Genomic DNA, 72089 nt, shown 5'->3' on the forward strand with positions numbered 1-72089 from the left:
GTTCCGTTCCTAGCTCTCTCGGTGACAAAAGACAAAAAGGAAAGGAAGATCCAAGATATTCCTAGTGTTCTTGATTTCCTTGATGTCTTTCCCGATGATGTTACCGGTCTTCCTCCCGTTCGTCCGATTGAATTCCAAATCGATCTTGTGCCCGGCGCGATGACCGTGGCCAAGGCTCCTTATCGTCTAGCCCCGTCGGAAATGCAAGAACTATCAAACCAACTCAAAGAACTTTCCGATAAAGGCTTCATTCATCCAAGCTCTTCTCCTTAGGGCGCTCCCGTTCTCTTCGTGAAAAAGAAGGACGGTTCGTTTCGTATGTGCATTGATTATCGTGAACTCAACAAGCTTACTATTAAAAATCGTTATCCATTTCCACGTATCGACGACTTATTCGACCAACTTCAAGGCGCAACTTGTTTCTCCAAAATTGATCTTCGATCGGGTTATCATCAATTGCGTGTTCGAGAAGAAGACATTCCTAAAACCGCTTTCCGTACTCGATATGGACATTTCGAATTTTTGGTTATGCCCTTCGGGTTAACAAATGCACCCGCGGTCTTTATGGACCTCATGAACCGCGTTTGCAAACCATTCCTTGATAAATTCGTTATTGTCTTTATTGATGACATCCTTATCTTTTCTAAATCCAAAGCCGAACATGAACATCATTTGCGTTCCATTATCAAACTCCTTAGAAACGAACAACTCTATGCCAAATTCTCCAAATGTGAATTTTGGCTCAAGGAAGTTCAAATTTTGGGACATATCGTAAACGACAAAGGTATTCATGTTGATCCCGATAAAATTGAGGCCGTTAAGGATTGGAAAACTCCAACGACTCCCACGGAAATTCGATCCTTCCTCGGTTTGGCCAGATATTATCGGCGTTTCATTCGGAATTTTTCCAAGATCTCTTTGCCTCTTACCTCTCTCACCCATAAGGGACAACCCTTTGATTGGGGTTCGAAGCAAGAGGAAGCCTTTTGTACTCTCAAGGACATGCTTTGCAATGCTCCTATTCTAACCCTTCCCGATGGAAACGACGATTTTGTTGTATTTTGTGATGCATCCCATCAAGGCCTTGGTTGTGTTCTCATGCAACGAGGTCAAGTCATCGCATACGCATCAAGGCAACTTAAGGTCAACGAGAAGAACTATACGACTCACGATCTCGAACTTGGTGCCGTCGTTTTCGCTCTCAAAATCTGGAGACATTACCTTTATGTTACAAAATGTGTGGTTTTTACCGATCATTAAATCCTTCAACACATTTTCGACCAAAAAGATCTCAACATGAGACAACGACGATGGGCCAAATTACTTAGTGATTACGATTGCGAGATTCGCTACCACCCCGGTAAGCGAATGTTGTCGCCGACGCCCTAAGTCGAAAGGTTAATGTTAAATCCGTTCTACTTCTAAGCCTCATTGTTCAAACTGATCTTCAAATTCGTATCTTTCAAGCTCAACGCACCTCCATCGAAGAAGGTAATATGTACGACGAAATGCCATGTGGAGCCGAACTTCAACTCAAAACCAAACCCGATGGTCTTTTGTATTTTCTCAATCGTTTGTGGGTTCCCGATCGTGATGACCTTCGTACGTGTATTCTCGACGAATCTCATAATTCGCATTATTCCGTTCATCCCGGTGCGGATAAGATGTATTTCGATCTTCGTGCTACCTTTTGGTGGCCGGGTATGAAAAAGGACGTAGCGTTGTATGTATCTAAATGTCTTACTTGCTCGAAAGTCAAAGCCGAATATCAAAGTCCTTTTGGTCTACTCGAGCAACCACCGATTCCCGTTTGGAAATGGGAAGACATTGCTATGGACTTTATCACCAAATGACCCAAAACCCAGAAAAGCAACGATAGCATTTGGGTGATCATCGATCGATTAACCAAATCTGCTCATTTCATTCCGATTCGCTAGAAGTACTCTGTCGAGCAGATTACTCAAATCTATGTTCGGGAAATCGTGTGTCGACACGGTTTGCCATTGTCTATCATCTCCGATCGCGATGCCCGTTTTACCTCTCATTTTTGGCGATCTCTTCAAGAAGCTTTGGGAACACATCTCGATCTTAGCACCGCTTATCATCCTCAAACGGACGGTCAATCCGAACGTACAATCCAAACACTCGAGGATATTCTATGAGCATGTGTCCTTGATTTCGGTGGGAATTTGTATTCTCATCTTCCGTTCATCGAGTTCTCCTACAACAATAGCTAACACTCTAGCATTGATGTGGCTCCTTTTCAAGTTCTTTACGATCGTAAATGTCGTTCCCCGATTTGTTGGAACGAAATCGGTGAAGCTCAAATCACGGGACCCGAGATGGTCCAAGAAGCCACCGATGTCATTAATCAAATCCGTAAGAATCTCCTAGCCGCTAGAAATCGTCTAAAGAGTTACTCCGATATACGGCGAAAACCTATCGAATTTAATGTTGACGATATTGTCCTATTAAAAGTATCTCCTTGGAAGGGGGTAGTCCATTTTGGAAAGAAGGGTAAACTAGCTCCTCGTTTCGTTGGTCCTTTTAAAATCCTTGAACGTGTTGGGAAGGTGGATTGTTGACTCGAACTACCGGATGAACTTGTCGGTGTTCATCCGACTTTTCATGTATCAAATCTTACGAAATGCTTAGCCGAGGGTAATCTCAATATACCTCTCGACGAAGTACATGTCGATGAGTCAATGATCATGGTTGAACGACCCGTTCAGATCATGGATCGCAGCGAGAAGAAAAACAAGCGTAGTCGTATTCGGTAAGTCAAAGTTCGATGGGAATCACGGCGTGGCGCGGATTTCACTTGGGAACGAGAAGACACAATGAAGGAGAAGTATCCACACTTGTTTGCATCATCATCGTCATCTTAATTTCGGGACGAAATTTCCTAAAGTAGGGGATACTGTGACATTCGTCAATTTCGGGTCTCGTTTGTATTCGTTTTTGTATTCGTTTATCATGTAAACCGACCCATTTTGTAAACCAAAGCTTATGATATAATCAAAATGATAGATTTTATGTTAAAATATTTTATTACAATTGTTGGGTCTTGAAAACATTCTTTTTGGTCCTTAAAACTCCTTTAAATGACTTAAACCAAACTTTGGGGACTATTATTGCCATTCACCAAAAACTTGTTTGACCATTTCAACCATCACATGCATCTTTACCCTATTTGTATGAACCATACTCTTACCACTATAAAAGCAAGGCTCCATACACCATTTTGGTTGTTCATCCTCTCCAAAATCTCTCTCAAATCCAAGTATTCATCTTCAACATTTTGTTATTTTGATTTCTTAAGGTCAACTAACTATAGTCTTTCATTTTAACTTGTTCATCTAATATTACTAACACTTGAATATGGTGGTACAACATATATATAATACACACCCCTTGTTTCCTTTATTTGTTACTTCACCGACTCTGGTTGGTTAAGTTTCGAATGTCATAAGACAAGGCTTCATGGAGGACTTCGTGTTCTTAATATATATATACACACACATAACTTATTATACATATCACTTATGACTAACTTCTAACCCTTTTAGTTTGTTCATCTTATTTACAAGTTCCATGGTGTGGGTTTGTATAAGACTAACCTCGGTTTAACCGAAACTAGTCCAAACCGAAAACCGAACTTTTGTTTACTAGTGTTGTTAAAATAGTTGTTTAAACATGTTTATTGCTAGATTTGAGTTTCAAAAATCATTTTTACAAGTTCTTTGATATTAAGCATACGGAATCCATCTATGAACTCGTTGGGAGATGGAAACCGAACTAAACCGAAATTTTTGCTTAAAAGACTTGTAGTTAACTTTTTAGTTGTAAAATTTAAGTTTTCTTCATTTATAAACCAATATACAAGTTCTATGATATTTGGGCATGTAGAAAGCATCTATGAACTATTTGTGAGATGGAGACCGAACCAAACCGAACTATACCAACTTTTACTCGCTTAAGACACACAAGTGTGTTTTTAGCTATCAAGACTTGTATATTTCTTTATAAATAGTTTACAAACTGATTTTAATTATTTTCTTAAGTACTTGGATATGTTGGATCCAACTTGATCTCATCACATAGTTTGGACCGACAAAATCGAACACTCGCTTAACGTGTGTTGTAAGTTCTAAACAATAGATCTACATACTTGGTTAAGTGTTAGTATATTTTAATGAGTTATCTCATAACAATTAATATGTTGGAAAGTTGACTTTGGGTTTGACCATTTGTCAAGACCCGAATCGACAACCTCAACACTCGTTAAAAACCCGTTTTAGTATCTTTGTCCCAAAGGAACTTGCATTTTAGCATTTTTCCCACCTTATTACTTAACATTGGTTAAGTAAATATTAAGGTTAGATACTTTAACCCGGTTTTCGAGCAAACTTACATTTTTAAAGGATTGTTATTATAAATTCTTAAATAGTTACATTTTAAACCTTGAACTTTAATTGTTTACTTTTTGCAACAATTATTTTTTTTAAAAATCTTCAAGACAACCATTCTAAATCCAAGATTTTATTGTCATTTAGGCCTTGCTCGTTAAACTTCATCCATCCGGTTATTCATCTTTTACCGATCTAGTTTTATACTTGAGCGTGAGTAACTTCATACCTCGTTTTCTATATTTTGTTTTGGAGTGACATTTCATACTTATTCAAATCAAATGCTTTATACTTGAGTCTTAAACCACAAACGTTGTTGTATATACTTGAATAATTGCTCGATTTGGTGTTCTATGCTTATATGCCTATGTGTTTATCGCTTTCGGTTGGTGGAATCTATAAATACTAGACTACTTGGCATCCCCTTGTAGCAAGGTGTCGTTAACGTAATGCAATTAACGATATTTTATTAAATCCTAGACTACTTGGCAATCCCTTGTAGCTAGGTGGCGCTAATGTAATTCTATTAGTGATTGTCAATTTATCCAAGTTTATAGCTATTATTTATGGTTTTGTATACTAGTTTTGTGACTTTTCATACTATATATATATATTGTTCAAACTTATGAATTGCTCACCAACCTTTGTGTTGACAACTTTATTTTATGAAATGTTACAGGTTTGCATCTAGGTTGATTATAGAGTTCGGTGAAGAAAATGACACAAATACCGTTAGGATATTAGCAAAAATGAACAATATTTGATTTGCTATATTTTGCTATATTTTGTTGTATTTGACTTATGAATATTTGGTTATGTGACATTTTCGATGTTGTGAAATGAAATGAGTTTGTTAAATATTGTCGCTTTAAGTAGTGTCATGCGCTCATGGGCAATCGTTACACCTCGGCATGTTCCGTCTCCTTTGGTCGGGGTGTGACATTTGTGCTTATATTTTGACTAGAAAGCCCTTTTCATTTTTCTTGAGTTTAAAAGTTTCTGATTTTATTCTCTCCATATCTCTAATCAGGTTATCATTGTGAAGCTTATACAATTCTATTTTTTCAACACAATTTAAAGAGCATGGTTTGAAACTTACCTTAGATGAATTTGGGGAAGTGAACGCCATATATGCAAACTGAAGCTCCTTGATCTTCTCCTCAGTAGCGTCTTCTTCTCCAATGTCTTCAACATTGGCAAAGTTTGCAGTCTGATTTCCAATGTTCAGTGCAGCCATCTGACCTTCCCAAGAGAACTGTTGAGCAACCATACCTCTTTCACCATTACCTGAATTACCTTCGACCTCACCTCTGGCATTCCCAACTGGAACCAAAGCCCTTTCCGTGTTTCCATCCTTCGTTGGATTAGTGCATTCTCAAGCAAAGTGACCCCACTCGTGACAATTGTAGCACCTAAGAGTATCCTATTTAAACCCACCTTTTGATTATTCGGCATGTTCCAATTATTTCTACCAGTCCTCTTAGTGAACTTCTTCGCATGAAATACTGCCATGGCGATTTGCCACGAGATGTCCATTTCTTCAACATCATCAGGATGGATTTGATCTAATTCAGAAGCAACCACTGGTTGAACCAAGTCTTCAGCCAAAATGCATTATAGCAATTCATAAATCCCGCCATTAGAACAATATTCTCTTGAGTCTCTTTTGATATGGTGGGAATCTGATTGAAGTTTTGACCGGAAGTGTGAACAGTTTTTCCAGTATCATTAGTTGACTGTCCAGACTTGGTGAAGAAGACTGGAGCTGGTTGGGGTGGGGTGGATGATAATGATGATTGACCTCGAGTGGATGAAAACATCTGAAAGTTACTCTGAGGTGGCTGTTGGGTGGCTTTGAACAATGAAAAACTGTCTTGAGAAATAAGAGCACTATTGGAGGCAACATTGTATCCAGCCGCACTATAAGAACTTGCATGATTTATTGCATGTTGCTTATCATCCATGTAACATGATTTTATAGTGGTTATCATCTCACTCATACCCATTCTGTTGAGGTCCTTAGTCTTTTTGATAACCACAACATTCATGTCCCAACTTTTTGGCAATGATTTCACCAGCTTGTTGTTTATTTCTGAAATTTGTAGATAGATTCCTGATAATCTCATTTCAGTCACAAGAGATATGAATCTTTGAAGTTGGGATTCCAACGTTTCTCCCAAAATATGATTAAACATATTGAACTTTTGTCGCAGCAGATCTTGGTGACTTCTCTTCATATCTTCATTCCCTTCATAAACTTCTATCAGTGCCTCCCACAATTCTTTAGCAGATTGAAGTTCTCTAAACTGAAGAGAAATCTCATGTGAGAGTGCCATGGTTAGAGTGGAGAGTGCCTTTTCATCTTCCTCAACTTTAGCAAAATCATCATCGTCATGCTGTGCAACTGGTTTCACAAGAACTTCATCTGAGCCATCCTTTTGATTGGTGATCCTTTGAGGTCCCCTCACAATACTTTTCCAAATTTTAGAATCTTTCATCTTGGCATAGTGTTCAAAACGAAATTTTCATTCATTGAACCCCTCATGAGATAAGAGACGGGGTATACGAGTAGCAGTCCCCATGATGGAATCAAGTTCTTGATGAAGTGATGAATTGGTTGAGTTGCTACCATTTGTTAATTGGGCCATTGTAAATAGATTAAGGATTTATTTTAGGTCCAAATGTTACTTAAGTCCAAATTAAAGTTCAAATCCAGATCAACAAGCCCAAACAACTAACTGGGCTATGAACAGATTAAACAAGCCCAAACAAGCTAGTTGACCAAGAACCACCAAATATACCAAACTGTGACCGAGAACTCAAGGTTTGACTAAGCGTTGACCGAGAACTCAAGGTTTGACCAATCTTTGACCGAGAACCCAAGAGTTGACTAGTCTTTGATCGAGAACACAAAGTTTGACCAATTATTGACCGAGAACTACTGATGGCCGAGAACTGACTTGGCCGATAACCACTAGTAGCCGAGAACAAGGTATGACCGAATCCCACTTTCTTAACCGATAACTCTATTTTTGGCATAGAACCCTTGATTAATAGGCCGAAAACACTGAAAATCTGCCGAGAACACTAAAAAGTTCGTTTGACCAGTTGATTTGGTAACAATTGAATCCCTATTTTAGTGGGATTCAAACTGTTTCCAAAGGCAATCTTTGGTCAAAATATCCTCTGATCTTCTTCTCCGATCACACACTCGCCGTAAAAATGCAAACACCACCAAAAATACTATTCCTGAATCCTTGATATCATAATAACGAGCCTGAATAAGGTCTAAGGCTCTGATACCAATTGTAAGTCCCGAATCTAGATCACTACAATTATGATATCAATATGACAAGTATTGGTGCGGGGACCAACACTCGGTGATTCAAGAACACTAGTAAACACAAGAAAGTAACACAAGATTGCTTCAAAACACACGTATTATTAAGATACGCCGGGTTCTTAAGCACTTACAGTACTTGCTCGTCTAATAACTAGTAGACGGCCAAAACACAACACACAACTCAGTGAATGAACAACCCTTACCCTATACATTACATAAACTATATATAGGGAAACCAAACACTTAGGCCCATATTAATAAAAAGCCCACCGAGAACTCTAAAGACTTCTCGGTTTACATAACAAACTCGTAGCCCAGCCCAATACATATAGATCAAGCATAAACAAATAAGGACCTAACAATCTCCCCCTTGGTTTGTAGCTTCGTTCTTGTTTATTTCACTTCAAACTAGCCTAACCGAAATCCATAGGCATTTCGGTATTACACCAATGTATTTCTTCAACTCTTCTTCCTTTATGTCGCTTTAGTCTTAATCATGTCATGGCCTTTTGATATGCGTCAGTCTAACCAAATTATGGCCCAACAATCTACCCCCTAGAATTATGCTTTCAAAACCTTCAGAATCTTTACTTGAACATAATTAGCAACTTCAGCATCTGCATCCAATACTCTACCATTGGTATCAGAACTTAAACTTATAAAAAAATGGGAGAAAAATATATAATAAAAGATAAAAAAAAAGGATTATTGTGAAGCAGAAAAATAAAATAAACAACATTTTAAATTTCAAAAGCTTAAAGGGTCAAACTAGAACTACAAAGATGGGAGCACAAAAGTAAGTCCTGTCATGTCTCGAATGAAAGGCCTGTAAGTCTGGATGGCTTGTAAGTCCAACGTTCAACCTCAAAGCTTAAAATTTTGCTTAAGTATCTATAAAAATCTTTTGTTCAAGAACTAGGGGGTGGAGTCAAATTGGGGTGATCTAGGGAAAGCCAAATACGCTTTGAGAAGAGATAGGAGGCATCACAGGTCCATGAGTGATGTCCATCTAAGCTTTATGCCGAACTGAACCTAATTCATATCACTGATGCAATGAAAATCATGCTAAGTTCGTTATACCTGCTATCAACCTGTTTCTTTATGATATAATAACGCTGAACATGAATCCTTGTGACGGTATCTTAAATAATATGATTCCATGTTCGGATCTTTTCATAAAATGCGGCGTTTTTATCAAAAACTGAAATTTAATCCCAAATTTTTGCGAAGCTACAAGAAGACCGGGTGATTAAATTTGTTTTATTTGTTGTTTTTGGTTTTTTTATTACTCTTGTCGAAACAAATGTGTTAAGAAATTGTTTGGAAGTTTTCAGCTCATGAAATTTGATATCGGTTATTGTGTTATAGTTGGTTTAGCTTGTATGATCTCATTTCAAGTCTTTTCAAGAAAATTAGAAAAAAAAATAGAAAAAGTCAAAAAGACAAAAATAGTGTGTGTGCGTTGTTTGAAAAAGTCAAAAAGAAAAAAATAGTGTGTGTGCGTTGTTTTTATTATTTCAGAAAAATCAAAATGTCAAAAATAGTGTGTGTGCGTTGTCTTTATTATTAAAAATTAAAAAAAATTGCTTTTCAAGATTCATTCTAGCTTAAAATTATGTCGGTTGCTCAAGTTTGAAGGACATATACTTGTATATGGTTGGTCCGGTGTTCTACTTGTAGTTTCACAGGATAGCCATTTACCTAACGACTGAAAGCACCCGGGGCGATTATGATGTGTTTTGTGTTTTGTATTCTTTCACTTAAAATTATGTCGGTAACTCTGAGCTGGAAGGACATGTGTTTTCATGCATGTTTGGTCTAGTTAATCACTTGTGGTCATAATGGATAGCCATTTACCTGAAAGCTTAAAGTGACCGGGGTGACTGGATTCTTAACACATGTGTTTTATTCCCAGGGAAGTGATATTATTATTCAGTTGACAGTTTTTTAGAAGCTTCAAAATATTTTCAAATAAAAATTGATCCAACCTTTGTAAAGTGATAGATAAATTGTTTTTGTGTGCCTAACGGGTGAATTTATTAAGCTTAAAAGGCTCTAGAACAGTCATTGATCTGTTTGGTAGCTTTCCATGATGCGTAAAAGTTGAGGTGATATAAACTAAATTTGCTAAACTTAATGTGGAGAGTCATTTTGAAGAAATGTGCATGTCTCCAGATACATCTCTCCGAATAATAGGTAGAAAAGCAACTACCCAGTCATACACGAGCACGTTAGTGTGTTGATCACCAAAAATATTGTATTATATTATTCGATAAAAAAAATTATGTGAAGAGTTTCGTTTTATCCTATATATTTATTCTATCAAAAATCTATTTTTTCAAAAGCTTAAAGGGTCAAACTAGAACTACAGAGATGGGGGCACAAAAATAAGTCCTGTCATGTCTCGAATGAAAGGCCTGTAAGTCCGAATGGCTTGTAAGTCCAACGTTCAACCTTAAAGCTTAAAACTGTTTACTATCTATAAATTTTTGATCAAGCACTAGGGGGTGGAGTCAAATTGGGGTGATCTGAGGAAAGCCAAATACGCTTTGAGAAGAGATAGGTGGCATTACAAATCCATGAGTGATGTCCATCTAAGCTTTATGCCGAACTGAACCTTAATCATATCACCGATAGAATGAAAATAATGCTAAGTATGTTATACCTACTTTCAACTTGTCTCTTTATGTCATAATAACGCTGAACATAAATCCTGGTGACAGCCTCTTAAACGACATGATTTCATGTTCGGATCTTTTCATAAAAGGGCGGCGTTTTTACTGAAACTGAAATTTGATCCCGACTTTATAAAATTCAAGGGAGCTCTTGTGTATGTTAATGTGGATTTTATTTGTTTTTTTTTTTTCATTTTGTTTTATCTATTGTGTTTGCTTTATCTCGAAACTACTCTCCTTGAAACATTTGAGTAAACTGTACTTATTTTCAAATTGGGCTTCGAAAGTTTTTGGGTCACATGTTTGTTTGGACATGTTTCTTTTGGGCTGCCTGCTGTTTTGAGCCCATTTAGGGTTCTCGGCCCGGTTTGGTTACAGTATAAGTATCATTAAGTTTTTTTCCTTTCATTATTATCTTCAACAATTAAAATAACTTAATTCTCTCTCAAGCATTCTAACCGAATACTAACCTATCTTCACTAATTATCTATTGGTGCTCGTTTGATTGATTCACAAGTAAATGGGAAAAAAGGCTTTGATCTAACCTCTATGAAACTTGTGTTACTCTAGGCTTTGACACTTGAATTGCTATAAGCTATGGACTAATGGATGATTCGGATTCATGGTTTATTAGGACCTTTGAATAGTTTGTTGGTTGATCTATTAGGGTTTATGGAGGTTTTCGGTTACCGGCTTAATGAATTTCTTGCAGGTTTAATGGGTGTTTTAATGGAGATCTCGGTGGGATGAAGATGACTGCACATATTCCAAGGAGGAACCCAAAGGGGTTCTCTGTCCCCAGCTGTCAAGGGCTTCTCGGTTGACTTTCGTTGACCGAGAACACCTTGTCTTGACAGTGAACTCATGTTCTCGGTTAAATGACCGAGAACTTCTGTTCTTGGTTAAATGTTGACCGAGAACTCAGTTCTCAGTTGATTTCTTTGACTTTCGTTGATCGAAAACTCAGACTTTGACCAAGAACTCACCCCGTTGACCGAGATCTCTCCAGCTGGGCTTAATACTCACTGTTGGGCTTGATCTTATAATGTTTTACTCTTTGGGCCAATTAATGTGTCTCTTGGGCTTTCAATTTAGTTTTCTTTGGGCCTGCTTTTAACATTATGGCCCAAATCTCTTATAAATTATGGCCCAAATCATTTAAATCATAGACTATTTCTGAATATTATCAAATGAATCTATATGTCCACTAACTTGATACGTTTGGTGCAGAAATGGCTTATTAAACTCCATTAAAGTTTGTTGATACGCATAATATTGTTGGTCACTTATTTGATCTACCCATGGCCCACAAGGAATTCAAGTCGATAATAGTCGGACTTAACACTTGCAAGATCTTTCATACACTACGAGAGAACCCTGTCATATGCAAGAAGATGGTCACCGAGTTTTAAAACAATGCGTCAATCAATCCACGAGGACCAGATGGAGTTGTGTCTATAGACTCCAAAGTACAAAAGAAGCCAGTTGTTATCACAGAGGCCATTGTGAGAGAAGTACTTATGTTTGGGGATAAATCTTACCTGACAGAATACCCTGCTGCTGAAGTTACTGAGGTTCTCACCAGAATGGGTTACGAAGGCACCTATCCTCCAACAATCAAGAAACTGTTTCACCCGTATTGGAGATACCTAATACACACGTTCTTTACATGTGTCTCAGGGAGGAAGGGAGGATCAGACGAAATCAGCCACGCTCAGATGTCTGCTACCGTTGCTCTGATCATGGATTGGAATTACAATTATTCCAAGTTTGATTTTAATGAAATGATGAGCAATTTGAAAGCAAATAAAAAGGAGATGTTCCTTATGTATCCAAGATTTTTACAGATGATCTTCGATTCTCTTTACACCAACCTGGTCAGATCTGTTGATACCTTGGATATGAAGTCAATGGGACCCAACACCTTTGGGTTAATGAAACAGTCCAGAAAAAAGTCCAAGGTTGTATATCGGGGCCTAAATGCTCTGGTGAAATTTGGACGGTTTGCTGAGACAGAAGTTGAGCCAGTCATAGCTCAGGTTGCTGATGAGCATGTGGCACCAGCTCAACCACGTGCTGCAACGTTTGAAATCTCTGATGATGAAGAATATGAAGCAGAACACCATCAGACAGACACTCTTCCAAGTGCTGAAAAATTAAGTGCTCTTGAAGCTGTCAAAGCTTTATTTCAGTCAACAGCGCTGAAACCTCCTCAGATAGTTACTGAAAACATTGAAGAAGACGTGAGTGAAGAACCAACCGCTGATCTCATCCATCGTAAACGAAAAAGGGTTGATCCGAGATCCAGCGAGTTGGATAGTGAAGCCGAAACAACAACCACAACACCAACACAAACAACAACCACCAGCCCATAACAACAAACTACTCAACCTGAGTCACATGCTCCAGAAACACGGGTTGAGCCAGATACATCTACTGCAGAGCCATCGTTTCAAGATTTGTTGTCCAGTGATTTTGTTAGTGAGTTTTACTTTGAGAAAGATACTCTACACACCGACACTACAGATATTCCCTTTGATTCATCTGGCCCAGCTGCTCAGGGTCAGTCAAGCTCAGGTACATCAGACAAGGTTGCCCAAATCCTTGCTATGCAAGAGACTTACTTTCAGAACAAGGGTAAAGGTGTGGTTCTTGAAGATGCCCCTGTAGACATTCATGCACTACAATGTCGAGTCTTTGAACTCGAACAAGATTCGGTAGTCAAGGATGTTTGCATTCAGGAACTTGAAGCGGGCAACTCAGGCAAGGATTCCAAGATTAAAGAGTTAGTCTGGTATGGGAGGATTAACGGCAATGTATCTTGACCTTCAACAAAAGTTATTTCAAAAATTTGGAGATGAGTTTAAAAGCAACGATGATGTGACATCTCAAACTCCCAATGTTGATCAAGATAAAGGCTCTCCTATTCGTCCAGCTGACAACATTGATGAGTCGGAATCACTGAAACAATACATGGATGCACCCCCCCATTAGCGAAGAGAAATCGGACAGAATTCAGAAGAAATTACTTGAAAAAAGGAAAGAAGAAACTGCTGGTGATGAAGAACTCAAATCAGAATGTTGAATCATCGGATCATCCAGACAGGTTCGTTGTTACTTTTCAAAAGGGGTTCTTTGATAGATACAGTGATGGATCGGGAGTTTTATCATGGGGTTTTGATGCGGACAAGAATATGTGGTGGGTAAAGAGAAAGTCAGGAACAACTGAGTATTACAAGAAGATGAAAGACTTTGGTTCCTGGACCAAAGTGGATCTTAGTGACCTGATTAATTCTCCATTCACCAATCCAACGAATGACAAGCGTGGTATAGACTTCTGGAATTTTCTGAGAAGTTAGGTTGATCGAGGCTTTCCAAACATGACTACTGCAGAATCGTTTTTAAAAAAAGCCAAAGGAGTCATGGATCCAAAGACAGGGAAAACGATGGTGAATGTAGCGTGGCCTCCCACAAAGAAGGCTACTTATATTCCTTTACCAGATGCCATCCCCGATGGCACTTTGGACAACATGAGGTTTTGGATGTATGATAGTGAAACTGCCACTGTGATTGTTAATTTGGAGAAAGGTAAAGGGCAGTATAGATTCGTTGATCCAAAGGATCTGTTGAAATTTGGGGAGAAGGATATCAAGACACTCAGCTTGTTCCAGATAGTAGCTGAACAACTTTTTGAAGAAGCCGCTAAAGAATATACAGCTATGGTTGCCTCTATCATCAGATGCAAATTCTGGGCAGGATGATTGAAGGATGTTGATATAAACTACATGGAGCATGATTAAAGACAAAGCTACAAACCAAGGGGGAGATTGTTGGGCCTAGTTTATAGGGTTTGTGCTTGGTCTATATGTATTGGGTTGGGCTACGAGTTTGTTATGTAAACCGAGAACTGTTTAGAGTTCTCGGTGGGCTTTTGATTAATATGAGCCTAGGTGTTTGGTTTCCCTATATATAGTTTATGTAATGTATAGGGTAAGGGTTGTTCATTCACTGAGTTGTGTGTTGTGTTTTGGCCGTCTACTAGTTATTAGACGATCAAGTATTGTAAGTGCTTAAGCACCCGACGTATCTTAATAATACGTGTGTTTTGAAGCAATCTTGTGTTATTTTCTTGTGTTTACTAGTGTTCTTGAATCACTGAGTGTTGGTATTCCGCACCAATACTTATCATATTGATATCATAATTGTAGTGATCCAGATTCGGGACTTAAAGAAGCATAAGAAGAAAACATTCTCCAGTTGTGGAAACCCCGCAAACCCAAATGTGTGGCTCATGTTGTGCTACGTGTGCGCTGCTTCGATGAATTGTTTTTTAATAAGAATGCTAGTTATGCAATTTCATCAATATTGTTCTTTTCCAATCTTACCATCATCACATATCTTCTTTCTCACTTTTCTCTCATCATCCTACAAGTCTCTCTCTCTCTCTCTCTCTCTCTCTCTCTCTTCTCTCTCATCTTTCTCTATTATTACCAACTTCAAGAATATAAATTTATCCATCTTTAAGAACAAAATAGACTATGTATATATCCGGCTAATAATGTTTGCGGCGGTTCCATTCTTGCAGTGGAGGAGAAACGGCGGCAAGTCGGCGATGGCAGGTCGGAGAAAGCAAGTCGGATCCGATTAACTCGTAATTTGGTAGATTTTCGATATTTTTTCAAGATCTGAAGGTTTGTTTCTTTCTTTATATTTTTTTCCTCTTTTTTGATTATTTTTCAGCTCTAAGTAATGGTAGATATGTGATTTATTTTTGATAGATCTTTACTCTTTTTTCTTTTTTTTTCTTTTGAATATAGCTGATAAATCTTTGATGTTTTTTTTTCAAGATAAAATGTGTTTTCCTTTTTTTCTTTTCAAGATTTAAAGGATTGTATTTTTACTTTTTCATTATTTTTTTTCTTTTTATTAATAAGAATCCATATGGGTGTATTTTGGTATTGATTTGTATATATGAGATGTTTTATTTTTCTTTTTTTCCTTTCCAAGATCTAAAGGATTGTATTTTTGTTTTTTCTTTATTATTATTTTTTATTTATCAATAAGAATCCATATGAGTGTGTATTTTGGTATTGATTTGTTTATAAGATTTGCTTTTTCTTCTTTTCCTTTTCAAGATAAAAAGAATTGTATTTTTGTTTTTTTAATTATTTTTTTCTTTTTATCAATAAGAATCCATATGAGTGTATGTTGGTGTATGTAAAATGTTCGAAAAACATATGTTCGATTAATGTCTAAACAATTAACATATGCTTTTTTTTGTTTCGCAGTTCCTCCTAAAACGTATGTTACTTTCGCAGTCACATTGGGCCGGAAACCGGTTGGTTGTCGATATTTTAAAGGAAAAGAGGAAGATGGGCTGGATTGGATTGAGTTAAGATGAAAAAGAATACAGTACATTTTTTTTGAAAGAGTGTATTTTTGTAGAAGAGAGAGTGATGGTGACATAAAATGTGTGGATATGTGTAGGAGAGAAAGTGTGATTGTGACATAAAATGTGTGGATATGTGTAGAAGTGAAAGAATGTGACGATGACATAAAGTGTGTGGATTGAGTTTGGGCTGGATTGGATTGAGTTAAGATGAAAAAGAATACAGTACATTTTTTTAAAGAGTGTATTTTTTGTAAAAGAGAGAGTGATGGTGACATAAAATGTGTAGATATGTGTAGGAGAGAAAGTGTGATTGTGACATAAAGTGTGTGGATATGTGTAGAAGTGAAAGAGTGTGACGATGACATAAAGTGTGTGGATGTGTGTAGGAGAGAGAGAGATGATTGTGACATATTTTATTTTTTAATAAAAGTATATCCTTAAACGTTGTGAAAAGTTCTTTTGAGTTATATCAATTTTGTTACTGTTGATGTCTTTTCATTTTGACTTTTGAGTTATGATTTTTGTATAGTTTTTTATGTTAATAATATTTTTTTAATAACCAAGAAAGTTTTAAAATTCTTATGAAACAAATAAACTCGATAATTTGGAGATTTAAGTTCTTTAATATTGTTGTTATTAAAATGAGATTCACAAATAAAGAGAGAGAGCGTAATGGTGCCAAAAAGTAATAGATATGATGGTGACATAAAGTAATGAGAGTGATTGTGTCACAAATTTTATTTTTTTAATAAAAATACACATTTAAAGGTGATTGAAAGTACTATTGTGGCCATATCATATTTTTACTTTTAATAAAAGTACAAGTTTTATTAAAAATTGTATAGATTTTTTTATGTTAATAACATCTTCTTAATGAACAAGAAAGTTTTAAAAATCATATTATAAACATTTCTTAATTGCTTTAAAAGTTTTTTTGAAATAGTTTCTATAATAATAACCATTAGTAAATTGTTTGACATTTAAGTTGGAGATATAGGATTTAAATTTTAATTTATTAGTAACATTGGTGAATTAGATAGATAGAAAAAATGAATAATAACATTTTGGTAAAAAAAAACATACGTTTTTCATATTTAAAAATCTGAAGACAAACATAACATACGTTTTTGAATATTTAAAAATCTAAAGGCAAACATAACATACGTTTTCACATGTTAAAAACATACGTTTCTAGACAAAGTAATATATGTTTAAAAAAAACTCTGAATACCACCCCACCTTGCCGCCTTTTTTTTCGGTACAAATAAGTTGAAGATTTTGTACAAAATTCAAGATTTCTTTAACAATTGTAACAAAAACCAAAAAAAGTTTGAATCTTTTTAAGGGTCAACAATAAAAAAAAGAATGAAGCACATTTTCTACTCTAAAATAATAAATTTCAAAAAAATGTAAAATAAGATTCAGTTCCAAACAAAATTTCCAATAATATCTTAAAAAATCAAAAATACTAAAATTACCATATCTGAACTCTGTCAACATAATACCTAAAAAAATTAAAAACGACGAGATCCTAGTAGCTTTTATCCATAAATTTTTGTTCAGAACTTTGTCAATAATGTCAAGATCTGAAAATTTTGTAGAGGAAAATCACTGGATCAAGTGGTAAACGATCGGCCACCGCTATATGGTGGTGGTCATGGTGTCATAAAAAGTTTCCGATACACCAAGATCTTAATCGCCGCCATCACCTTGCGCCGGAAACTGGTGTCGAGGGTTCACGAAAGATGTTTTATTGGTTGCTGGAACATGTTGGTTGTTGATAGTTTGAAGAACAAGAAGATGGTGGTTTGGTTTTAAAAACAAGAAGAATGTGGTTGAAAGAACAAGAAGTAAAGAGAATAATGTGGTTGGAAGATTAATGGGAGAGAAATATCTGGACATCAATATCAAGAAGTGAGAGATAATGTGGATTGTAGTTTTAGTATAATGCTCTTTTAGTACTTTTAAACAATAAAATAACATTTATTAAAGTTACTTTTTGATTATATAATCTCAACAATTCATTTAATTAAATCAATGAATATAATAGGGTTTCTAGGGTTTTCACAACTAAAATGAGTTTTTATTTTAACCCTATCATATATATAGGGGAGAGTTATTTTGAAAACCATGGTAAATTTTAAGAACTTTAAGAACTCAATTTTGAACCACACATTTAATTAAATGATATGAAAGATGTGGCTGAGATTAAATTTGATTAAAAAATCAAGCAGGAGAAAGAATAAGTATTTTTGATAATTACAAAAGTTTAAACGTTAGTTACACAAGTGTAAAAAGTCGATTCGGTGTGTAAAATAATACCGTAATTTTTTGTACATCACTTACACTTACGTATTACACATGTGTAAAAAGAATTCGAAAAAAAAAAATTGTTACGTTGAGTTCTTTCGAGTTCTTAAAACTCAAAATGGTTCTTAAAAGAAATCAATCATATATATATATATATATATATATATATATATATATATATATATATATATATATATATATATATATATATATAGGGAGAGGATCATGAGAGAACTCCATTTTATAGAGAGAACTAGAGAACTAATAATGAAGTATTTTTAATTCAATTAAAAAAATATTTTGAAATTTTTTTTTCTTTCATCCTTCTTATATGTTATTATTCTTCACCACAAAAAAATATAAAAGTGAAAAAAAAAATAAAAAAATAAAAAAAATTAACGAGTAATGCATATATGCAATACACCGACTTTTTTTATAATGCATATGTGCAATAGTGTGCATTTTGATATTTTAAATAGTGTTGAATAGCATATATATAGTTGTTTGTATTGTATATTTGCAAATAGTATTATATTATATACAAAAATTAAAAAAATCGATATAGTGCATATGTGCATTAGTGTTGTATTACATATATGAGATAATGTGTTTTGCATACAATTATTAGTTTCGTATTTGCATATATTCAATAGTGTGTATTGGATAATGCAATTGTGTTGTATTATATGCAATAAAACACTATTGTATATATGCAATAGGCATTAGTTCACATATGCACTACAGTACTACACCGACAAGTTTTTTTTTTAGGAACAATATAATCTTATTAGAAGGAGGAAAGAAAAAGAAATCCCAAAATATTTTTTTAAAAATAGTTAAAAATATTTTTTTATTAGTTCTCTAGTTCTCTCTTTAAAATGAGTTCTCTCTAGATCTCACCCATATATATATATATATATATATATATATATATATATATATATATATATATATATATATATATATATATATATATATATATATATATATATATACAAGATGTAATTACAAATGTAACTTTATCCCTTAGTCTTGGTTTTGACTTTTATTCATTGTTAATTTCTACAGCGGTGGGTAATAACTTAATATTAATAATCCCATATATGTCTTTACCAAGTTTACTCATTTATTTTTATTAATTATTATTATTTAGATTGATGTTAATAATTTTGATAATTTAGCTGAAAGAAAAAATATAGGTGATAGATGTAGAAAATATAAGGATAGTTGTATGGTTGAAGGTGAAATTGAGACTTTTAAGGTTGTTTTAGGATTTGTAAATATATGACGTGACAGTTGACTAGGCATTTAAGGGCGTCCATAGCATTGAAGATAATTCTAGGGTTTTTAAAGAATTTGTAAGGATATGATGTGATACCTAACGGGACACTAAGGGCGTCTAAGGGCTTTTTTAGCATTGGAGATAGTATAATAAATTGTGAAAGGGGAGTTTTGGAATTGCTTATTTGAATGGTTTATGATGACGGCATGACGTGATAAGCTTGGTAAAACGAGTTGGCTGGATACTAGGTCCAAACGGGCAATTTTGAAGAAGTAGCAATTTAGTTTTGTCAAAAGAAATTACGGTTGGAATTTTTTTTTGGTGTGGCGGGGGTGGGGGTGGGGGGGGGGGGGGGGAGGGGAGCAGGAAAACTAAATAGGATAAGTAAGCTCAGACTTATTGTTCCTAAACTAGTAGATTAACATAAACCCTTATCTCAGTTCAATTTACCTAAAAAAATGGTTATTTGTTTTTAGAAATGTAATAAGCAAACTGGGCCCTTCTGAGCGCGATATAGCCAAAAATTTAACAAAAATAAATAAATAAATAAAATGCAAAACTATCTCTTAAATTCCCAACCTAAAGTATAAATTATAATTAAAGGGTTGGAATATTAGAAGAAAAAGTAAAAAAAAAAAAAACAAAAAAACAAACAAACACTTCCAAACAAACGTTTGCCGGGTTAAAAAGTTAAACAACGTTGAGAAAAATCGGTTAACCGAATGCAAAACCAAACAACTTGGATGATATAATGAGCCGATCGGTTGTAAGTTTCCTTGACACCTTTAGTTTTGTTTTTATCGGAAGGCAAAAGGAACTCCAACCATCTTAAGCACACCCATAATTAAGACATAATAAAGGTAGGGTACCAAAAAGACCCAAATACCCTTAAGTACTACCCGCGGGTCAGCTGAGAGCCCCTCACAAAGCACCCGCGAGACGTACGGATCACCCAACTAACCGTCTGAGAAAGAAACACTTACATGACGCATGCGGAGGCATCCTAGCACCCTCAAGAGTCATCCGCGAGACGGGGTACCCGTCCGCAGCAAAGGACCAAGAGGCAATGCCTCGGGATAGCTATCATTAACTAATAACATTCTAAAAGATCTACCAAGATGCTTTCTTGAGTAATACATGATCTCTCGACCAACCAATGAAGGACACCTAGCAAGGCCGTTATAACCGTGCACATGGCCAGGAGGTTATCCATCAACCAATCTCATAGAGACACGTGTCCAGGTTGTTATGCATGCACATACAACGTATAAATTGGATCTATCATACGAGGATGCGTGTCCAGATGGTTACGAGAGCATCTTCCAAAGGGACAGCCGGCCCAATCACCTTCCCACATCCTTCGGCTATAAATACCCTCTCAATCTTCTTAAGGTATTCATTCACTTTCACTGTACTCTCACTGTTTACTCAAGTGCATTATTCTCATCAGAATTGTACTTATTCTCATGCCGGAGGGTGGTTACGGGAAGATCCCCCCTCTTGTTCTTCCCGTAGCGAGCTCACGGTGTCTGTTTTGTAGGTTCACATCACTGGACTTTGGGAATTTGGTTCATATCGTATTGACAGTTATCCGTATCCTACCTTGTGGACTCATTGGATCTAAGACCCGTCAGGGGAGTAGATCTGTGTTTCTTCATTGGCGCCATCCGTGTTTTTGTTAGAACAGCAAGAAATTTTTTCCTTTCGTTTTAGGAAATGAATCAGTTACCTAAAGGGCCGATGGAGAACAAGGTGCAGTCTTCACGTGATTTCAATCCAGAAACACGTGAAGGAGCAACATCTGTTTTCGCTCGAATCACGAATCCTACTGCATGAACCGATGCAGTAAACCCTAGAGGTTTTACTTTAGGTGGTTCGACAGCTCGGGGACATTTCACTCCACTAGTAGGTGCTACTCCGGTAGACACAGGGTATGTCATCACACCAACTGGTCCCACCCCTACTAACCTGGGACATGTTACAGCCCCAGGAGGTTCCAATCTGGGAGATCTGGAACGAATTATGAGGGACGCCCACCGAACTCACTCGGAGTTAGGCTTGGAAGAAGATTCTGGCGATTCTAATCCAAGAAGAACTAGTCATCATAGCTCCAGATCCGAAGGACTTTTGTCTCCGGACAAATGGCTTCGCATTCAATAAGATAATTTGAAAACTGAGTATGAACGTAGGGTGCGGAATGAGCGTTTTCACGCTCGTACCCTGACATATGATGATTCTCCCAGGAGATCTGTTTCCCCTCCCATAAGGGGAAGTCACATTCAATACAATCAGCCAATGGAGCAAAATTTGGACGAGATCCGACGGTTGCGTCCTCGCCCTCGCATAGATATGCGGGTTCCATCTTTTGAGGATGAGCTGGACGGACATGATTCAACGTATCGTCCTGAGGGCAGTTATTACAGCGGGGATAGCAGACTCCCTTCATATGGAGGGACTAGTTACCCACTACCAGTTGTACGTCATGCGGAGTATTACAGTAATGTCGAGCATGATTTTTCTAAACCATATCGTCCAGAATCCTTTGCAGAGAAATCAAAATTTATTTCAAGCATCGCAACAGCTCCATTTCCAATAAATGCAAAGATCCCAACATCTGTTGGAACATATAATGGAATGACAGATCCGAGCGACCATTTGCTGAGATTTGTGGTAGTTGGAGGAGTCAGTGGTTGGACTCTTCCATATTGGTGCCACATGTTCGCATTAACATTCACGAGATCTATGCGGGAATGGTTTGAAAAGTTACCAGGCGGACAGATTAAAAGTTGGAATGACTTTGTAGCAAAATTTTCTCAGCATTTCAGTCAACAAAAGAAACATACCCGCGATCCCTCAGAAATATTGGATGTTGCAAGGCGAAATAATGAGTCTATTTAAGACTTCATTACTCGTTTTAATAACGAGAGCCTTAGCATTGGTGGGGTGAGCGAGGATGTGTTGAGAGGAGCATTTCGCAAGAACGTTCGTAGTGATGCTTTGATCCGCGCTCTCACAGGAAGAGACGGAATGCCTGAGTCTTGGGACGAAATCATGAAGGCAGCCAAGTTATTTGCAAGAACTGAAAAAACTTTGGGTTCCAATAGTCAAAAGCAATTACCAAGGGTCGAGTTCAAAACCCCGAGACCAAATAGACAGGCCAAGGGAACAATTTGGTCGAGATTACAGCCAACTTCGGAACCACCAAAGCAATTTGATGCAAGATCCCTTATTGGCAATAAGAATAAGCACAATTTTTCAGCTCGGTCCTCTAACAATTGGACTCCATTTTCAAAAACTCCCTCAGAAATCATCACTACTGAGAATTTGACCTTCCGGAAACCTCAACCATTACCAAGGAAGTCATTCCTAGATAACAAAAAACACTGCTCGTATCATAATGATATTGGACATAACACGAACGAATGTGTGGCCCTTAAAAATGAAATTGAAGCAGCTGTTAAAAATGGAAAACTTGAACATTTGGTCGAAGGCACATGACCAGGGACTGGCAAGCCTCCCGCAAGGGATAGCCAGGGCCCAGCCAAAAGGCAAGTTAAAGATTTGAACATTCATATGATTCAGGGTGGACGATGGGTTGGAGGAAAAAGAAAGGAATATTTAGATGAGGAATGGAAAAAGAAGCCTGTGATTTTTCCTCGAATCAAAGGAGGACCATGCAAAAAGAATCCGTTGATAATTACTGCTCTTTTCGGTCACTACCGGTCGCAATATGTGTTCTTCGACACTGGCAGGAACTAGTAAGTGACAATGGGGCCCAATTTGCTGATAGCGGACTACAGGAATGGTTGAAGGAACTCCAAGTTATTCAGAGTTTCACGTCTATAGTTCATCCGCAAGCAAACGGTTAGGTCGAAAGAACCAAACGAACTATCAAAGAAGGGATTAAGGCAAGGTTAGAAACTAAACAGACGGGCTGGGTTGATGAATTCCCCCATGTACTTTGGGCCTTTCGCACCCAAAAGAATTCCACTAATTCTGAGACGCCTTTTAGTTTAACTTATGGCACTGAGGCCATGATCCCAGCCGAAATTGGGATTCCATCGGCAAGAGTTTTGTTGATCGAGGATAGTGATCATGAACTCCGGATGAATCTTGACCTCCTTGAGGAGAGAAGAGAACTAGCATCGATCCGCAAGCACAATTACAAGCGACAACTTCAGAAGTATTATAACTCGCGGGTCCAAAATGTGAATTCAATGAGGGAGACTTTGTCTTCCGCAACAATGAGGCTTCTAGCCAGGAGCCTCCGGGCAAGTTGGCTCCAACTTGGGAAGACCCTTATAAAATAAAGCAAGTTTTATCTAATGGTGCTTACAAGTTAGAGAAGTTAGATAGGACTGAGGTTCCTCAAACTTGGAATGTGGCACACTTAAAGAGATGCTATATATAACAGTTTCCATTGTTTTTTACCTTTGCCTGTGTGCCCAAATAGACTAGCAGAAGTTATGTAATTTCAATTTTTGTAATATGGCTTATGCTTAATCTATGGAAATTTTATGTTAATCTCATGTTATTTCGTCCATTTGTAATCCTTTATTGACAAAAACGAAGGTCCGACAAAACACTTATATTATAGCATATAAAACAAAGTGTACCGGATAAAACAAACTTCTTAATATCGATCAAAAGATATTACAAAGGAAGGATGATTACAACGAAGATATATCTACATCTATGGGGCGGCATCTTCGCCTTCCGCATTATCATTATTTGTTTCATCTTCGGACTCCTCATCTTTCACGTCAGGACCAAGGAGATCTTTCAACTGCTCTAGTCCGTCATCCTTGTCCGCAAGCTCGGATACTTGCTCCACGAAAGAAAACTTTAGATTATCAAAAGTTTTCGTCTGTGGGATAAGAATGGCAGCAATATCCTTGTCGTGCAGAATATGTTCCTCCGGAAGCTTTCTCTCTTAAGCAAATTTATAGCATTACTGGAAACCTATCTGACGGCCGTCTTGTTTGGACGCATTCAAGAGGAGGGCAACGCAGTCTCCAAGCTCGTCACTGCCCCGAACGTGAGCAATAGCCTGCGGAATAACTTAAACATGAATAATCATAAGCCAGTTGATTACCTACAACAAAGATTGGACAAGTACCTTGGGAATCCCTTTCGCCATCAACCACTACTTGTCCGCCTTAGCCCGAACAAGTTCCATTTTATAGCCGGCACATTCCAAAGCTTGTTCTCGGCTTTTGGCGGCAAGATCGGTCAAGCGTTTGTCTTTAGCTGCTGATTCAGCTTGAAGGGTTTTTATCAACTCCGCTTGTTCGTCCAACTGTTGTTGGAGAACGTCCTTGGCTTCCTCAGCAACAAGACGGTTAGCTTTCTCAGCTTCCAAAGCTTGGTGTCTCTCCCTAGCCTCATTCAGAGCCCCAAGGGCTTCTTTCTTGGCTGCAAGAAGGTTAATTTCCAAGTCATCCCTTTCCTCGTTCATCGCCAGCTAGTCTCAGCATATCTCTTGGTTTGTAGACATAGTATTCGCCAAGTGATAAGAGTTTGATTTTAACAGCTCTTGGCGGATACAGCGACATTGTCGCCCCTTCTCTGCGGGAGGAAGGCTTTCCTGCAAATATTCAAAACATACGTCAACGTCGTTTAGCGTTGAGTTTTCACGTAGCGACCAACGCGGACAATGCGGGGTAGCGTCTTCCTCATGAGGAGATAGAGAAGTTTGAGGCCCATATGAAAATGCACTGACACCTCCCTGATCTATAAAGCGATGGACGTTAAAGGAAGGTGACATATGAAAATCATCAGTTTTGCCATTGGCTCCTCAGAAGTGTTGGGTGGTGAAGACGGTGGAGGTTGAAGTGAGGATGATTTCTTCATACTTGAAACGTCTTCAGAAAAGTCTTTCAAAGCCACTGAGGAATAATGATCTTTAATTAGAAAGCATATTGAATACAACTACGGGGCCAAGACAGTTTACCAAAGGAAATGTCTTTAGCAGCAAGTTCTTGAAGGTGAGCTTCCAAGTGTACAACCTTATTTTTCTTCTTTTTGGGCGGGGCAGCCTTGGTAGGTTGGACCTTGCGCTTCCCAGCAGCTTTAACGCGCCCTCATCAACAATTTTGGACTCGTCCTCAGCAATGACGTCATCAGTGACATCAGCATCATCGCCACTTACCGTAGCTTTCTCAACCGGGGCCTTACCAAGTTTGCGGGTCAAACCTGTTGTCTAGGGTAAGATATTGGCAGAGTCAGTAGTATCAATAAGTGCATCTCCATCACGGGGTGATGATTCTTCACTAGAAGATAAGAGTACTATCACCCCTCTAGGAGTCATAGCAGTAAGAGGTTGAGGTTTAAGAATCCCCTCACCTTCAGCGATATCTTCTCACCTTTCGCGAACATAGCCTCGGACACCACAGGCTCCGCGCGGCGAGTATAGAACAAAAAAATTATGTCGAGTACGTTCAAGGAACGACAACTCGTGCGGAGAAATGAGCCGACGCACCATCCAGAAGGAAGGAAAGAATGGAACCTTCACCTGTAATTGAAAAATGTCAAGAAGACAGAATGAAAATCTAAAAGAATAAAATAAAACCTTACTTTTGTTAGAATTTTCAAAATATGGTTCCAAGTTGGGGAACGGCCATAAGCGACTCACCTTTGCGTGTACCAACGCCCCCTCGTGAATCGCCCGCAGCGGCGTGGGCGTCTTGGTCAACGTGGTATACAACGGAAGATCGATCTCGGTGGTAGAAATGATGGAGGGGAAGGTGTCAGTAGCCTTACGTCGACTCATCGTGAATAGGATAGCGTCCTCCCGAATCCAAAAAAATTTGGGTTTCCACTCATAAAGGCTCTGGTACCACTTAGTACCAATAGGACCCTTCTTGGTAGAGGACCACCCATACCACCCGCCGCGGTTCGTCAATTTATAAAAAACAGCGAACCGAGCAACTGTAGGCTCAATGACGTGAGCCTGACAGCAGAACTCAAAATGTCGAACTCGAAGCATTCCCAAATGATGAATCTGAGACAAATGTAGAACATAGGAAATTAATATGGCCTTCATAAACTTTGTTATGGGCAACCGAAAGTTCCCCGTCGTGAAAAAATCAGTGCACACGGCCACTTTCCCCGTCGGAGGATTAGTAACGATGGAACCGTCATCCGACGTTCCGGATCCCATTCCGGCGCTAAACCGTATACATTAACGACATCGTCATAGTCCTTCTTCTTCATATTCACGACAACCTCGTGAATCGCCGAAGAACTCTTCTTCTCAGCTGCAATGAGATGAATGTATGTAAGAAATTTTTAAGATTTGGAAGTTTAAAAGAAGAAGAGTTTGAAAGAGATAAGAATGAATTGGAGTATGGATGAGCATGGTACCGAACCGGTACCGACCGGTCCCGATCCCAAAAATCCTTAATTCTTGGTATCGGTACCGGTACCGAAATATTCGGTTCGGAACCGGTACGGTACCGGAGGTAAAAAATCGGGAAATACCGGTACCATATCGATTCCGAAACTTAAAATTTTGGTACCGATTCGGTACCGACGGTACCCAATCGGTACCGATTTCGGTACCGGTACCGGTACGATACCGGTACCAATTGGTACTGATCCCGATTTTGCTCATCCCTAAATTGGAGACACCAAGGACCTATTTATACTCATCGTAATAAATGCGACCGTCTGACTGACAGAAGAAAGAGAAATTGCGGATCGTTGGATGATTGACACGTCAGGCGGGAGGTTCAAAAAAGTGGGAACAGGCTGTCAAAAGTTGTCATACACATCTTGTCAGTTGTCCCTTAAGGTCCCTCTTTCTGCCACGTCATCCAACTTGCACAATTTCAAAATTCAAAAAGTATCTTGCAAAGATGTTATCTTACAAACAAATATAATAATCACAAGACAAAAAGTTCTTTCCATTACTATTCAAAGGACGATTACAAAATATGGAAGAACAATTACAAAGTTCTAAAAGTCTACGCCTATTCTATGGATCAGAAGCCGGTATGTCTTCCGGTGCTTTTGGTGAAGTATCCTCAAACGAGGCGTCCTCAGATTCAGCATCCAAATAAACCCTTAGTTGTTGCATGCCATCATTGGCGGACGCAAATTCCGGGAGCATATTTTGCAAGTGAAAGATCAAGCCATCATACTTCTTAACCCGCACATCATATTCTTGTTTCACATCAAGGCCATGAAGGGGGTGATCCTCAAAGGTTTTACCAGATTGAGCATACCACATCCCTTCATTGAAGCCTTTCACGCGGCCAGCTTCAGACGAAGCGGTCATTAAGTTTACAAAACAGTCAGTAAGCTCAGTACTTTCCTTAACGTGGCGAATGACCTGACGAAAGAATACAAAGTATATTAGCATTGTAAACATGAAGTATATAATAAGCAACTTATGAGGGAAACTCACGGAATCAAGCCCTCGGTTGAGGAACCATTGTCTATCCCGCTCAGCATGCTCTGCCCTGTCCCGAAGCTCTTGTAATTCATTGGTTACTTCGGAGGCACGAGCCTCCGCTTCCGAGCGAGATTGCAGCAACGAGTCGTAAGCAGACTGCATTTCAGCAGCAGTTTTGTCCTTAAGCTCAGACCGCTCCTTCTACAGCTTCAACTCTGCCTCGAGCTCCTGGATCCGACTGTCTTGGCGGGTCACTTGGCTTTCCAGAGCCCAATTTGCTTCTTGGGCCATCGCCAAGTCATCCTTCTTCCTTTGAGTTTCAGCCCGGGCAGCTTCAAGAACGGCATTTTTCCTTTCAAGGCTTCCTTCCATTGTTGAGCAGCAGCAGAACTCTGATCTTTTTCTTGTTTAAGGGCAGCCTCGGCGTCAGACTGTTTCAACCTCGCTGAACTCGCTGCTGAGCGATGTTTCTCAACCTCTTTCTTCACAGTCTCAACGGCTTGAGAAGCTTCACCTAACTTCCCGCCCATGGCACGCCATTCGCGTAAGATTTCCTTGCTACAGGCCAAACTGTTAGCCAAGGAAACAGATAGGTCGGTGTGGAGGTCATGGAGGGAACGTTCACATTGGTGCGCAATTTCCGCTGGTGTCACACAATGTTTCACAAAGCTCATGCAGGTCCCGGGGTCAGAAAATCGAGACCCATTGACAATGTCCCAGGTAGGGACAAACAGATCATAGTCTCTTCCTAAGTTTGCCTTCCCATAATAATGAGAACTCGAAGCTTCAAGACATACGGGGATCGAAGAGGACAGTTGCGGAGCACCTTGCGTCGAACCCCCTCCAACCGCATGGACAGATGGTCCAAACTGGAAACTCCCGCTCGCACCCACAGCCAAGGGTGAGGAAGTAGAGAAAAATTGAGGTGGAGATCGAGACGGGGATTCGTGAATCCTGAAACCCTCTTCGTTGACCGTAGGGTTATCATCTTGGAAACCAGCAACGTTTCCAGACTGGAACAGACAGTCTAATGAGTCGTTAGCTTCAGACTGAAGGTTAGACCCCTCCACATTTACTTCAGTGGGAGGGGTAGAAGGCTTATCTTTCGTCTCCTCTCAGGAGATGGCTGTTTTTCGAATGCTGAGGTTTGTGATGGCAATTTCTCTGACGTATCATCCCCAACAATCGACGGATCTACACAACAAAAAAAATCACGATTAAATCACGTTTCAAAAAGCAGTAAAGGGTAGAAAATAGAACACGTACCCGTCACCGTCTTCAGGCGTTCCGCAAGGATGGATTGTGGTTTCTTCGGACGACGTGCCCGCTGCTTCTTGGTCACCGGCTCATCTTGAGTACCAACGGCACTCGCGACCGCATCACTGGCCTGGGATGAGCCAAAGGATCGTTTTTGTGCCAACTCTGCCAACAGGTGCGAGACAGATGAAATTTCATAAGCGTCGTCAAAGCTTTCTTCCTCTTGGGTCGAGGAATCGTCACTCGACGATAGAATGACGATTACCCCATCAGAAGTAAGCACATTAAGAGGAAGAGGATTTAGAACATACACACATGTTTGAAAGGTGGCGTCCGAGACTACGGGTTCGGCCCGCACTTTCGTTGGAAAGTGAAAGTTGTTCTTGGTCTTCTCAAGGACAGGCGTGTCCTTTGCATCCCGGATGCTTTTCCTCGTACAACCTCTATCATCAAATAGAGCGTTCAGCATAGGACCCGGACCTGGAGAGAGAAACATAAAAGTCAGTCATAAAATCCAAAAATAAAAGATGAAAGAAAGAAGGCAACTCACGATTATCTAAGCCAATAAAAACAGGCTCCATATATGGAGTTGGCCATAAACGGCTCATACCCGCCCACACAAGGGCTTCCTCGGGAAGTACCCGCATTGGGGTAGGATTAGAAACTAGGATTGGGAACTACTCCCGTCCCTCATGAGCAACTGTGACAATGTTGGGGAGTGGCTCATTAGCCGGACGTCGGACCATGGTATTCGGTACCACGTCCTCAGAAATCCAAAAGAACTTGTTCCTCCAATCCTTGGAACCTCCTTCAGTTTCATAACCGATACCCCTGTCGGCTATAGCTTAGCATGTAAACCATCCTATGTGGTTGACCTTTCGGTAAAATACAGCGAATTGGTCAAGACGGGGTACCATCTCATGAGCCGTGCACACGAATTCAAAGTGACGAATTCGAATAACGGCACGTGGATGCAACTGGGATAAATGTATCCCATACCCACTCAATACCTTTATGAAAAATTTCGTCATGGGTAAACGGAAATTTCCATAGACGAAGAAATCAGAATACACTGCCATCTTGCTAGGAGGCGGAAAACTAGCTATAGATCCGGTAGAGGGGAACTCCGGTCCCCACTCCGGTATAATACCATACGTATTAATTAACTTATGATATTCAGATTGGTCCCATCGAACCTCCACTTCATCAATTTCAGATTGAATACTTGCCATTGCAGTAAGATTTGATGGAATATTGAACGGTTATATAAAAATCAAATGGTAAGTCAGAAGTTTTGCAAGAGAAAGCAAGATGATAATCAGAATTCAAAGGCAATAAAACTTTGAGAGCAAGTTAACCTCCTATATTTATACTCATCGCAATAAATGCGATGGGATATGAACAGTGGAGAGAGAAAAGACCACCCAATAAACAGGCGCCACGTCGCGTGGGAAATTCAAGAAAGAGAAAACGTTGTACAGTCGAGTACAGTGACAGCCGGCATACATGTCTTGCCATCTGCCCACGCGCCTGCGAGTGACCAACTTGTCCTTTTTCATGATTATCCACAGCAAGAAAACATATTTCTCACCAACTTGCAAAATAAAAAATCCCCATATACGCATTAAGTCCAAAATTTCACCCGCATAAAATACTTCACGCGGAAGAAACACTGGACTGGGGGGACTTATAGAGGTAAGGTACCAAAAAGATCCAAATACCCTTAAGTACTACCCGCGGGTCAGCTGAGAGCCCCTCACAAAGCACCCGCGGGACATACGGATCACCCGCCTAACCGTATGAGGAAGAAACACTTGCATGACGCATGCGGAGGCATCCTGTCACCCTTAAGAGTCATCCGCGAGATGGGATACCCGTCCGCGGAAAAGGACCAAGAGGCAATGCATCGGGACAGCTGTCATTAACTAATAACATTCTAGAAGATCTACCAAGATGCTTTCTTGAGAAATACGTGATCTCTCGACCAACCAATGAAGGACACTTGGCAAGGGCGTTATAACCGTGCACATGGCCAGGAGGTTATTCATCAACCAGTCTCTTAGAGACGCGTGTCCAGGTTGTTATGCATGCACATACAACGTATAAATTGGACCTATCATACGAGGACACGTGTCCAATCTTCTTAAGGTATTCATTCACTTTCACTGTACTCTCACTATTTACTCAAGTGCATTATCCTCATCAGAATTGTACTTATTCTCACGCTGGAGGGTGGTTACGGGAAGACCCCCCCCCCCTCTTGTCCTTCCCGTAGCGAGCTCACAGTGTCTGCTTTGTAGGTTCACGTCACTGGACTTTGGGAATTGGGTTCATATCGTATTGACAGTTATCCGTATCCTACCTTGTGGACTCATTGAATCTAAGACCAGTCAGGGGAGTAGATCTGTGTTTCTTCAAACACTATACTAACTCTCATAAGTCACGTTGAACATACCGAATACACGGTAACGTATTGTTACAATAGCGTGCATCAGTTTTATAATGCATCAAGATCACCAAAAGTCCATATTTTTCTTATTTTAAATCCAACTACCACATTATAATAAATGATTCTTTTCAGTTATACACATGATGAATGATATCATCATTTGGTTGCTAAAACTTATACTTAAATTAAAAATGTAACAAATCAAAATCAAAATCAAAATCTACAATTTTCGTTATTATTATTCTCTAAAAGGGAGTAGGTAAGTAACCAGACAACATAGCACGGTTTTCTTTGTATATCGGTTCCGGTTTACCTACTTTAAGCTAACAGATTCGTTGATACATAGGGTGACTTTTTTCCTTTTTTTCTTTTTCTCTTTTTTTTGAACGCTACAGATATGTATTATCTAATATTATAATAAACAAAAATGTTTGTTAAATCACAAACCTCTTAGTTGGCCTAATAGTTTATCAAGTAGCACTCTCATGTATTAACCTATAATTTCTAATTAAATTTATTAATTTGAAACTAAAATTTAATTAAGATTTAAAACATTTATCTAGCCTTATCATTATCATATTTATTCCTTATCTACCCTTATTGTGGATTACAACTAATAGAGTTTGATTAATATTATAAAGTCATGTTTGTTGCGCCACCCATTTTATTGATTATGAATTATGATTGCCCAAATGACTTATTTATTATTCTCACAAACATGAAGTATATTGATTCTTGATTTATATTTTGTTCCAAGTTTCTTGCAATAGATCCCCTTTGTCAATGACAAATTTGGATGTTACCATGATAAAAGCATGATAAGAAACATTAGCAAGTTGGGTAGAAACCAATTGATCATATTATTCTAGGTTATTTTGACCAAAAAGTCTTATTTACAAGATCAAAAACATAAGCGGGTTGGGTTGAAGGTCAAAGTGACTAATTTTGTATGGACCGGTTGGAACCGGAACACTCCTTGTCCAGTATTTTGATTAGCAATATGGGTGTCACATATGAATACAAAAGCCTTATTGTTTTGAAATCGAGCTAAAATGAATTTTGCCAATCTTTCTTTCTTTTTTTTCTCTCTTTTTCGATCTATTTGACTGATTATGAATGTACAAATTGAATTGAATGAATGAGACAACTGTTGGGTATTAAATCATGCTTAGTTTGGTTATTTTTTGTTGTGAATTGCATGTTATAGTAGACGCAATAATTGGGAATCAGATGGTCTCATCAATGGTTAGAGAAACTAGCAATTAGTTTAAATAAAAAAATTATATATGATTTGTATATGCTTTGTTGCTATACAAAGTATGATTTGACGGTTTGTTAATGTTTCAATAAAGCTGTAGCAATTTATTTATATATATAAAACTTGCAATTTATTTGTAATTTTAATGATTTATGAACCTTTCATTTTACATTATTATATGTAATATGTAAGTTTAATCATATAACGTATTTAAAAATATTTATCAATTATACCTTTTTTATTATCCAACCCGTATAATACACAGGTTCCTAACCTAGTAATTATTATATATATAATTAGAAACACAACTAACTAGCAACGAGTTAGAAACCAATAAGTACATATAATTAACAAATCAACATCTTAAAATGAAGCCAATTTTTCCGCTCCATCGATTGGATCTTCGACCAATGTTTGATTCAATACACTTGATTTCTTCAAACATTCTTTGAACTCACACCGGCTTAATCGATATGAGTACCGGTACGGGACCGGTACCAAATTGGTTTGGGGCCAACAAATCATTATATAGAAACCCTTAACCACAACGAAAAGATAATACCAAAACCAAACGTCGATGAACTTCAAGAGCCGATTATATGATTAATAAACGGTTGAATCTATTTTTAGCCATTATATATGGAATAAAGCTCCCTATACAACCTTTACATATTCCAAACGAGTACCAAATACCGAAATACCCATACCCGTAAGTACCGAATACCAAAACTCCTAAAGTCTTGATACCGATAGCTGTATTGAATAGACTAATTCAGCACGATTACGATATGTGTAAGAGTATAAGTATTCGGGAAAAATTTTCATCCCGAATAATGTGTGTGTATATTTCACGAACTTCTAACCCATATTCCATGGTGAGAGGGTAGCCCCATGACTTACTTATTAGTCTATTTTAGCTGAACCACCGTTGAATTTATTGAACCCACCCTTACCAACTCCCTCATGCCTCACGTACTATAAATAAAAAGAACTCTTAAACTTCGAAAACACACACACACACAAAATGATCGCGCCCATGGTCACCGTTATCTTCTTTGTCTTCTTAGCCACTGGAGCCTTGGCTCAAACCTCCAACGACGTGAGCTGGGCCAAGCGCGCAGACACGGGTTCACAAGTCGTAACAACCATGCAATTCTACTTCCATGACACCTTGAGTGGTAGCAACCCAAGTGCAATCAAGGTGGCTCAACCGTAGTCATCATCAACCAACTCACTTGGCGGGTTTGGTAACCTCATGATGATTGACGACCCGTTGACCGAAGGACCCGACAAGAACTCCAAGCTTATTGGACACGCTCGTGGGATGTATGGTCAAGCCGCACAAGATGGGCTCGGGTTGATTATGGTTTTAAACTATGGGTTCATTGATGGGATCTATAAAGATAGTTCGTTTAGCCTGTTGAGTTTAAACCCCGCAATGCAAGCGGTTCGGTGAGATGACTATAGTTGGTGGTACCGGACTTTTTTGTCTTGCGCGCGGGTATGCTTTGGCTCAAACATATTGGCTTGATCCTAGTACTGGTGATGCAATTGTGGGGTATAATGTTACGGTTGTAACTTATATTTAAGTTACATTTGGAAACATATATAGAAGGTACATTTGCGGTAAATTTATTTTAAACTTTAGCTTATTTGTAAGTCGATACGTTGAGTTGGTCTATTTACAATTTTATACAACTGGATTCGTGCTAATATAATCGGGCCCAGCCCATAGTCTATAATGGCTATCTATAATTTTTTGGATCAATAAAGATATGATGGTTATGAAATTGAAAATAAAAATGATATAAAATAGGTTTCTAATTGTGATTATGTACTTTAAAAAATAGGCTTATAATGGTTTCGAGCGATTTGTCCCTTGTAAGTTGTAACATATAAACATGACACTACATGTTCGAATCGCATGCCTGTGTAGAGGTGCTGAGGTGCATAAAAAAACCTGAATCTGGAACCGGACCCGAAATAAAAACCTGGAACCAGTTTTTTAATACCCGAACCTGTACCCGACCCTACCCGTAGGGTACGGATAGAGTATTCATTTCGGTACTAAAACCCGAACCCAAGCCAGACTCGATTTGTAATCGGTGATACCCGAAAACCTGAACAGGTTCCATACCCGGAACCGGGTTTTTTCAATACCCGAAACCGGGTACTTCAAACACCCGATGTATACCCGAAAAATACCTTAAAATACACGAAAATACCCCTAAAATGTGCAACGTATTAAAAAATCCAATCTATACCCGAAAAACCCCGAAAAACCCCACAAATAGGGTTTTTTCAATACCCGAAATTAGGGTATTCAAATACCCAGCTTTAGAATACCTGGTTATATACCCGACCCGAACCCGATGCATAGGTATGGTTTTTAGAGACAATACCCGGTTATTAGCAATACCCGATTTTCCAATACCTGGTCATACCCGAACCCGGTTTCATACCCGAACCCTGGTTTGAAAATCCCGATTTGTGCACCTCTATGCATGTGTTCCTATGCATATACATAGGGCCGGCCCAATATAGAAGGAGGGTGAAGCTAGGGCCCAAACAAAATAAGGGCTCGATTTTAAGACTAAGGGGTATGCACTCTTCAACACCATTTCTCTCATTCAAAACGTCTGCGTCACAGCAGCTTTCCCCCATCATACAATATCACCATTCAACAATGGAAATACACCGTTCTTTATAATTTTCCACCATTCTATTATTTAATAATAAAAATAATTAAAAAACAAAAAAAAGAAATAATATATGATTGGTTGAGAGGAGAATGAGGTATCACTGAGCATACTGACCACTGTCAGTAGCGTAATGTCACGCGTTACTAAAATATGGGGTGAGTGTGTTCCAGTGAGACCTCTCGCATGAGGGCTGCCATGTGGTTGCCACGTCGGACCAGTGGGGGTTACTCACTGAGGTATACCCCTTAGCCTAAGGAAATAAGCATATACATGCTATGCATACATAAATATGGGTCATGTTATTATACGAAGATGAACAAAAATGAGAAATATGAAAAGGGTTTGTAGCCATACAAAAAAACACTCAATTTTTTTTTAAATTAATAAAAAGAATCATAACTTAAAATTTTTAACTAGAGTTCAATAAAGAAATTTTATATAACGAAATAATAATAAGTAAAAGTTATTTTTTTAGCAAATCAACGTAGTATAAACACAAGAATGATCATACAACAGTTATTTTCTCTAATAAAAAATACATCATAATAAATCAAATTGAATCTATTATTATAATAAATAAAAATGATTGTTGAACCATATTACCCCTAATTAGCCTAATATTTTACCATGTGTCACCCTATCTTTGAAGCTTTATGTCATAAGTATTTTTAATTAAATTAAAATAAAGAAATTAAAACTTTCCATATACACAACTAAATTTATTCCTTAACTTTTAACATTTAATTATAAAATTAGTCGTCAAGTAATCATAATATTGTTTTTAAATTTTTTCTTCTATAGAAAAAAATTTTCATTATCAATTAATAATTAGTGATTTCCTTTAAGTTACGTATCACTAATTACGTAGACAACAAATATACAGTAGATATTAGTTACCATAAAATTTGTTTATTTTTATTAGTGATTTCCGTCAACAACAACAACGAAAACTAAATTTCTTTGGTCTCATTCATTTCCTAGTACTAGGGGTGTCACTTTTACCCGAAACCCGAAAAAACTCGTACCCGAACCCGAAATAACCCTAATCGAAGAACCCAAATCCGAGAAAAGACTAACCCGAACCGAAGTAATTCGGGTACCCGAATAAACTTTTTGTTTTGAAATTAAATATATTTTTATATATAATATGTTAAGTCTTAGCCACTAAAGTTATTAGAATCTGGCCTAATCGATTGTTGTCATTCTAAATATTATGGATCGATTACTTATTATTAATTTATGTTTTTCGTTTATTACTAATAGCAATCTTAATCGAACAACCAAACACGCCCGATTGAATACGATTATGGTTCGAGTTAGGTTTACTCTTTTTTTTTAAATTGTTTTATCAAGTCAGGTTAGTTTATTATTTGATTATTTGCTTTATAAGCAAAGAAGAATATGTTGTTTTAATTTTAACATTGTAGTTTTTAAATATTTTTTGATTTTGTGTATTTTTCTAAGATACTCGAAACCTGATTAACTCAACCCAAAAATACCCAAACCCGAAAAAACCGTGAGATATTTGGGTTGGGTTTCAGGTCAAGATTTAAAACTTTGAAACCCGAATAACCCGACCCGAAAAACCCGAAACCCGAAAAACAAACCCGAAGAACACCCCTACTTAGTACTAAACACCTTTATTTGATAGTGTTCGTACTCAAAAAAAAACCTGAGGAGCCTTTCATAGCCCTGCTTCTCTTCAATCAGTTTACCTTAATTACAACAAATCTTACATCCAATTACGTATTTTCTATTGCGCATCATATATCAATATTGTATTCTTCGCACTTTTAAGCATATGTGAATTATATGTATACCAACTAGGTTTCTTCTTGGTTACCTTTAAAACCATTAAATCGGCCGAACATACCATATTGAAATGAAATTCTCCTTTAATCAGTTGTTTACGTTTATGTAGTGTTATATATATATATATTATACATGGGTTACAAACATCGTATTACACGTGGTTTTCATATAAAGTTTACATGTATCTATTGGATGATAACTTTTTTATAGCTCCCCTAAAAAATATGCAGGAACTATTTCATTATTCCATAACTAAATAATTATATAAAATAGAAACTAATTAGGCGTTAAATTAGAATATTAAAATGAAGTTGTTTTGTAAAAAATGTCCGCTCATCACAAATACAATAACATAAAGGTGGTATCCCTATAAAAATTGATTAAAATCCTTATCAACGGTTTGGTTTACGTTTTTTATAATTATGAGCTGTATAAACCAAACAGGACTGTAGGAGGTGGTTGGTCAATTTTAATTTTCTTCATATTGTTTACGCTTTCAGTTCATCGTTAGTACTATTTTATACTTCTTCTACCATTCATATGATTCCTTTTTATAAATGTATTTATTTTGTCAAATAATAAGGCGATGTCTAAAAGATCAAAAACTCATCTTATAAATTTGGAGAATGATGTTTCTAACGGGAGTTATACAATAAAGTATCATTCGTTTATCTGCTTTTAATTAAATTTTTATGGGATATGTGTTTATTTTATATTACAACTAACATATAAGATTGTACCTATTTGTTTTAATGTTTCAGTTGATGCATCTACAAGTGCATTGTCATACATTTCAAATGGTATTCCATTATTATTTAATTTAACATGAATTTAATTTGAAAAATAAAAATAAAAAATTTAACTTTACCAAACACATTTGTTTTAATTCCATTTAAATAGCTATATTTCTTACAGTCTTTAATACGAACAATGCATATTCTAGTGCCGCTATAAAAAGAAAAAAAATGAAAACTCATCTTAATATAACAAACAAAAATATGGTTATGTCACTTGACACCTAACTGGACCATCTTTGTGTCACTTGGCACTTCAAGGTTCTAAATAAAACTATATCTCATCCCATAACACTCAAATGAGAAATCAACAAAAAAACCCAAAATTTATAAAAGACAAGGTAGTGCATCCAACTTATTATTATTATTTGGCGGTGCATGAATTATTATGTACATCTACTCAGTTTTAAACATATTTAATGTTATCCCGGTTGTTGCTTTTTCGGTTTGAAAGCTGGTTTGCGAACAACGAACCATTTTTATTTATTTATTCGTTGGTTGGACGGCCAATATTGTCCAGTTTTTAAACACTGCTTTAATCTCAAATGAATTAAAATATTAAATAAGTTGAATTTTATTTGTAATCAAAAAGAAATATTTGGATATTTATGCATTTCCGGCATGTATATATATTTTTTCATATTGTATGATATGTAATTTAATATACCGTAGAATACAGAATTATATAAACAGTTTAAAACATTTTTTGTATTTCTTACAATGTCGTTTAAATAAATTTATTTATCCCAATCCGTGTTGCACATGGGTACGTAACCTAGTCAAATAATATGTAAAAAAAACTTAAATATAATATACAAAATCAAATACACCTATAACTGTTCGGCCCGGTGTGCCCCTGAAAATTATGTGCCTCGGCTGACGGTCCGACTCGCACCCCCCTACCGGCCCTGCTCACAATGTGACATGTGGCTAGTGACTAATCAATATAGAATGCCACCTGTCACCAACAAATACCACGAGTCATCACAAGAATGACATGTGGCGAATGGTGGTGATTAACGGTCCGATCAGGGATGACTATAAATAGTGAACATGGGCTCCTCATTTGTGGCAACCAAAATACCAAGCAATCCCACTTTTTAGAAGTTCGTGCCACTGAGTTGGAGTCCTGACGTCACTACGGTGTTTTGAAGTTTCATACCTCGACATTGGACGTAAATCAAAGTGCTACTCGTTCGTCCTTAAGCATTATACTCGTTTTAAGGTAGGAGTTATGCTTAAGTCATTTCAATATATAGCTTAGACCCTAGTCGAGGGTATAGCCTAAACCTTGAAAAATTTATAGATATATTAAGCTTTTATATATAAATATTTACAAAAAAATATATATTTTTCTTGATTATTAAAAATATAAAGTTTTACATACAAAGGTTATTGTCACCTGACTTTATTCTAAAGGAAGAAACACTAATCTCTTTATATCAAGGATATTTATAAATAATTAAACAAAAATACATGGTAGACATGTAGTAACTGGAAGGATGACAATACCAGTAGTCGAGTATCTTGTCTATGGAAAGTAATTCGTATAAATCACAATCAACTGCAAGACCTGTTTACTTTCCTAGAGAGCTTGATAAGAGTGTTTGAACCTATTAGGTCAAAGCATGCTACACCAAACGTCATACGAGCCAAATGGCTTGAAGTAATAAAAGAAATCATTTTACATAAATAATGTTTCTTCTAAAAGAGGAAACATAGAAGTTTATAAATACGATTTCTAATGATTTCTTCTACAAGAATAAACGTCAATATAAAAAAGTATGATTTTATAAACTTAAGATCTAAAGTAATATTTTAACAATAAAATATTCAATTAATGTTAAAAGTTATTTAATCAAACTAAGTTCTGAAGCTAGATAATTTGATATAGATAAATTATTAAACTATTATTCTCGAACTATACATCCGAGGTAATCGTTTATATATTATAGAGAAGTTGTTAATTGAGCAAATCGCCAAAAGCGGAATACGTCCAACTCTTTTATACTATTTCAATGAGTCAAAAGTTTACATGGGATTATAGATCCCAAAAACTTTAGTAGTCGCTGAAGCTCCCGGTAGTCTTGAGCACATCCAAGCAGTAAGCCATTCTTCACTCAACCTGCAATAAATCTAACATACACGCAAAGTCAGCGTTTATCCAGATTTGTTTCAGTAATGTTAAGTTTCGGGGACGAAACCTCTTTAGGGAGGGAAGACTTGTAACATCCCGTTTTCTCGTTTCGGTTAATAAAATAAAATATGAGTTATTATGAGTCGGGCTAATGTTGGGTTAAATAATATGGGTAATGGACTTGGGTTAATAAGGAAGAAAGAAAAGACCATGGGCTTAAGCCCATGACCCATGATATATAAACCTCTATTAACCCATAATCTATTCATTCCAGTCATTCCATACACCATCAAAAACACACACTTAAACTCTCTTTCATCTTTCTCTTCTCTCTAGTTAAAATAACCAAAAAAAACCCGAGCATCGATCTGAGGTAATAACGTTATGATATTATATGGATCCAAACCCGCTAGATCTAGTCGAAAAACGACGGGCCAACACCCTAAACCGTTAAAGTCACGGGATCTGGATGGAATCGGGTATAAACCGATCAAAAGATGAGCTTAGGGGTCACCCTAGCTCAGATCTGGATCGCACGGGACGAAAAAATGGTGAAAAACGAGTGAGATCTTGCTTTTCCGGCGAGATCCCGGTTTTTCGGCGATGACGGCACCGGAAAGGCGGCCCCGGAAAACGACGTACGAGGTTAAAGGGAATGTCAGAGAATATTCTGACATTCTCTGACCTAACCCTAATTCGTTAATGGAAGATTAACGAATGAGCCTTAATTCGTTATACCCATTCGCTAAGGAAAAGTGATGAACTAACCCCATTCGTTATGGAGAATTAACGAATGAGCCATCCTTCGTTAGGCTCATCCGCTATGTTAATTCGTTAAGAAAGAATGACGAATGAACCCTCATCCATTATAAAGGTCAACTCGTTATAAAGGTCCATTCGTCAAGAAGTAACGAATGAGCCCCATTCGTTAAGGAACTAAATAACGAACTAGACTTTGAAAGAATGACAGAAAGGTCACTAGACTTAGAATAAATTCGATTAATTACAAAGAAGGCCTCGAACCATATGAGTTAGCAAATAAAATAATAAATTAAGAATTCTAATGAAAATTGTGTTAAGACATTTAATGGAAATAAAATTTTTTCAAGCTGACCTGGCAGCTCGACCCCATCCAAGGGCTCTGCCTCTTGGACCCTGCTAGGGGCTGCCGCCCCTATAACCCTGCTGCCAGGGGCGCTGCCCCCCAGGGATGGTAATGGGTCGGGTTTGGGACGGGTCTAGGTATTCCCAGACCCGGACCCGATTATAAAACCTCGTCCCAGACCCGTCGGGTATTTATCGGGTAAATACCCATCGGGTATCTGGTATACCCACGGGTTTCGGGTATACCCTTTAGTTTATTAAAAATATCCGTCGAGTATGTCCGACTCAAATCTCATCGGGTTTCTATCGGGTTTTGAAAATACAACACAAAAAATTTATGTTTCTAGTTTCATGATACACTCAATTCAACAAAAAGAGAAAATTATACCAAAAAATATATAAAAAGATCTACGTAGTTTATAGAGGATGAGTGAGTGGCGGGATGTAATACAATATATATATATATATACATAATATATAATTTTAATATTCATGGAGGACACACAAAGGATAATTGAACACAAATACCATTTTTTATTGTTACTATGTGTGTGTGTGTGTGTATAATTATATCGGGTATATAATCGGGTAAACGGGTCCATATTATCGGGTAATCGGGTCGGGTAATCGAGTATATTAGAAATCCCAGACCCGTGAAAAATTTAAAAACTAATCCCAGACCCGTCCCATACCCTAATGGGACGGGTAAGACCCATCCCAATTATGTCGGGCATCGGGTATTCCCATTGGGTTCGGGTTTCACTGCCATCCCTACTGTCCCCGGACCCCTATTCATTGATGATTATAATAAAACTAGAAACACGATATGGGTAGTGATATTTAATTGATACGTGTAATTGTTATACAGTTAGTCGCACACAGCTACAGAAAGGAATAACCGTTTACGGTGAACGTAACCGAGTTCAGGTGTGTCACACCCTCAGAATCCACTAAAGGAGTTTTACCGTCAGAGGGTGTGAACTAACAGGATCGGAATCATTAGTTATATCAACACCATAATTAAAATTTTCAAAAACAACCAAGAAGTACAAGTCTTAAGTGAAAATGCAGAAGAGTAAACTGTAAAGCATATAGTTGCGCCACACAGGACGACTTAAAGCAACAGTTATCATGAGAAAATTTAAAGAAAGTTTAAAACAATAGAGTTATGTGAATGCATGTCCTATACCGCTTGCCCGCCTCGGCTACCTGAGCTAAACATACTAAAAGTGCCAACACAGGGTTGGTGAGTTCACAGGTTTACGTAAATTAAGCTTTGCGTTTTAGCGTTACCAGATAGTGTTATATCAATTATATATCAATAGGTGGCTAACCTATAAAGCATGTATTACTAAGTGTTCAACACCGAAGCTGACTGTTTATACGATTGCCTTGCCACCATGTCAACCACGACCATGGTAATGTGTTAGCCAAAATTACATCCACTCGACCCATAGTCGAGTTTAGAGTTGGGTGGGGTTTGTCAAGCCCATTAGTACTACTCAAAGGTGACTCTCTATTATCCAATATTAACCGGTTCGATAGTTCAGAAGGACTTAGTTGGTTTGTTTGCCACTTAGCCTTACAAGTGATATATAAAGAGTAACAAAATCTAAAGTTTTGGAGTATGTTATCTCCCCCTAATAAACGAGTTAAAGAGTAAAAGGGGCCGTGAAACTCACTGTTTGCGAAGTTATCAAAAATCCGAGAAAAGCGTGCGTCACAGAAATCCTCACTAGTGTTCTAAAAACAAAAATGAGATTTCTAAGTGTTTGAACTACGAGTGAGTCTCTAGACTCGACACATAAAAGTTATGCATGAGATGTGTTTGTGTTACATTTTTGAAACAAGTGCGACTCGACAAACACGTTGGTGATAAGTTACATTGTAAAAAAAGTATAGTGTTAAGTGTTACTATGGTACATCATCAGTAAAATATCTACCACAAGGGCAAATATGTCAAACATATAGCAAACATCGGCAAGATAATCACTTTTCATGTTAAATCAAAAAATTCAGCAGCTAGTTACCGAGACAGATTTTAACACGTCAAGATTACTCAATTTCACTAACCATACATGTAGATTAGGCATGATTTGATAGACCTAAACCTCTCCGAGGACATGGTTGAGGATAGGAATTCGTGGAGAAGTAGAATTAAAGTTAAGGATTTTTAGAGAGAATTGAATACCTAAGGGCTTAGACTTAACTTATTTAGGTCACATACCATAATGGTATTTCCCTTACATATATTATTATTATTATAATTATTATTAGCTTTTATATAGCTGCTAAACTGTGATCTTATTATTAATATTATTATAATTAGTAGTAGTTTTTATATAACGGTTAAACTTTGATTTCCTTTATTTTGCTTCATACACATGTACTTAGAGCCGAGGGTCTCTCTGAAAGCCACCTCTTTATTCCTTTGGATAGAGGTACGGTGTGCCCACATCCCACCCTCCCCAGACCCTACTTATAGCTTTGCTGTCGGTGGGATTTTACTGGGCATGATTGATTAATTGATACATGTAGATAAAATCACTAAAGATTTATCACAGAAGCAAAACCGATCTAGGTTTCCAAAAATATTTTTATTACATACGTTTTTCTCATAAGGATCAAAACAACACAGTAAGCACACAGTAGTTATTATCATGCGCAACAAAAAGTTATTTTCTATTCCCGTTACATGATTAATCCAATTAATGCAAGGACAATTGAGATAGATTCGTCACTCAAATTATTAACTTCCAAAAGTGAAATCAACTCAGTTGGTCTTGTCGTTTGTGAGATATATTAATTACAAAACAGCCTACAAGAAAGCTTCCCGAATCAGACTTGCGCACAGATTTGTAAATTAATAATAACTAACTTCCACAAGTTCAAAAATTACAAACTCATACTCTTTAAAAACTAGACTCGACCTACTACTTCATAGAATCAATAATCACTTCACAACACATCATTAACATCAAGTTACAGTTGTTTTAACATGCAATTATGATTCTATCCAGCATCAGTTTTTACCAAACACTCAAAAAACTACTAATCTACAAACCAAAAATCATGCATACAACCCTAGATCATCAATAATCAATATATTTAGTATTTAGGGTTTATGATCATCATGTTTAATCATGACAAAAATTGATAGAATGGTTAGATATAGTGTTCAATTTACCTAGCTAGCTGCCTTGGATCTTCAAACAACTTGCAAACAATCTTGTATGTATGTGTATGTTTGTGTGTGTGTGATTTTCGGCCGATCAAGGAGAGGGGAGGGGGTGGGGCTGCCGTCGCAAGGGAGAGGGAGAGAGGGGAGAGGGTTAGGGTTTTGTATTATAAGTTTCTTTGTATATTAATTAATTAATTACATGTTACAACTTGCACCCTCAACTTCTATTTTGTATAATTCTAACACAAACTATTTCTTTTTCATCCATGATATGATGTTATACATGCAAGCACCAAATTACATATAGACGTAACTCATAATTATATCAAGTACTTGTTTATAATATTTATTGTTTGTTCACCAACAGTTTGAGTTGACTCGTGTGTGATTCGGTTAAACTCCGAAATACTACTTGTGTAATGATTGTCATGTGTCATTTAATTCTAATTAAATTCAATTTGAACTGCATTAACTGGAATGACATAGTTCGTGTGATATTGCGTTTGAATTAACGGATTTCGGATTAACGAAGTTAACCTGAAATTGACGAGTGACATCATTTCCATGTTGATAGAATTTTCGTCCCGAAAATTTGTATCATTTCGCGATGGCTGCCTGAAAAAGGCAAAAATTTTCAGTTTGTCACATCATCCCCCTATAGAAAGAAATTTCGTCACGAAATTTAATTCATACCTCCGGTGTTTTCTGACGGTTTGTCAGCTTTCGCGGTTTTCAGTGCTTGGTCAATCCCTTGAAGAGGTGAGGATACTTTTTCATCATTTGATCCCCGAGTTCCCACGTGAACTCTGGTTCATGTTTCGAGTTCCAATGAACTTTAACGATGGGAATCTTGTTGTGTTTGAGTGTTTTGGTTTCCCAATCCAAGACTTCGACTGGTTCTTCGATGAAGCGTAACTGTTCATCAACTTGCAACTCGCCCAAAGGAACTGCTAGTGTTTCGTTAGAAATGAATTTCTTCAAGTTGGATACACGGAAAATGTTATGTACACCACTAAGTTCTACTGGTAAATCCAATCGGTACGCTACCGGGCCGATGCGTTCAGTTATCCGGTATGGACCAACGTATCGTGGATTGAGTTTGTTTCGCTTTCCAAAGCGAACTACACCTTTCCAAGGTGAGACTTTCAGCAAAACCTTGTCATCCACTTGGAATTCCAGAGGTTTTTGGCGCTTGTCAGCGTAACTCTTTTGGCGATCCCGTGCTGTTGCCATGCGATTCCGGATTCGGACAATATTTTCAGAGGTTTCAAGTACTAATTCGGGACCAGTGATTTGACTATCACCCACTTCTGCCCAGCAACGAGGCGATCGACACCTTCGTCTGTACAACACTTCAAACGGCGCTGCTTTAATACTAGTGTGGTATCTGTTATTATACGAAAACTCTACTAGGGGCAAGTGGGGTTCCCAACTCTTCCGAAATCCAATACGTATGCACGCAACATGTCTTCCAAAGTTTGAATGGTGCGTTCACTTTGCCCATCCGTTTGAGGATGGTATGCTATGCTCATATCGAGGCGGGTTCCTAGCGCGCTCTGTAGTGACTTCCAAAAGTGCGAAGTGAAACGGGAATCTCGATCAGATATGATTGAGACAGGAACACCGTGTCTAGACACTACTTCTTTCATGTAGATGCGAGTCAGTCATTCCATTTTGTCCGATTCCTTGATCTCTAAGAAATGAGCAGACTTAGTCAACCGGTCAAAGATCACCCTGATGGTATCGCATCCCGTCGGTGTTTTGGGTAAGCCTGTGATGAAGTCCATGGAAATGTGTTCTCATTTCCATGTTGGGATTTCCGGTTGCTGTAACAGACCAAATGGTTTCTGATATTCCACCATGACTCTTGCACAGGTTATACATTTGCTCACGTAGGTGGCAATGTCGGCTTTCATGTTCGGCCACCAGTAAAGTACCTTCAGGTCATGGTACATTTTGTCTGAGCCAGGATGAATGGAATATCGGGACTTGTGTACCTCGTCCATCACCACTCAAGTCTTCGTATCGAGGGACCCAAATCCGGTTTTCGGAATATCGGACCCCGTCCGATTTGGTTTCAAGCTACTTATCCATGCCCCGCATGAGTTCTGATGGGAGGTTATCTTCTTTCAAAGCTTCGAGTTAAGCATCACGAATCTAATCAGGCAAGCTGGCATGAATCGTCAGTTGTAATGCTCGCACCCATCTAGGCTTAACGGTTTCCTTTCTGCTGAGAGCATCGACCACTACATTGGCCTTGCTAGGGTGGTACTTGAGGGTACAATCATAATCCTTAAGTAGTAGTTTGACCCAACGACGTTGTCGCATGTTCAACTCCTTCTGATCATAGATATGTTGGAGACTCTTGTGGTCGGTGTAAATGGTAAACTTGGTACCGTACAAGTAATGCCTCTATATCTTAAGGGAAAACACCACAACTCCAAGTTCCAATTCATGGGTCGTATAATTCTTCTCGTGTACCCGTAGTTGTCGAGAGGCATAGGCTATAACCTTCTCAAGTTGCATTAGCACGCAGCCGAGGCCCTGTATTAATGCATTACAATGTACTGCGAAATTTTCGGTTCCCTTGGGGAGGGCTAGGATAGGGGCGCTACAGAGTTTTGTTTTCAAAAGTTGGAAGGCAGACTCCTGCGCATCAACCCAATTGTATTTAGTACCCTTGTGTGTGTGCGGTGAGAGGTTGAGAAATCTTTGAAAATCCCTCGATGAAACATCGGTAGTAGCCAGCCATTCCTAGGAATTGTCGCACCTCAGTCGGACTCTTAGGTGCTTCCCAGTTTTTGATGGCCTCTACCTTGCCTGGATCGATATGGATACCATTCTCATTGATCACATGTCCTAAGAAGTGAACCTTGCGAAGCCAAAATTCGTATTTAGAGAGCTTAGAGTACATTTGTTCCTTATTTAGTAATTCCAGGATTAACCTTAGGTGTTCTTCATGATCGGTCTTGTTCTTGGAGTAGACGAGGATACCGTCAATGAAAACAATAACAAACTTGTCGAGGTACGCCTTGCATACTCTATTCATGATGTCCATGAATACGGCTGGTGCATTGGTTAAGCCAAATGGCATAACCAAAAACTCTTAGTGACCGTACCAAGTTCTGAATGTTGTCTTTTGAATGTCTTCTCTGCGCACTCTTAATTGATGGTAACCAGATCTCAGATCGATCTTCGAGTAGTAACTCGATCCTTGAAGCTGGTATAAAAGATCATCAATTCAGGGCAGGGGATAACGGTTCTTGACCGTCACCTTGTTCAGTTCCCGGTAGTCGATGCACATGCGGAAAGTATCGTCTTTCTTTCGAACAAATAGGACAGGGACTCCCCATGGCGATGAGCTGGGTCGGATGAAACCTTTATCCAACAAGTCCTGTAACTACGTGGAAACTCCTGAAGATCTGTCGGTGCGAGTCGAAATGGGGCTCGTGCTATTGGTGCCGCACCGGGGGCTAAGTCGATTTGGAACTCGACTTGTCGAATGGGTGAGAATGCTGGTAAATCTTCCGGGAAGACTTCGGGAAAATCTCGCACAATCGGTATGTCTTCGATCCGCTTCTCCTCCGCGGGTTTCTCAATAACATGAGCTAAAATCGCCGGATGACCCTTACGTAAATATTCCTGCGCCTTCATGAGTGTGATTAGGCTAGTAGTCATGCCGCTCTTCTTGCCCTGTATTGAGATGACTTCACCGGAAGGAGTAGTGATATGAACAATCTTGTCATGGCATATAATCTCAGCTCTATTCTCGGATAGCCAGTCCATGCCGACAACAGCGTCGAAACTACCAAGTGTAAAGGGTGTGAGGTCGATATCGAAGATATGACCCGACAGTTTGAACTTACATCCTGCTAGTAAATGTGTTGTTTCTATAGACTTACCGTCAGCTAATTCAACAGGAAACTTAGAATCTAACGGTGTCAAAGTGAAGTCTAACAGTTTACTAAAGGCTTTCGACACAAAACTTCTATCAGCTCAGTGTCAAACAAAATAGAAGCAAAACAGTCGTTTACAAAAAACTTACCGGTAACCACGTTCGGATCGTTGTGGGCCTGGCCCGATCCAATGACAAAGGCTCTACCCTTAGTACCGCCTCTGTTGCCCTCATTTTGTTTCAGTTTAGGACAGTCCTTCCTAAAGTGACCCTCCTGACCACACTCAAAGCACCCTTTCGTTGTTGCAGGCTGTTTAGGAGCGCTCTTTTCCGCGAGTTCTCCTCTACAGTCCTTGGCCTGATGACCCAATTTACCACATCGCAGACATTTGATACGATCGCATGGGCCAACATGGTGATAGTTACACTTGTTGCACTTTGGGTACTTTCTAGCATAGTTACTCGAACCCTGTCCGCCACCGTTGTTGTTGTTGGAACTCTGATTATTGAAGTTCCGAGTGGGTTCGGGTTTACGGTGGTGTTGTTGCTGTGGAGGGTTCGATGATGAAGACCTCATGTTATCAAACTTCCTCTTTCCATTCCCAGAGTTGTTGTTGTTGTTGCTCGAGTTGTCAAGGGATTTTGAGGTGGAACCTCTATGTGGTAACGCAACTTGGGCCACTGCTTGATCCCTCAGCTTGTGGGCTATTTGGATCGCTTGCTGAATAGTGGTCGGTTTGGAAGACGTCACCATATCCTGAATCTGGGGCACCAAACCATCGATATATACCTCAATCCTCTTACTTGGCAGGATCTACCATCCGCTAGCACATCACCGCCAGTTCGTGAGAACGGGTGGTGTAGGCTTCAATTTCAGAGCCCACCATCTTCAAAGCCCAATATTTTGACTCCAGCTTTGAGATATCCTCTCAAGGACAATAATCTTCCCGCATCATATTCTTGAATTCTTCCCAATTCATAGCATTCGCCAACTCTAATCCTAGTATTTGCACATTTGAATTCCACTAGGTGAGGGCTGAATCTTGTAGTGTTCCAGCAGAAAACTTGACCCTGCTAGCTGGTGGACAGTTGCACATCTCAAAGGCTGACTCTGCCTTCTCGGCCCAACACAGGAAACCTATGGCTCCCTCAGTGCCCTTAAACGAATTGGGTTTACAGTCCAGGTAATTCTTGAAAGTACAGACTCCGGCTTGGCCTCCGGCTTGATTCTGAACATGAGCAGCCAGAGCTATCGCTGCATGGGCGTTCAGTAGGGCTTGGAGTTCTGCTGCCGTCATGTTGATGTTACCGCGACCACGTCCATCGTTTCTTCCAGACATCTCCTAGAATCACAGCATAAAATGTTAGACATGAACTCTTGGTTTCATATGCAACACACCATACATGTAATAAAAGGAATGAAAGAAAAGAAAAGAAAAGAGTCAAAAACATCGCATCACAACCATATAATAATCAAAATAATAATTCTTGATTAAAACCATTGTATCCGCTACAAAGTATTTAAAATCAATCCTTAAAATTATAGAAAATATAAGTTTAGATGGAGACAACCCCTCCATCTAGGTGTTATCATCCTTAGATGTCGTCATTTGAGGACATGTCTGAGTGTGAATCCTCCTCAGCCGGCTCTTCCACTGGGTCTTCTTCTGGTTCCTACTCAGGATCTTCTTCAGGATCCTCCTCTGGTTCTGCTGAGTTCGGAGCAATTTGCGCCTCTAGTGTCTCGCAACGAGCTAGAGCTACGGTTGCATGGCCTCTTGCGTCTCTAACTTCAACCTACAAGTCTATCATCTCTGATTGCATCTTGATCACTAGCTTCATTAGCTGAACATGAGCATCCTGAACTTCTTTCATGGCTTCAAGTAGGAAATTCTCTTCCTAGCCTCAGCTCCATCCCCTATCAATCCAGTAACATTCGCTCTCGTCGAGCGCATAATGTCAACTTCACGCTCTAAACAAGAGGCGAGAGCAGCGAAAGTGCGTTCCATCGGTAGGGTTAGGGGTGGTAATGTGTTGAAGGATATAGGACAGCCCGGGAGAGGTAGTGGGGGAACTTGCTCACAGTAGACAAACCACTCGATCAAACTTGGGTACCAACTCCAGTTACCGTTGTCCGCGTACACGTCTCCAGATGGGCGGTGCCTCTTCGGTGCAGGGGCTACTAGTGTTTGGACTACTCGAGGTGGTGATGGGTTGGGAACCTGCGGTTCCTTTCCTGGGGCGTGGGACACCAGGTCGGATGATGATGATGGCGTTGGCATCCCTACAGGATAAGTCGTGTGTGGTTTATGCGCGTATGAGTGAATGAGGAAAAGAAATAAAGAAAGTGAACAGTCAAATATATATCATATATATATATATATATATAATTATATCCAGTGCGTAAGGTCATAACTAATGGGTCGTTGCGATTATAGTCTAGTATGAATGCAATTCTAGTTCGCTATAACCAATGGCACTGATACCAATCTGTCACACCCTCAGAATCCACTAACGGAGTTTTACCGACAGAGGGTGTGAACTAACAGGATCAGAATCATTACTTATATCAACACCATAATTAATGTTTTCAAAAACAACCAAGATGTACAAGTCTTAACAAAAAAATGCGGATGCGTAAACTGTAAAGCTAAATAGTTGCGCCACACAGGAAGACTTAAAGCAACAGTTATCATGAAAAAATTTAAATAAAGTTTAAAACAATAGAATTCAGTGAATGCATGTCCTATACCGCTCGCCCGCCTCGGCTACCTGAGATAAACATTCTAAAAGTGTCAACACAGGGTTGGTGAGTTCACAGGTTTACGTAAATTAAGCGTTGCGTTTTAGTGTTACCAGATAGTGTTATGTAAATTATATATCAATAGGTAGCTAACCTATCAAGCATGTATTACTAAGTCTTCGACACCGAAGCTGAATGTTTATAGGATTTCCTTGCCACCATGGCAACCACGACCATGGTAATGTGTTAGCCAAAATTACACCCACTCGACCTACAGTCGAGTTTAAAGTTGGGTGGGGTTTGTCAAACCCAGTAGTACTACTCAAATGTGACTCGCTATTATCCAATATTAACCGATTCGATTATTCAGAAGGACTTAGTTGGTTTGTTTGCCACTTAGCCTTACAAGTGATATATAAAGAGTAGCAAAATCAAAAGTGTTAGAGTATGTTATCTCCCCCCTAATAAAAGCGTTAAAGAGTAAAAGGGGTCGTAAAACTCACTGTTTGCGAAGTTATCAAAAATCCGAGAAAAGCGTGCGTCACAGAAATCCTCACTAGTTCTATAAAAACAAAAATGAGATTTCTAAGTGTTTGAACTACGAGTGAGTCAATAGACTTGACACATAAAAATTATGCATAACATGTGTTCGTGTTACGTTTGTGAGACAAGTGCGACTCGACAAACACGTTGGTGATAAGTTACTCTGTAAACAAGTATAGTGTTAAGTGTTACTATGGTACATCATAAGTAAAATATCTACCACAAGGGCAAATATGTCAAACACATACCTAACATCGGTAAAATAATCACTTTTCATGTTAAATCAAAGAATTCAGCAGCTAGTTACCGAGACAGATTTTAACATGTCAATATACTCTATTTCACTAACCATACATGTATATAAAATCACCAAAAATATATCACAGAAGAAAAACTGAGTTATGTTTCCAAAAATATTTTTATTATATTCTTATTACATACGGTTTTCTCAAAAGTATCAAAACAACACAGTAAGCACACAGCAGTCGTTATCATGCGCAACAAAACGGTATTTTCTATTCTCGTTACATGGTTAATCCAATGAATGCAAGTCAAATTGGGTTAGATTACTCACTCAAATTATTTACTTCCAGATGAAATCAACTCAACTGGTCTTGTCGTTTGTGAGATAATCGAATTACAAAACAGCCTACAAGAAAGCTTCCCGAATCAGACTTGCGCAACAGATTTGTAAATTAATAAAAACTAACTTCCACACATTCAAAAATTACAAAATCAGACTCTTTAAAAACTAGACTAGACCTACTACTTCATAGAATCAATAATCACTTCACAACACATCAATAACATCAAGTTACAGTTGTTTTAACATGCAATTATGATTCTATCCAGCATCAGTTTTCACCAAAAACTCAATAAACTACTAATCTACGAACCAAAAATCATGCATACAACCCTAAATCATCAATAATCAATATATTTAGTATTTAGGGTTTATGATAATCATGTTTAATCATGCCAAAAATCGATAGAATGGTTAGATATAGTGTTCAATTTACCTAGCTAGCACCGTTGGATCTTCAAACAACTTGCAAACAATCTTGTTTGTATGTGTGTGTGTGTGTGTGATGTTCGGCCGATCAAGGAGAGGGGAGGGGGTGGGGCTGCCGTCGCAAGGGAGAGGGAGAGAGGGGAGAGGGTTAGGGTTTTGTGTTATAAGTTTCTTTATATATTAATTAATTAATTACATGTTACAACTTGCACCCTCAACTTCTATTTTGTATAATTCTAACACAAACTATTTCTTTTTCATCCATGATATGAGGTTATACATGCAAGCACCAAATTACATATAAACGTAACACATAATTATATCAAGTAATTACTTATAATACTTATTGTTTGTTCACAACGGTTTGAGTCGACTCGTGTGTGATTCGGTGAAACTCCGAAAGACTACTTGTGTAATGATTGTCATGTGTCATTTAACTCTAATTAAATGCAATTTGAAATGTGTTAATTGGAATGGCATAGTTCATGTGATCTTGCGTTTGAATTAACAGAGTTCGGATTAACGGAGTTAACCTGAAATTGACGATTGTCACATCATTCCCATGCTGAAAGAATTTTCATCCCGTAAATTTTTGTCATGTCGCGATGACTGCCTGAAAAAGGCAAAAATTTTCAGTTTGTTACAAGGTGAGTTTCTAGCCTCATTTCCTTGTTACGTTTTCGGGGCTGTGTGAATACTCAATGTGATTAGTTAATACACTTAACTTGATTGGTAAGTGTATGCATGGATGATATACGTGATAGATATTATATTGTGAATATGAATGAAAGTTTGTCGGTACATAAACGATCTTCGGATATTGTACGCATCGCCAAGGAAGGTAAGTGTTAGAATATATATAATTGGGTATGTATGAAAGATGAAGCTGTAACAACTCAGTCTTTTTCATTTTAAATAACCCGGCCCATTTCATGTTTGAAAAATTTTATCAATTTAATTATAGCGTTTATCGAGTAATTTTTGTATATTATTTTATGCGTTCATTACATATATTTAATATATCTAATTAACGTTGAAACATATATGGATTTAACCCAAACAACAACTATTATCCCTATTTGCCTCCACTCTCAAGCTACAGGGTTTAAAATGCAATTTTATTATTCTTACACCATCTAACCCGTTTACCATACCCAAACCCATACCCGTAATCCATTTTTGCGAACCCGTATTATCAATATCTTAACTTGGACCTTAATTCACGCAACAAGCATGGAAATTGAATCAATTATCTTGTTAAACATACCATAATCGACCTAAATTGACTATGTTAATTAGGAAACGAGATTATATAGGATACGTATTTGGTTATTCTAGGAACCGTCTTAAGCCGTTCATCCATATACAAAATATCATTCACAAAAATACAACTGAACCTACATACTCCATCCACAGACCAACGCCAATGAAACCCCCACGAGTAATTACGTTTATAAAACCCGCAAGACCTTGTTTTGATCTCGTCCTTGGCCGTCGGCCTTGTTTCGTCGATTGCGTTCAATCCGTCTTTGTTTAAGGTAAGTAATAGGTGAATTAACATCGTCCAGATCTGTTTATCAATAAACCTAACAATAATTACGTTAATGTATAACGGATCAATCCATTTAGATTATTAGGGTTTATAATCAAATTGGGGGATAATCCGGCTCTTGTATTTAAATGCTTGTTTGCATATGATAACCATCAGTTGTTCCAGTCCAGTTGGTTGCCCATGTTTGTTGATGGGTTGTGCTGGCCACCTGCCCGGGTTCGAACCCGGCAGTGGCCGGATTTGGCCAATTTTTTTTGTTTTATTGTTGTTATTGTTTATTTATTTGTTGTCTATTTTTTTGTGTTAAATAATTTACAATTGTTATAATTATTAGTAAATACAAAACAAACATTATTTTGGTTAAACCCACGTTACTAAGTTACGTTTTATCAATAACTTCTTTAAGTTTTCATGTATATATATATATATATGTAACGTCTTGTTACCGGTACCCTACATTTGGTGTTGGATTTACTCATAAACGTAGTTCTAAATATCAGAGTTAATTAAAAATTTACGCGGAATTTAAAACTTCAACCATAAAACATTACATTACTTCCCAATCTTGTCTTATCAAACATTCATAGTCATTTAAAAACAAAACATAGTCTTTAAAACATCATGAAATTTCCTTGAGACGCCAGTGTCTTCAATTCGATACCATGTGTCCTCATCAAGCGAACTGCTTCATTCTACTCACTTGCGTGCGTACTAAAAGTCAGCTACGCTGAGTGATTCTAGTTAATCACACATAATACAATACATACACTTACCTTCAATTATGAATCCGAAGATACATAATATTTACTTTACTAATTTACTTTCATTACATAAGTTCATACATACGTTCATACTTTGTTACTTTCAAACTATATAAATTACTGTCCTTTTCTATCTCGGATATTATTAGGGTCTTATCCCTTCCTTTTCTATCTCAGATATTATTAGGGTTTGATCCCTATTTCCTTTGTCTATCTCAGATATTATTAGGGTCTGATCCCTTTTTACTTCTCTATCTCAGATATTATTAGGGTCTGATCCCTTTCTTCTCTATCTCAGATATTATTAGGGTCTGATCTCTCTTTCTTCATCTTCGTGCATATTGTCTTTACATACCCATAATATACATACTTTCTTTAATCATTCATACATATTCATATATTGTACATATATCTATCATACACATTCATCTATCATATAACTACCTCCCTTGATAGCACGTGCAATATTCGAAGATCGTTCACGTACCGACAAGCTTTCATTCACATTTAAGATATACGTACATAACATATAAACCATACAAGACATACACTTACTAGTTAAGGTAAGTGTATTAACTATCACATCGAGTATGCACACAGCCCCGAAAACATTACAAGGAAATGGGGCTAGAAACTCACCTGAATGTGGTTACGTTCACTGCTTATGGTTATTCCTTTCTTGAGCTGTATACGACTACTGTATAACAATTACATGTATCAATTAACTATTAGTACTTGTATCGTATTTCTATCTTTATATAACCCACAGCGAACAGGGGTCCGGGGGTAGCGCCCCTTGCAGCGGGGTTCTAGGGGCGGCAACCCCTAGTGGGGTCCAAGGGGCAGAGCCCCTGGCTGGGGTTAAGCTGTCACGTCAGCTTGGAAACCCATTCTCTATAACGAATTAATCCTAATTCGTTAACTTATTCGTTACCCTGGTTCGTTACGTTAACATGGTCTGGTTCGTTATCCTAGTTCTTCATCTTGTTATCATCTGATTCGTCATTCCGATTCGCTATCTGAACATGCTTGATTCGTTATTCTAGTTCGTTATTTGAACATCATCTAATTCGTTACCTTGAATCACCTGATTCGCTAGCTGATTCGTTATCTGAATCTAACGAATAGATAAATAACGAATCAAGGGTTTATTCGTTATCAAGTCACACGAATTAAGGGCTCATTCGTCATGAACGCGTAATGAATTACTATCCATAACGAACTATCAGCTGTTCTTATCCAGACTTTGACTCAGGGTCAAAGTCAAAATTGTCAAGAACACGAAATGGTCAACTGTTACCAAATCTGCAATTAAACCTTCATTTCTTAACCAAATAACATGATTTAGGCATCAATGGATTCGGAATTACAGCGCCTACAAACCCTAACCATTCAATCATCCAAATGTTCGTGTTTATAGGGTGCGATTTAGGCATATATATACGAGTTCTATTAGGTTAACAATTAACCCATCACATGTTAATCAATTTCCATAAGATTTGTTGCTTTGGACTCGTTTATAACATACTAAAACAGATCTATGATTTCCCAAACCAAACCGAACCTATATGAATGATTTCTAAATATAAACGTACCTTAAACGAGTCGTTCTACGAACACGAGCTGGTCTTGATGTTGTTTAGGTTTGTCACGACGATCTTGCACCAACAAGCTCGGGTTTTCAACCTCGGATCTAGGCTCGGGTTAAAGAATAGTGTTTTTGATGTTGTAGGCTATGGTGTAGAGATGGATAAAATGGAAAGGATTAGGGTTTAAGGGGGTATATATACGCCCTTAGTCCATGGACCTAAGGCCTATTTCATTTCTTATTCCATCTTTTAAAGTCCAAGCCTGTCATCGTATAGTTTATTTATCTAAACCGACACACGACACTTTATCGAATAAACAAAATTTCATTTATTTATAATAATCAAAAGTAGGATGTTACAATATATATATATATTTATATATATATATATATATATATATATGAATACATATGTATATATATTTATGTATATGTATATGTAAGTATTGTAATTATGTATTACTAATAAACTCTAACTTATATTAAAACCTGACAATAACATTGGTGTTTTCTCGTCATTGAACGTCTTTATAAATCTGTTTATATTATATATACATATATATGTAAATGTATATATATATATTATATAAACGTATTAAGTAGTTTTTCCTTAAAAGGTTTATACAAAATATATTTACATCTTAGTACATATTATATTTATTATGATTATCTATTTATTTATATTATTATCTTATTTATTCAAATAATTAAAAGTATATCTCACGTTATATTTAATTAAATTATTTTATTTAATTTAGATTTTATTATTTCAAGCATATCTTATATTAATTAAATTATTTAAGCATTTAATTATATTTTATATTATGAGTAATTATTGGGAAATTTATAATTAATAAGACTATTAAAAACAATGACTGTAGAGATTAATCAATAATAATATAATCCCAATTATAACTTAAATCACATCTAAATCTTAATTTATTAAATCGTGTATATCTTTTATAATTAATTCACATTACTTATATTTAAATAGGAATCCTTGTCGGTGTATCCCGAAGGGTTCATCATTCTCGCGTCATCATTTTCAACTCCGTTCCTCTTGTCAGGTGAGTAATCACTCCTCTTTTTACTTATTTTAAATCCTTTTGGGGACTCATGCGTATTTACAGTATTTATCTATTTATCTAGTATACAAAACCACAACTGTTAAATCCTTGTGTGTATATCAGGTTATGCCTAACTTGCTATTTGCTTACTTGCTTTATTTGAACCGCATTCGGAGAGGTCCAACATATTTTCAGTCTATTATGATCATACGACCGTAATAGTGGCCGGCGTCCGACGCATTGACAATGGTTTCACCGACACCTCATTTTTGGTAACCATTGCTCATTCGCATGGCAACGGTTTAGCCCTTTCTTAATGTTTTGATTGATTGTGTATGTGATATGGCTTAACTGTTTATTCTCACAGGAACAACTTGCATCTTTATTTATCTATTATATAGTATTATTGTTGTGTCTTCAACTGGTGCTTTACTCACTCAACATGTGTTGTTGACAAAAATATATTTTATACGCATTTGCAGGTTACCAGCTTGGTTGTTTAGCAAGATGAAAATCACGTAGAGATGCCTCTTAGGATAAAACTAAATTGATCATTGTTGTAATTGTTTTATACTTGATGTACTTAACTATAAATGTTTTATTTATATAAATTTAATAGATATTGAAATTTCCAATATTGCATGATAGTAACCTTTGAAAAGCTGTGAGCAATCAGTTACGCCCCGACATTTCCGCCATAGGTTGGGGTGTGACAGAAGCTGGGTATGTACGAAATTATATGTATGTTAGTATGAAAGTTTATTAGAGTGAAGGTAGGGAACAGACTCTAATAATATTTGCGAATGTAGGGAACCGACCCTAATAATATCTGCGAATGAAGAGAACAGAGCCTAATAATATCTACGAATATAGGGAATAGACCCTAATAAGATCTGCGAATGTAGGGAACAGATCCTAATAATATATGCGAAGGTTATAGGATGAAATGTCTGTATGTATGAAAGAAAGAATGAATGTACGAAAGTACGAAGAAAGGTAAAAAGCTATGTAAGTTATATGTATCTTTGGATGCGTATATAAGTAAGTATATGGATGTATTGCATGTTATCTGTATTAAATAGAACTCAGTCAGCGTAGCTGACTTTTAGTATGCACACAGGTGAATAGATTGAAGCAGTTGGCTTGAGAGAAGGACTCCATGGCAGGATTGAAGGGACTGACATCCAAAGAAGTTTTGTCATGATGTTTTAAATAAGCTATTTATGTTATGTTTTTAAGACAAGTAACGAATGATTGTAATGAATGTTGGAAGTTTTATTCATTCCGCGAAAGTTTTAAATAACTCTGATATTTACAACAGTGTTTATGAGTAAATCCAACGCGAAAGTAGGGAACTGGGAGCGGGGCCTTACAAGTTGGTATCAGAGCATAAGTTCTAGAGAATTAAACATCCTACATGCTTAGACTCGAACAAAGAATGGGACGTAAGTAAATCCAACACGAATGTAGGACACCGGGAGCGGGGCCTTACAATAAATGTTGTTCCCCTGTCTATTGGAATGAAGTTAGTGAAACCCAAATCACCGGCCCGGAGCTTGTTTAAGAGACTACTGATCGAATTGCTCAAATTCGTCAAAACCTCGTAATCACTCGTATCCGTCAAAAGATTTGCATTGATAATCGACGAAGACCTCTTGAGTTTAATGTTAGAGACCGTGTTCTTCCAAAGTATACCCTTGGAAACGTGTTGTCCGTTTTGGCAAGAAAGGCAAACTATCTACTCGATTTTTTGGACCTTTTAAGATTCTCGAGCATGTCGGAAGTGTGGCTTAAACTCTCGAGCTTCCGAAAGAACATTCGAACGTTCATCCAAAGTTTCATGTTTCTAATCTAAAGAAATGTCTAGTTGAGGGAAATCTCCACATACCTCTCGACGAAGTGCGGATTGATGAAACAATGAGCTTTGTTGAGAAACTGGTGAAAATTATGAATCGCAAAGACAAGGAAACCAAACATAACCAAATACCCTTGGTAAAGGTTCGTTGGGAAACCGAGTGTGGCGCTGAATGCACATGGGAGCAGGAAGACCAAATGCGAACTAAGTATCCTCATCTTTTTTATACGTATTCTACTACTTAATTTCGGTACGAAATTCTCAAAAGTAGGGAATGTGGTGACATTTGTCAATTTTATTTGTTTTCGTATTTGTATTTGTTAAACCGACTCATTTTGTCGTTCCAATGTATTCGCGTTAGTCATTCATAATTTAGTATAAAATCCGATGAGTTAAAGTTATTTATTCATTTATTTTCTATTCGTTTTGTTCAAATAACGAATCTCCGGGAAATGTTTATTAAAAAAATCAAGTTCCAAGCTATGCGGGTATATTATGAAAATAATCATAAAATACAAAATTATACCTAGTTTATATAACATGTATAAGTTCGAGATTCAATGTACAAATATAATTTAGAATCAGTTTATATATATATATATATATATATATATATATATATATATATATATATATATATATATAGGGATAGGATCATGAGAGAACTCCATTTTATGGAGAGAACTAGAGAACTAATAATGAAGTATTTTTAATTTAATTACAAAAAATATTTTTAAAATTTTTTTATTTCCTCCTTATATGTTGTTATTCTTCACCAAAAAAAATATAAAAGTGAAAAAAAATTAACGTTGTAATGCATATATGCAATACATCGACTGTTTTTATAATTCATATGTTCAATAGTGTGCATTTTGATATTTGAAATAGTTTTGAATAGCATATATATAGTTGTTTGTATTATATATTTGCAATAGTGTTATATTATATTCAAAAATTAAAACAAATCGATATAGTGCATATGTGCATTAGTGTTGTATTACATATATGCAATAACGTGTTTTGCATACAATTATTAGTGTTTTTAAAAATAGTTAAAAATAATTTTTTAGTAGTTCTCTCTTTAAAAGGAGTTCTCTCTAGATCCCACCCCTATATATATATATATATATGATTGATTTCTTTTGAGAACCACTTTGAGTTTTAAGAACTCGAAAGAACTCAACGTAACAATTTGTTTTTTGAATTTTTTTACACACATGTAATACGTAAGTGTAAGTAATGTAAAAAAATTACAATATTTTTTTACACACCGAATCGACTTATTACACATGTGTAACTAACATTTAAACTTGTGTAATTATCAAAAATCTTTATTCTCTCTCCTGATTAATTTTTTAATCAAATTTATTCTCACCCACATATTCAATACTCATTTAATTAAATGTGTGGTCCATATTGAGTTCTCAAAGTTCGAACAACTTATCAAGTTGTCAAAATATCATTCCCATATATATATATATAAAGTTTAGGGGAGAAATTGTAACATTTAATTTAAATATATATATATATATATAAAGTTCAGGGGCGAAATTGTAACATTTAATTTAAATTATAATATTAAGAAAAAACCCGACTAGCCCCTACCACCCTGCGCGCTTTTCCGGCAACCGCCGTCGGCGATGGCGTATAACATTCCTACCACCTTTTTTACCCCGGAAATCTCGTTCTTTGACCTGATTAATTTGTGTAAAAGGTTTCTCTGCTAATTAAAATTGCTAATCAAGAATAATCAACACTTTACAACACCTTTTAATGTCGATTCAATTCCGAGTAAACGGCTGGATATTATTCAAAATCATTAACAACCAATTAATTGTCATACGCTCCCATTCAAACTATAAATAGGACCCTAACCATCGTCTAAACTTATTCACAACATCAATTTATACAAACAAACTCTCTATAATCCCGTAATGATCATCCAAGATTTGTATCCGGCAAAGCTCCGTTCACCATCAATTCGTAACCAATTCAAGTAAGTAATATATGCATTTTTATCAGTACAAGCCGTCTAACAAAGCCCCTAAAATTAATTAACCAAACATGGAATGAATTTGGGGAATTGAAATCTAGGGTTCGTTAAGGAAGAAGATGAACTAGTGGGTTAGTTTATATATATTTGTTATGATCTTATAACAATCAGATTTGGTCCAGTGGTTGTGTCTATGTGATGTGAACTTAGGGACCCGGGTTCGAACCCGGGTCAGTGCGCTTTGTCTTTATATTTTTTTAAAACCTTTTTTAATTAATTAAAAATCAAATAAAATTATTAAAAATCAAATAAAAATTTTTCAAGATAAACAAATTTGTTATAATTATTTTTAGCTTTTTCACAAAAAATCAATCTTTCAAAACCCGACAACACTCGTTAAGACTCGTAAATTATATATATATATATATATATTATTGTTGTAAACTTTAAATATCCGTTAACCTATTCGTTCTTTAAAAAAATATACCCTTATCACCAAAATTTCGTAAACATCATAATATTCAAACTTAGTATTAATCTCATAATTAAAATAATACATAATAATAAACCGTTGAATTTTTGTTAAAGTTAAATATTAAAACACCTTAAATTAATAAAAGTATATGTTTTAATAATAAAATATAAAAACAATAAAACCAACTTTTAATCCCGTTAATTAATTACTAATTCTCATATTTCTTACTATAGCTCGCGAGATTCGATCGTTCGGTTTCATTTAACGCGCTTTTGGTTTTTCCTTCCAAGTTAACTTCAATTTTAAAGGTGAGTTTTTCACACCCCTTTTAATGCTTTTACTTTTTAGGGGTAGCTACATATCCTACTCAAATGCTTAGTTTACTTCGCTTTGTATATTCAAACGACAATTCTTTATCATGGACTTGTGTGTTATTTTCTTACTTTCTAAAAGATTACGTGCTCATGGTTTCCTCATTAAGTATGATCAGTCGCCCCCCTTTGCATTCAGGAACTTGATGTTATGAGTGGAAATGGGACCCTCGATCCGAGTACATTGGTTCTTATCAATTTGAAAAGACATTGCATGCGCTATTACTACACTAAGTTTCATGGAATTTATGATATTTATGTACTTGTGTGAACTCGCCAACTATTCAGTTAGTTGACTTTATTTTATATGTATTCTACAGGTACGTTCATTAGAGGATTAAATGACAAGGACATTATTTAATAATAAACAAAGTTGATGTTCGTTTTATTTATTTCGTTTGTAATTGTTTATTTGAAAAATAGTGTACTTGTGATTTGTATGAATTAATGATATTACTTTCACTTAATAGTGTCACATGTGTTTTGAGCAATCTGTACTTCACACTCGGGTGTTTTCTCTTAAGCCGGGGTGTTAGATAATGTCCATTGCTTAGTCATATAATGTGACACATGATACTTACTAAGATCTATAGCATTTTCATTTTCATAAAATATAGGTATGGAAGAAGTACTCACTTCATAATCCACAATGTTACTACATAAAATGTCTATCGCTTTGGTCTTGTATAGTTAAACGTGTTGAACCTGTTAGATTTCGTTGTCAAAGGAGCGTATAAGTCATGTTACCACCGTATAAGACTTATATGGCGTGTAAGTCTTATATGCTGGGGAGACTTATACGGACCTATAGGTTGTGTATAAATAGGCATAGACTTGTCATATTTTTAGAGAGATCTTTGGAGAGTTTTTTGGTCCAACTTTTATAATTATCAAATCAGATTGTAATTCACTAATATTGAGATATATGAGAAATAGAGAGAATATAACGAGTAATCTTGTTGTTTTCGATGTTTAGGGATTCCGCACCTTCACATTATTCACGACACGAACATGTCCCTACATGTGGTATCAGATCTTTGGTGCTCGATATCGGAAGAAAATACAAGAACTACTCGTTTCACATCAAGAATCGATCTATTTCTCAATTCGTGAAAATTTTGTTTCGGGTTCGTTCAGATCAAATCATGTCCAAAATCTCAGAGATTGTTCGTTTTTGTTTATAGATCAACTCTGGAAAGTTTCGTTGGGTTTCGGGTTTGATTACTCGCTTAAACGTCAAAATTCGTTAAAAGACGCGAAAAATTGTCCCATTTCAAAATCAAAATTTGAATGAACCAAAATGTTCGATTTGATATTGGGAACATTTCTGAAAAATTTCGTGTGATTTCGAGCTCGTTTGATAGGCCGAACGTCGAAAAACGTTAAAACTTTTTAGCTGGTTCGACTTATACGGACCTAAGGACTTATACGGAGTATAAGTGGCTAGTTGGACTTATACGCCCAAGGAATTATACACCCAAGGACTTATACGCCTAAATACTTATACGCCCTAAAAACTTATAAGCTCGAACTTATACGCCAGATACTTATACGCCGGGAACACAAAAATTTGAAAATTTTCAAAATGGAAGTTTCGAGTTTGTTTAATGTTGAAGATGCATTCAGAAAAAATAGAAGACAAGTTTTGAATAAATAATTTGTTGATTTTGAGATGATGAATGGAGAATCGTTTGATCGCTTAATCAAAAGATATTGCAAGCTTCTGAGCGAAATGAAACATATCGAAAGTGAGAAACGTGAGTTCGAATACATTAACAAGTTGGCTGATACACTTGTTGATTCTACACATGAAGTTTGGGGTACATTCGTTATGCAAATACAATCAAACCTCAACACGTAAAATCTCTCTCAGTTTATCGAGAAGATAAAGGATCATGAATTGTCTTTTCAAAAGAATAGTAAAGTTGATGTTTGTGAAAGTTCGGGAAAGTGTGCTCATGCAAAATCATGTGAAAAATGTGAGTTACTTTATCAAGAATGTTTAGAAAAGGATGTGGAGTACAAAATGTTAAAAACTCACACCGACTCTTTACTAAATGAGCTTAAACGTATTAAGGAAGCTTATGATCAACTTCAAAAAGGAGAAAATGCACCTGGTAAAATATTGATCAAAATGAGAAAACAATAAACAGATACATTGACGAAAATTCTTCACTCAAACAAGAACTACAAACTGCTAAGATTGAGGTGGAATAAGCTGTTTTGAAGCTTAACAGTTACAAAGAAGCAACTGATGTAAATGGGGAGGTTGTTAATGATCATGGTGTGAGGTATAAGCTTAAGCAAGTTAATAAGGTTGAATTCGTACATGGTACGACATCTGAGAGCAAGAAAGAACTCCAATATCGAAATCAGTTCAATAAGGATTTCTTTGTTCAAAAAGACAAACGTAAATAAACTGAGGAACCTTCTTGTTATAAGAATTGTCCCAACTATGCTTACATTCCAAAATCAGATCTTGTTACATCTAAAAGAAACCAAGATGTTCTTAAAACAGAAAAACCAAAATTTCAAAAGTCAAAATCTAAAATACGAGCTTAAACATCCAATCTTGTATTCCAAAGGATTCTCCGATACAAACTTTCAGAAGAAAAGATGATACCATTAAGAATGTTTCGTGGAAATCTAAATTTGTTGAGATGGTTAATTTGAAAGATTGTGATGTTACATTCCAAAATCAGATGTTGTTACATCTAAAGGAAACCAAGATGTTCTTAAAACAGAAAAACCAAAATTTCGAAATACAAAATCTTAAAATACGAGCTCAAACATCCAATCTTGTATTCCAAAGGATTCTCCGAAACAAACTTTCAGAAGAAAAGACGATACTGTTAAGAATGTTTCGTGGAAATCTAAATTTGTTGAGATGGTTAATTTGAAAGATTGTGATGGTAAAAGGTTTGAAAGGTTAAAATTTTATGTGAAAAGGTCCAAATCAAAGCTATATATTGGACCTTTAAGAAAAAGGACTCATTCGATCAAGTTTGTGTTGATAAAGAGTCATGTTCTGAAAGTTCGGATAACATTGTCATATCAATCAAATCCGAAGTCCAGAAATTCAATGGTTTTAAATGTCAATTCTGGAAGTTCAGATAGCAAGATTTGTGATTTAACGAATATCCTTGAAGATTCTGAAACTAGTGACTTGAGGGGGAGAATTATTGAAGATGACTTAAATGATCGAAGTTTTGGAAAAACCTAGTCTAAGCAATATCTGAGGGGGTCTTTTAAAGCATGAACGTCTACTGCTTAGACACCAAGACCAAGTATTATCCAAGGGGGAGTTTGTTAGTACATAAAATGTCTATCGCTTCCGTCTTGGTGGTAATTGGTATACTTAATTTATATTTTATTCCAATGATCAAGCAAACACCATTCTTTTTATTTCATCACAATTGTATGTTTCCTTCTGTCTATGACTCTTGCATTCTAAACACTACCTAAGTCTTGTAATATCTATATGTCATTACCAGTTCATTAACGAAACGAGGCTTCGATTTCATACACACGTGTAATGTAATAGGAAGGGTTCGCGAGGGTAAAGGGGCTCAATAATGACTAATGAGTGAAGGAATGCATACATATAAAGTATTCAATAAATAAGGGATTTGGTAAAATGTAAATAAATAAAGGGGTGTTTGAGTGTGCTTTTGAAGACTGCTTATTTGCTTATTGCTTTCTGAAAAGCATAACAGTTTGGAAAAGCTCCATTTTAAAGCTTTTCAACACACATGAATTCTTGTTTACCAAACAACTCTTTCTTTTCATAAAGTAACTAAGCAAATAAGCAGTTTTCAAAAGTTCAACCAAACACCCCCTAAATAAGGATGTATATGTAGAAAAAACATCATCAATAGAGAGAATGAAAATAAAAACAAAAATTACCATTTGTTATGTTAAGATATTTAGTTTTCACACCGACAACTTGGAATAAATTCTAATTTACTATAGGGTTATTGAATTTAAATACTCTAAACTTTTATTCATTGATGAAACACTCTCAATTAACGAAATGTTTATCACCACTCCTACCTTTCACTTTATTTTCTTCCGGCACTCCCGAGCTAACGTAAAACTTAGTTTTTTTTATGATGTGATATTTTTAAAAGGTTTGGGAGTGACAGAAAATAAGGTGAAAGTTGGGAGTGGTAGTAAACAATTTGTTAGCTGGGAGTGTTTTAGGCCAACAAGGGAAAGTTGGGATATTTAAATCCCTAACTCTTCTCTATATTAACATTGGCTAGTCCATTTAGTAGAGCCACATGGGTTTTAAATAGACAGAATTACAAAGATTGTCATTATTGTGTGTATCAAATTTCATCGGTTGTTCGAAAGACAATTGTGGTTGGGGTAACAACCACTGACATAAAAATCGTTCATTTCTACATCCGTGGAATCGAACCCCACCATCTGTGTCACTGTCGATTTTCCAGCCACCAGTATCATGGTGACACACACCTCGCTTACATCACCACCATCATCATATATATATCTCTCTCTCATCGATCCTCTTATCCTAACTTTTTGTCTCTATTAACCAAGGGGCATGTTACTTCTACGGTTCAGTTTTTAGTTTCAAAGGTTTTAATCTCGATCGATCCATAAATCAATTTTACCCATAACTAGATTTTTACCTGGCGCGTTGCGCCGGGACAAGTTGGTAAAACTCGGACGATGGCAAAGCCCAAACATTGTAAGTCCCAAACGTTGAGGCAGTATGCTGACGCGAATTCGGTCGGTTTCGGTTACATGTGTTATTATACCGTAACTAAAACCGAAAATAAAACTAAAAAATTCTAATAATTTGGGTGGACAAATGAGATGGAGTCGGTTGATAAAACTCGAGCGCTAGCAAAGCATGATAGTTTTCGATCCCGGGTGTTGAGGCTGTGAGAAATTCGATCGGTTTCCGGCATGTTCATTATGGTACTAAAACTAAAAAAATCGGCATTTGGTCGGTTTTCGTCATGTTCGTTATGTTACTAGAGTTAAAATAATACACGCTGACTTTACGTGAATTCGGTTAGGTTTCCGTCACATTCGTTACGGACCAAAACAAAGAAAAATGTCTTCCGCCAAATGTCTCAATGTGGTACTTGTGACACCAAAACTCTTATTTATATTAACATATATTAAAACCAAAAAACACAAATAGAATAATTAGAAAAAAAAAAGAAACCAAAAAATTATTTGTTCAAAGAAAGGATGAGTCTCCCCATATAACAAAACCTAATTAATACCAACAAATGATGCTCCATAGGTACCTCGAACCTACATTATGCCTTTGCTAATTTTGCAATTAACAAACTTAACATTAGCCAACTCACCTAGATATCACATTTGTTTAAACATCAAAATAATTTATATAAAAACAAACACAACTAATAAAATGTTTAAAAAAAACTTTTTTGGCACCAAACCTCTAAATTATATTGATATATAATTAGGGTTAATTAAGGAATTAGGGAAAGAGTTTGAAAATTTGTGTTTGCTGAATCAGTTGATGGATTTTTTAACTGGACACAGGTTGGGTGTTCAACAACCATCTTAAGGGTTTGTTATGGCCATCGGTGGAGGTGGGTGATGGTAGTTGCATTGTTTGTAAAGGGTTTTGTAGAGTGACAGAGAGAGAGACAGAGAGTGTGTGTGTGTGTCACACCCCAACCTACGGCGGAAATGCCGGGGCGCGAACTGATTGTCACAGCTCTCAAGGTTACTATCATGCACAATATAAGTTTCAATATCTATTTAATAGTTTCAAATAATTCAAGTACAAATACAACTTATTAAACAAACAACAATTACAAATTAAATTCTTGATCGTATCATTTCTAACTTAAATTCTTCACCGACTCTTCACCAACCTGCATTAAATTTCTACGATAACCTGCATATGCGTTTAAAATAGAATTTTGTCAACAACACATGTTGAGTGAGCAACACACCAGTTTAGTTGTACATATAGTATATATATAACAAAATACGTAGCTGCAACAAGTCATATGAGAATAACAAAATAACCAAATGAGCAAGTATAACTGAGATGTCGAGAAGCACAAAGGCCAACGACTGGCGTATAATCATACTAGACTGAGACTATGTTGGACCTCTCTGAATGCGGAAGCATACAAAGCAAATAAGCACATAAACACGTAATGTATAAGTTGTTAACACATAAGACAAAAGTTGCAGTTTTGTGTATAAGTATATATGAGAAAGTATATTTAAGCATATGTCCCCAAACGTGAGAAAAAGAAGTAAAATAGGGGAATGTGGTACTCACCTTAACAATAAGCAATTTATAAGCGAGTGTGGTAAGAACGATAGTAAACACGAGTTACGCTCTTCGGAAGTTGTCAACAAAAAATCCTAAGTAACAATAGTTGAGAAAATAAATACGAATTGAATAAAGAGTCTAAAACTAAATAGAGGTTCAGGATTTGATGATCGAGTATGTTCTTACTAGAGTTAAATTTTACTTGATTTACTTGATATGTAGTAATACTTCCTTTACTTAACAAGTTATATAATATATCTTTAATTACTTATAAATAAAATACTTAACTAAATACATATGTATAGTTTTTGAATCGATTATATAAAGAGATCGTTTTTAACATATTTATTTTAATTTAAAATACTTTTAATACATATTTCTATTATTAATAAATAATAATATTTATATAAAATATGGTTCCTTCATAAAATACTTAAACTTATCCATTATGTAAAAAAATAAGATATAATATAAGTTTAGGTATGTATTAAAACAAAACCATTTTAAATCTTTAATACAACTTTTATCAAACTTTTAATAATAATATATACATATGATTTTAACCAAGATTCGGAATCGTGATCGGTTGATATGTCAGTTTTTAACAAGACATAAATAAATTATAAGTTTTGTAATATTCATAATATTATTTAAGTTATTAAATATGTTAATATACTTGTTTAAATGAATTGAACCAAAAAAATTACAAAAATTGGTGCTGGGGGAGGCTCGAACCCGTGCCCCCAGCCTCGATGACCACTTACACACCCACCCTAGCCAGCTGCGCTAGGGTGTTAATTGATTAGAAGCTCTAACTGGAAATTTAAAACCCACCAGACGTGAACCCAATCCAACCATAAGGACCCTAGGATCATTAATCGTTTAATTCTCTTATAGATGGATTAATTAACGTTAGGGCTAATGTTGTATGATTATAGACGAATTCAATAACTATATAAATTACCTTTAACGCTGATTATACACTGGTTAATTGATGATGACAGAGCCGGCCATAGAAACGATTACGAACTGGCAGACACGATTGATGGTAATGAAATTCGTTGTAGGGGTTAGATGGGCGATGGTTGAGAGTGCTAACTGTGAATTGAATTGAATTATAAGCACCTCTATCTTGTATAACATGTTCACGTTAGGTCGGCTAGGTTAAAAATGGTACAACGTATGATATAACATAAATAGGATGTCGGTGTGGACGAAATAAGCAAGCATAATATAAATCATTTATTCAATTCCATAAAAACGTCGTTAATTTAGGTCCAAGACTTCGTTTAATGAAAACGGATTTGTGAATAGGAAAATGGGTTTGGGTTATGGGTCAGATCTGGGTTACAAGGTAATGGGTTGTTATTATATATAATTTGCACTATAGTCCCTAGAGATTGAAAATGGAAACATAAATAGGTTAAAGTTTAGTTAAGGGTTCAAAATGCATATCTTTAAAAGTTATTTATATATATATATATATTTAATATTAAATAAGTATGATAAGAAATTAATAATAAAATAGTAATTATTCGGTAAACGCGATATTTATCGTTTAAATTCCCCGAATATGGAAACGGGTCGGGTTACGGTTCTAAAATAATAAATTAAAGACCGAGTTGTTAAAGTCTCCCCTACTTTAGGGAATTTCGTCCCGAAATTAAAGAATACTATAACAACACAATTTAATTTTTGAAGAAAGGAAAATTTAAAATAAAATTTTAAAAAAAATTATCATGACACAGAACTTTGAATAGTTAAAACAACGCTCCAAATGCAAATCCGATAAGGGCACTTATAAATAGGATGTACCAGTGGCGTACCCACCATGTCCTTACCATTTCTACATTTGTACCGTTATCTCAACTACTTTCAATTCTATATTATGACACAACTTTACGCTTTATGATTTCCATGCGAGGACTTCGATGATTATGTTCCAGACCATAATTATTTTCATCTCGGATGGTCCACATGATTCGTCCCATCGTGTTGATTTACAAAATGTTTTATTAAAACATGACTTTGAGTAAACAAAAGTTTTAAGGAGTTTTAATTTACAATAATAGAAAGTCACCAATGTATAAAATAATTTCAAAAGTTGAAGTAAATTTTAATAAAACAAAGAAATTTTAAAGACGACTTTTAAACGTAAAGATATAAGTACTTAAATTTTAAGAATGGAGTAGCTTATATATGGTTAAGGTTAATGAAGCTAAAGATATAAGATAGAAGTAGGCTTTAATAAACAAACTATTAGAAACTTTATTTATTAGATAGAAGGTAAATAAATTGGAAATAATCCAATGCCATAAAGAGGCGTTATAATACGTAATTAAGAAAAAGACAAAAAAAAATTAAGACAGATAAAGATAACGACAAAAGCCTTCGGGGTCCTTGCGCAGCTTAATTCACGTGACTTGAAGCACCATGAGCAGTTGCATTCATAGGAGTTGGAGTAGTCGAGGTAGATTGATTTAGGGTAGCTTGAATAACGTGAGCTTGAACAGTTTGCAAGAAGGTTGTTTGGTAGAAATATGTCAAATAACCTTGAACTTGTGGTTGCGGGGTTTGGTAGTGTTGGGTTAAGTAAGGTTGATCTTGATTGATGGGAGGAGCTTGAGGGACATGAGGTTGATGGGCTTGAGTCTGGTAAGCATGGGCTAAGTAGTATGGTGTAGTCATAGATTGGGCTTGATGAGCTTGGGTAAGTTGAGGGCACACATTACGGAGGTGATTTGGGTTTCCACAATGGTAGCAAACACGGGTATTATGAGCATCAGGTTGAGTATGAGGGGTAGGTTGTTGCGGAACAACTTGTGCAGTAGGCGGGACATGGCATGTGTTAGCAAGATGGCCATAACGATTGCATTGGGTGCAGCGACGGCATAGGGATTCAACCGAGTGATGATAGTTACAAATGGAGCATGACGGAAGAGGATTGAGGTAAGGTTTCTTGTTTAAGTAGACTTGCGGTAGGTAGGTTTTGTTGCAGCAATGTTCTTACGTTTCTTGTTGTGAGGATGAGTGGATGTAGATGGTTTGTAGTCACCAGCAAGGGAATTAGTGGGAAAGTTGAATCGGTTGCATTGATGTTTTGAATTTGCGTCACTATCCTAGGGATCGCAGAAGCTATCTCTTTGGCTATACAAGCAGCTATACGGTGGTCGTAAGAATCAGACGATTGATGTCGAGGATAACGTTGGTTTGTTGAATGAGACATTCTATTGGGACCAAAAATGAGGATTTATAAAATGAATGATAAATTGAGGAACCATAAGAATAGTAAAATGTTTAATTATGTGAAAATAATAATGTTGTCTTAATGAGTGATGAATTGCGTCATGAGGATTAAAAGTAAAAGTTTATAAGATGATGGGGGGGTTACATTGCGTAAATAGTTGTTAAATGATGTAGTAAATAAGATTAA

At 36.7% G+C, this 72089-nt stretch overlaps 1 pseudogene; it reads left to right on the top strand.

Annotated features, from left to right (window-relative positions):
* Positions 1-33797: 33797 nt before the first annotated feature.
* On the top strand, positions 33798-34442 carry LOC143571394 (dirigent protein 23 pseudogene; annotated as a pseudogene).
* The last annotated feature ends 37647 nt before the right edge of the window (positions 34443-72089 follow it).

Source organism: Bidens hawaiensis, unplaced genomic scaffold (assembly GCF_021521415.1).
Source record: "Bidens hawaiensis isolate Kalapana, Puna unplaced genomic scaffold, B.hawaiensis_p1.1 tig00025371_1, whole genome shotgun sequence".
NCBI classification, from domain to species: domain Eukaryota; kingdom Viridiplantae; phylum Streptophyta; class Magnoliopsida; order Asterales; family Asteraceae; genus Bidens; species Bidens hawaiensis.